The sequence below is a fragment of the Pinus tabuliformis genome, chromosome 5_2 (assembly GCF_031772625.1).
Source record: "Pinus tabuliformis cultivar Carrire ecotype Pingquan chromosome 5_2, CPIR1, whole genome shotgun sequence".
NCBI lineage: Eukaryota > Viridiplantae > Streptophyta > Pinopsida > Pinales > Pinaceae > Pinus > Pinus tabuliformis.
In genome coordinates, this window is record NC_142306.1 from 19,422,043 (window position 1) to 19,494,131 (window position 72,089).

At 43.9% G+C, this 72,089-nt stretch overlaps 3 non-coding genes and 3 pseudogenes across 3 annotated transcripts; all 6 read right to left on the minus strand.

The window, feature by feature from the left end:
- Positions 1-4,168: 4,168 nt before the first annotated feature.
- Positions 4,169-7,312, minus strand: LOC149157317 (25S ribosomal RNA; annotated as a pseudogene).
- A 247-nt stretch (positions 7,313-7,559) lies between these two features.
- On the minus strand, positions 7,560-7,713 carry LOC149157318 (5.8S ribosomal RNA). The gene has a single exon (XR_016262095.1). It is a non-coding gene; the product is annotated as a 5.8S ribosomal RNA (ribosomal RNA).
- Positions 7,714-23,107: 15,394 nt separating this feature from the next.
- LOC149157319 (18S ribosomal RNA) lies at positions 23,108-24,684 on the minus strand (annotated as a pseudogene).
- Positions 24,685-53,349: 28,665 nt separating this feature from the next.
- Positions 53,350-56,748, minus strand: LOC149157320 (25S ribosomal RNA). The gene has a single exon (XR_016262109.1). It is a non-coding gene; the product is annotated as a 25S ribosomal RNA (ribosomal RNA).
- A 247-nt stretch (positions 56,749-56,995) lies between these two features.
- LOC149157321 (5.8S ribosomal RNA) lies at positions 56,996-57,149 on the minus strand. Its single transcript, XR_016262098.1, has one exon. It is a non-coding gene; the product is annotated as a 5.8S ribosomal RNA (ribosomal RNA).
- An 11,268-nt stretch (positions 57,150-68,417) lies between these two features.
- LOC149157322 (18S ribosomal RNA) lies at positions 68,418-69,527 on the minus strand (annotated as a pseudogene).
- Positions 69,528-72,089: the final 2,562 nt, after the last annotated feature.

The window sequence follows — 72,089 nt, forward strand, 5'->3', positions numbered from 1 at the left end:
CTTTGGACATGTAGTGGTCCCAACCAATTTGTTACTTTCCTCGCAAAAATACATTGAGGTACACTTAGAAGGGGACATATACTTACTTGATAGAGTTTTAGATGTAGTGAACTTGCTTTCTTCTTGAAGATTTGATGGCTTTCCTTCCTTAGATCTTGATCTTCTTCAAGTTGCTTTCTTCAAATGGACTTGCTTGATGACATGACTCATAGTGCCCTTCATTTTTCAAGATGGCGTAGCTTGATGTAGGTCCCTCTTTGATTTGTTCTTCTTGTAGGTGCCTTTATACAAGGTGATTCTCCTTGCTTTGTAGTCTTCCATGATGAATGATAGATGGTAGACCTTCTTTTCCTTGATGTGATTGAGACTTCTTGGCTTGATGTTTCAACCTTGAGGATGTTCTTGACATTCCCTTTCCTTGATGTGTCACCTTAGCTCCAATACTGCGTTGAAGAATCTGGGGCAATGGTGTATAGCGGGATTCTTCTAGACTTGATAACAATTTGTGAAGCTCTTTTACAATTTATCTTGTTATCTTAATCTTCTTCTCTTCTTATTAATGCATGTGTGTTTACTTCATCAAACTGATGGCAAAAACATAAGAACAAGAACACAAGATGTTAGCTCTCTGCCAGGGAAAAACCTCTCTCTCTCAGACAGGAAAACCCTTTGTTAAATTTCTCTTATTGAAGCTTCTTATTGGTCATTATGAAGCCCTAGACCCTTGACAATAATATCCTCCAAGCACAAGTCAAGTCCTTCCTCCTCTCTGCACTTTGTTTCTTCGGCACTTCGTTCCCTGGCATTGTGTCATTCTTTCAACTTTCAATAGTCCTTGGAGGTCTAGATCTAGAAGAGACTCCAACCTTTCGTCCTTAGCGAGATCCTTTACTAATGAAGATACCTTCATTCTCTTGACCAACTGAGGCTTTTTCTTGATGTGAGGTTGCAGACTCGATGTACACCAAGTTTATTTCACCTGGGGTGATTTCCATCACGATGAGACATGGAAACCCCAAATTTCCCGCACTTGGGAGGCTTTTGACAAGGCAAGACATGGAATCCCTAGGTTCCCCGTAATTTGGCGACTTTTGTCGAGGAGGGACTGGGAGACCCCATGTCATGCCCCTATCCTTGTGGTAGTATTTCAACCACACATAATTGGGTGTGGCACCACCGTACTTTTCCCTTTTACCAATACTCGAGTACACGGTCTATGCCTACTTCAACACTCTCTCAATTTTCCAAAAAGTGTTCTTAAGAATGTAGCCAAAATAACTTACCATCAATTTATCTTCTTCAATTATTCTTTCAACCCGTCGTGCCATGTGGTCATGTTGCACTACCTGTGGCCTGCACGACACAACTCCACATCTGAACTGCAAACCTGTCTGCCTAAATTTCCATTCTGCGGTGCCCAAACTCTGCCTATCAGTGCAGTCCATAGTGAGGGCACATGGGCCACATGTAGTGTAGCCTGCCTACCTGGTCGGTAACCCACCCCGCTCTTCCTATCTGCACTACCAAGTCTGACCCACCTGTTGTAATCCGCCCATTGTTGTGGCCCTCTTACCTGTGTCCTTCTCTTCCTTCTATTTTCGCCCAACTCCTTCCTTCACACTTGTTCTGCGATGTGGAAGTCTGAGTTCGATGTCCCTTTGTCAAACACCATCCTCCTTACTTATACGCATCCTTTCGCCCAAGGGCCGTGTCTCTCGGGGATAACAAGGGTCGGCTCCATCAACATGCATGCCCAGTCGGCCTGCCACATAACCTCAACACACACCATTCCAACGAACTGCCTCGTCCCTTCGTGTGCATCGTTGCACCCATCGGTCGACTCCAACACTTAGCCGATTACACCCGTCACCGCACGTTGCACACCTTCCTGCATGCTAACTTGTCCACACATGGTCACCTCTTTCATCCAAGAACCCAACAAGGGTTGCCCGCATGCCTTTAGCTGATGACTCGCCCATCGTGCACGTATGAAGGGGTGTGCGCCCTGCCCAACACGACATGCCTGCTATGAGTGCGCCCATGACCATCATGCATAAGCGAATGTCGTGCCAAGTCTTCACATATAACTGAATGCTCACCCGAGTCGCATATAAGTAAATGTAGGCACCCATACTACGGGTTCTATCTTTCGACTCTCTTGGGCGCTCCCAACTCGAACATCTGACACCCGAGGCCCCCTCTCCCCATACATGGTAGAGGTTTTCGGCTCAATGGGACATCGAAACCCTAGATTTCACACACTTAGGAAGCTGTCATCATGGTGGGGCGGGAAACCCTGCATTCCATGCATTTTGATAGCTCCCATTGCAACAAGGCATGGAGATCCTGAGTTCCAGAGACAAACCAGGCAAGCAGTTTCCACCCCGCCACGAAATGGAAACCTCAAGTTCACAAGACTTGGGTAGTTCTTCATCGTTCCGCAACATGGAAACCATGAGTTCCATAAAATTGGGTGATTTCAGTCATGTTGTGACATGGAAACCCAAGTTTCCTACACCGAGGCCACGGTTTTCACCTGGGAGGGAGATGGAGACCCCAAAGTTTCATGGTTTCTGTCATGGCAGGACATGGAAGACCCCGAATTTCCCATAATTGGGTGGTTTCTTTCATGCCACAGAATGGAAAGCCCTATGATCGGTAGACTTGGGCTGTTGGTCCCTATCGTGCGATGACATGGAAACCTGAAGCTCCTCAAACTTGGGCGGTCGTTCCCTGTCATGCGTTGACATGGAAACGCGAAGCTCCCCAAACTTGGGTGGTAGTTTTAGCCGCAGCGTGAGCGACATTGGAACCCCATGTTTCCTAGACTTGGGTAGCAATTTTTTTTGTGACGTGAAATGGAAACCTCGTGTGTCCACTGACTTGGGTAGCAGTTTCCATCATGCCACGAAATGGACACCCCAAGTTCCCCAGACTTTGGCAGCTTTTCGTTGCCCCACAAAATGGAAATCCGAAGTTCCATAGACTCTCGGGTAATTCATGATGTGCCGTGACATGGAAACCCTAGGTTTCCTAGAATTGGGTGGTTTTCGTCGGTGGTTCTAGCCGCGCTGCAACATGGAAACTGCAAGTTCCCCAGACTTCGGTAGTGGTTTTGAAACACCCCAAGTTCCCGAGATTTGTGAGCTGGTTTGCATCGTCATGGAAACCCCTTTTTCCCCACATTGGGGTATTGTTGAAAACCCTTGTGTTTCCATTGTGCCATAAAATGTGGAAACTCGCGGTTCCATCAAGGGTGGGACATGGAAAACCCAAGTTTCCCTAGACTTGGGTGCCGCCAATTTCGACCATGGCACGACATAGAAACCCTAGGTTTCCCACGCTCGGGTGCCAAGGCTTGACATGGAAACCCCAAGTTTCCCCAAGCTTGGATGCTGCTAGTTTCGGTCGTGGCACGACATGGAAACCCCAAGTTTCCCATGCTTGGGCGCCAAGGCGCGACATGGAAACCCCAAGTTTCCACAAGCTTGGGCGCCACTGGTTTTGGTCATGGCACGACATGGAAACCCCAAGTTTCCCTAGGTTTGGGTGCCAGGGTGCGACTTGGAAAACCCAAATTTTGGGCGTGACATGGAAACCCCAAATTTTTTGTGCTGGGTCGAAGCCCAAAATTTTAGGCGCTGGGTGGAAACCCCAAATTTTGGGCGCAACATGGAAACCCCAATTTTTTTTGCGCCAGGAAGAAGCCCCAAATTTTAGGCACTGGGTAGAAACCCCAAATTTTGGGCATGACATGGAAACCCCAAATTTTTTTTCCCCAGGCGGAAGCCCAAAATTTTAGGCAGTGGGTGGAAACCCCAAATTTTTGGCACCAAGGCGCGGCATGGACACCCCCATTTTTCCCATGCTTGGGCACCAGGGCATGGCATGGAAACCCCAATTTTTCCCATGCTTGGGTGCCTTTTTTGTCGCAACATGGAAACCCCAAATTTTGGGTGCTAGGGTGCGACATGGAAAACCAAAAATTTTGGGTGCCGAAGTGTGACATGGAAACCCCAATTTTCCGGGGTTTTGGTGCCTTTTCTATCTCGACGCGGAAACCCCAAATTTCCCGCCCCCAAGCAATAAAAAATTTTCATCTGGAGGAAGAGGCAAAGGCACGAGAGTAGGACAGTTGTCTGGATTTGTTTGTGACAAGAGAGAAGCTCTGTATCGAGTCGACCAAGGGCTAAATCTCAATGGATCATGGCAGCAAGGCCACTCTGCCACTTACAATACCCCGTTGCATATTTAAGTCTTCTGCAAAGGATTCTTCTCAATGACAGCTTGGAATTGAACTTCAAAGCTACCCCAACTGAGATGCTTCATGGTCACGGTTTGCAAATGACAGGGGCCCCTTGGAGCAACAAGGCGATACCTCTACTGTGGGTTGAGATATAGTGTAAGAGTGACATGCACCGCTTCTAGTGTGGATTCTGACTTAAAGTCATTCAGTCATAATCCAACACACAATAGCTTCACACCATTGGCTTTTCAACTAAGCATGATGACCAATTGTGTGAATCAGTAGTTCCTCTCGTACTAAGTTGAATTACTATTGTAGTGTGGTTCATCAGTAGGGTAAAAAAAACTTGTCTCATGACGGTCTAAACCAAGCTCATGTTCCCTATTGGTGGGTGAACAATACAACACTTGGTGAATTTTGCTTCATAATGATAGGAATAGCCAACATCGAAGGATCAAAAAGCAACGTCGCTATGAACGCTTGGCTGCCACAAGCCAGCTATCCTTGTGGTAACTTTTCTGACACCTCTAGCTTCAAATTCTGAAAATCTAAAGGATCGATAGGCCACGCTTTCATGGTTTATATTTGTACTGAAAATAAAAATAAAATGAACTTTTACCCTTTTGTTCCACATGATATTTCTATTCTCGTTGAGCTCATCTTAGGACACCTGTGTTATCTTTTAGCAGATGTGCCGCCCTAGCCAAACTCCCCACCTGACAATGTCTTTCGCCCGAATCTTTCCCCACTGATTCTGCCAAGCCCGTTCCCTTGGCTGTGGTTTTGCTAGATAGTAGATCGGGACATTTGGAATCTCATTAATCCATTCATGCACGTCACTAATTAGATTATGAGGCATTTGGATACCTTAAGAGAGTCATAGTTACTCCTGCCATTTACCCGTGCTTGGTTCAATTTCTTCACTTTGACATTCAGAGCACTGGCATAAATCACATTGCATCAGCATCTGCAGGGACCATCACAATGCTTTGTTTTAATTAAGCAGGAGGCATTCTATGCCCGTAGCCCAATCGGCACGCGACTGCCCAGACTTTCCGTGAGAGTAGCTTGAGTAGACAACCAATAGCCCACAAGTTGAGGGCACAGACCCCTAGGCCTAGCCCTCAGCGCCAATCTTTTTCCCGAAGTTATGAATCTGTTTTATCGACATCCCTTACATAGATTGTTCTATTGACCAGAGGTTGTTCACCTTGGATATCTGACGCGGTTATGAGTATGACCAGGCATGAACGATACTCGATCCTCTAGATTTTCAAGGGTTGTCAAGGGTGTATCAGAACCGCAATACGTGCGATGCTCTTCCAGCTGCTAGACCCTATCTCTGGGTGAACCGATTCCAGGGTGGGAACATTGTTAAAAAGAAAAGATAACTCTTCCTGGGGCCCCCGATGACATCTCTGGATTTCCTAACATTGCCACCTGCCGCCATGTCCCTGTTCAGGAATATTAACCTGATTCCCTTTCGATGCTCATGTAGAGTGCACCCTTGATATAAGGCTTCCCCATCTCTTAGGATTGACTAACCCATGTCCAAGTGTTGTTCACATGGAACCTTTCCCCACTTTAGTCTTCAAAGTTCTCATTTGAATATTTTCTACTACCACCAAGATCTGTACTAGGGGTCGATCCACCCAAGCTCATGCCTAAGGTTTCTCAATGACCCCCACATCGTCCTACTCATCGGAGCCAGGCAATTGCTCCGACGATCAATTCAGTGCCATATATTTTCAGGGCTAGTTGATTCAGCAGGTGAGTTGTTACACACTCCTTAGTGGATTTCAACTTCCATGACCACTGTCCTGCTATATTAATCAACCAACACCCTTTGTGGGATCTAGGTTAGCACGCAATTCAGCACCGTAACTCAACATTCGGTTCATCCTGCATTGCCAGTTCTGCTTACCTAAAATGGCCCACTTGGAGCTCTCGATTCCACAGCGCAGCTCAATGGAGCAGTCACATCCTCTTACCTATTTAAAGTTTGAGATTAGGTCGAGGGCATTACGCCCCCGATGCCTCTATTCATTTGCTTTACCCGATAAAATTCACACGTGAGCTCTAGTTATCTTGAGGGAAACTTCAGAGGAAACCAGCTACTTGATGGTTTGATTAGTATTTCACCCCTATACGCAAGTCAGATGAACAATTTGCATGTAAGTATCACTACGAGCCTCCACCAGAGTTTCCTCTGGATTTTCCCTACTTAGGCATAGTTCACCATCTTTCAGGTCCCAATAGGTCTACTCGCAGTCGAACCCTTCGCATAATCTCAAGGTCAGTCGACGATGCACCCCCCTAGAGATGGGATCTCGCCCATCAGCTTCCTTGCGCCTCACAGGTTTTCAAACCTACCGACTCACACACATGTTAGACTCCTTTGTTCGTGTTTCAAGATAGATCGAATGGAAAGCCCTCCAACCAACACCATGAGTATGCATGTCCACAACGCCCACCACAAGGGTGCATGCTTCGTTCCTCAACCACTGCAACGGTAAACCGACAGGTAGTAATCCACCTGAGCTTGTGACGATGCAGCAGCCCATGTTGGTTTGCACCTCAAGTCAAGTGGCGGACCAGCCGGAGCTATTCCACATCTAACTGAGACCAATCAATAGCCTCCATCTACTTCCCTCCTGGCAATTTCAAGCACTATTTAACTCTCTTTTCAAAGTCCTTTTCATATTTCCCTTGCGGTACTTGTTTGCTATCGGTCTCTTGGCTGCATTTAGCCTTGGATGGAATTTACCACCCAATTAGGGCTACATTCCCAAACAACCCAAGATGCCAACAATGCCTTGTGATGCGGTAGGGTCCCGGCCTGATGGGGCTGTCACCCTCTCAGACGCCCTCTTCCAAGGGACATGGCCTAGGTCTGCCACTGAGGATGTTTCTATAAACTACAATTTAGGTGACGCTGCCACCTAATTTTCATGATGGGGTCTTCCCGGTTCACTCGCCGCTACTAGGGGAATCCTTGTAAGTTTATTTTCCTCCACTTAATTATATGCTTAAACTCAACATGTGTTCTTGCCTGAGCTGAGGTCGCAAAGTTGGATTTAAATCCTCCCTACAAGATGGGAGGACAAGAGAGAGAAAATAAAGTTCGAGTAATGCCACACAAAGCCCGCATCCACTAACGTCGACTGCCCATCCAAGGGGACAAGATCACTGCTCGCTGACGCATGTCACAAAACATTGCTTGAGGTATTTCAACCAACCGCACCACATTGGGCATGGATGACCAACTCCGCTACTCCCTAACATATTGTAGGGAGCGCATTTGAATGGGATGCGACACCTAGATAGATGTGCCCTCGACCGAGGCCTTTGGTGCAAATTGCGTTCAAAAACTCGATGATTCACAGGATCCTGCAATTCACAGTAAGTATCGCATTTCTCTACATTCTTCATCGTAACAAGAGCCAATATATCCATTTCCGAGAGTCGTTTCCACGTATTATCAAAAAATCCACCACAACACTGAATAGGGGCACCCCCCATAACAAATGTAAGGCTAAGGGCCAAAAGGAGGAAAGGTAGAAAAACACATGGAAGAAAGAGAAACAAAGGTGTCTACCCCCTCACAGGAGGAGGCTCAAATAGAGAACAATCTCCCTGAGCCTCGCATCCTTGCAAAAATGGGGGAAATGCATGGAACAACAATCAAGAAGGACTAGGGTGGCCACCCCGAGATCTCGCACTACTTTTAATCGTTCCCGAACACCAATCCACAATAATTCCCCCTTTTCTTCATAAAGATAGGGACCGAAAGGAAGAAGGGAAGAAAACAAGGTGAAAGAAATAGAGATCAAATGTGGCTACCAGCTCACAAGGGGAGGCTCAAACAAGGTACAAGCCTCCCAAGCCCTGTGCCTTGGCAAAAAGGGGGAAATTGAAGGGGACGACGATCGAGAATGACTAGGGTGGCCACCCTAGGAGCTCACTGTGTTTCATCCTTCCCGAACACCAATCCATAACAATCCCACCTTTTCTCTGTAAACCTAGGGGCCCAAAGGAAGAAGGGAGGAAAACAACATGAAAGAAAGGGATATCAACTGTGGCTAATGGCTCACAAGGGGATGCTTCAAACAGAGAACAAGCTTCCCCAACCCTGTGCCTTGGAAAAAAGGGGGAACTGCAGGGGATGAAGATCGAGAAGGACTAGGGTGGCCACTCTGGGAGCTCACACTACGTTTCGTCCTTCCCGAACACCAATCCACAACAATCCCACCTTTTCTCCGTAAAGCTAGGGGCCAAAAGGAAGAAGCGAAGAAGAAAAATGAAAGAAAGAGAGATATCAAACGTGTCTACCAGCTCACAAGGGGAGGCTCAGATAGAGAACAAGCTTCCCCAATCCTGTGCCTTCGCAAAAAGTGGGGAACTGCAGGGGATGACGATCGAGAAGGACTAGGGTGGCCACCACCAAAACTCACACTACTTTTCATCCTTCCTGAACACCAATCCACAAAAATCCCACATTTTCTCTATAAAGCTAGGGGCCAAAAGGAGGAAGGGGATTAAACAACATGAAAGAAAGAGATATCAAATGTGGCTATTGGCTCACAAGGGGAGGTGTTGAGTCCCAAACCTGCACTTCCCTATATACCCTTTCAGCCTTCTTTTTCCATTTACTTTGTCCACGAAGCTGTCAAATCGTTGCATAATAGTTTAAAAAGAACTTATGGAATGGTTTCCTAACTATGCTTATGACTGTTGTTTGATTTAGATTTTTGTTCAAGCAGCTGCGGAAACTTGTCACTTTCTGCAGGCAGCCCAAGTTTCTGCAGCCATTTTGTTAAAGGCTATGCTACAGGTGTCCGATGGAGAAACCAGCCACATGGGTAAGCTGCACGTGACATGTACATGGGGTGTGTACCCTCAGATCAGCCAAATCATTCATAAACAATCGCGGTCAACGATGGTCAAAGGAAGGGCCAAATGAAGAATTTCGAGGTGGCACGACTCTGTTTTGCCCACGTGAAGGTTTGCGGGGCACGATCCTTAGTTTTCGGAGATATTGGCACACCTGGAGAGCAGCCTGTGAACTAAACCAAGCAGCCACCACTCCATGAATTCATGACCACCACGCTAGATCTCGGCTCAAGGGATTTACGTGTCTTTTAGCAGCATAAATCTAGGAATTAGTTGCAGCATCTTTTTCTTATAAATAACGCGTTGATATACGTTGAAGGATTAGCTTTCATATTGTAATTTCGACTGTTGTCACCCACTGTACTACATTTCACTTTAAATACATGAGAAGACAGTTTTTCTGAATCGGATTTGTGACTAAGTGATTGACTGGCCGAGGTTGCAGAGGGCCCCTCTACACCAGAGCCTTGTATAGTTTCTACTTGCTTTCATTTACTGTTTTCTTTCAATTATTCCTTGTATATATAGTGTGTTGTTCTAATGATCATTGCTATCTATATTTCCTTTATGTTTCTTTTCTAATAGTTAGCTGATCAGTGCTTCTTTTACAAGTTTTGTTGTAGGTAGCCCGGGCAAATTTACATATTTTTTATATAACTACTGACATATGAGATCATCTTGTCCTTCCTGCTAATTTTCATTTTCTGAAGTTTAATTCCAGAACTGTCATTTTTCAATTTGTGTTTTGCTTATTTATTTTTCTGCTACTTAGACATCATACTACTCATTTGTTTATGGTTTCTTTCTATAGTCAAGTAACTCTATTAGTAAGGAATCAGAATATTACTTATTGTAGTGTGATTTAATTTAATTTCCTGCAATTTAGATATCATATTTCTTAACTTGTTCATGATTGCTTCCCATAAGGTAGATTGAGTTGAAGGGTAAAGGATCAGAAGAGTTGAAGGAGTGTGATTAGTTTCCTTTATGCAATTTAATTTCCTGCAACTTAGATATCATATTGCTTAACTTGTTCATGATTGCTTCCCATAAGGAGGATTTAGTTTAAGGGTAAAGGATCAGAAGAGTTGAAGTAGTGTGATTAGTTTCCTTTATGCAATTTAATTTCCTGCAATTTAGATGTCATATTGCTTAACTTGTTCATGATTGCTTCCCATAAGGCAAATTGAGTTGAAGGGTAAAGGATCAGAAGGGTTTAAGTAGTGTGAATTAGTTGCTTTGTTTTTAGTCTTTTAGTTGCTTTAAGTTCAGTTTTTACTTTCTTTTTCATACAGCAGCAAGGATACTGGGCCATTGTCATTAGTTCACTATTTGATACATTTACTTCCTCTTAAGAATTGATTTCATTATAGTTATTTTAGAGCTTTCTTTTTGAACACTTTCAATTTTGGAAAATCACTGTAGAAATCACCATTACCATCCATACTTAACTTTCATTTTCGCCATCACACACACTAGGGAATCCATAAAAGATAAATCCTAAAACAAACTAAAAAAAAACTCAAAAATGACAAAAAGGCTAAGAAAATGGTTATCTTGTACATATAGTACACTTCACTTCGTCAGTTTACGAATCCCGGATTGACATTTTAATCAGCAATTTAGAACACACTAAATTGACCAAACTTTTTGGCGCTGTTGCCGGGGAAGTGAAATTAGGTAGCCAATTTCTTAAAAAAAAAATAAAAATCAAGGAAGGAAAATTGATAACCTCTCAAAGTATGCTCTCCTCTTGCACTTAGTGTGATCTGGAGGATCAGAAAAGAGAAAGTTATTGTTTTAATAGTTTCTTGAATATGCTCTCTTCTTGCACCTAGAGTGACCTGGAAGATCAGAAAGAGAATTATTAGCCTAACTTGAAGAAAAATAAAAATGATATGCATAGAGCAAGAGATTCTAGGGGAAGGTTTTTAGCCAGAGCCAAGAGTTCGATTTTCACAACTCCTTCTACCTCAAGGAATAGACAAGAGACACCTCCATCATCTCCAACCTACACTCCTAGCCCTAGGATTCCTGGAATTCAAGAGGCAGTAGTTGAGTTAGGAGACTCTTCCTCACCATCCATCGAATTTGAATTAGGAAAAGATCCTTTCTTTTCTTCTACAGGGAGACACATTATAATTGAAGAAGTAGAATCATCTAAGGAAGAAGAGGGAGAAATTCCTCCTCGTTTTCCATTAGTAGAGGAACCAGAGAACTCTGAAATCTCTGAGAAAACTACCATGACAGAAGAGGGAATTAACGAATTTGGTAGAGGTAGAGGTAGAGGAGGGGGAGGAGGAAATAATGGAGGAGGTAGAGGTAACAATGGGGGAAATAGGGATGGAGATAACTCATTTGGATTTCCTATAGTCGATGAGGATTCTTGAGCAACAATGAAAAATATTTCACCATCTGTCCTCCCAAATTTTCATTGGTTAAGAAATGAAGATCCTGAAACATTTCTATTTGAGTTTGAGGTCGTGTGTCGAACCTATGATTATCTGGAAGACTCTAAAAAACTCAAATTGTTTCCTTCAACATTGAAAGGAGCTGCTTTGAAATGGTTCATGGGATTACTCACTCAATCCATTAGGACTTGGAATGATATGAAACAAACATTTCTGGATAGATACATGGATTATTGTATGCCTACCAACCACAAGGATGAAGTATTTTAAATGATACAAAGAGAAGATGAAAACTTGGAGGATTTACTTGAAAGATTCCAATACAATCTGAAAAGAGCAAAAATGAGTAACTTAGATGAGGAAACCTTGAAAGCCCTTCTATTAAAAGCCATTAGAGATGAATGGATAGATATTTTAAACATGATTGGAAAAGGAGACATATCTCAACTTCCACTTCATGATATAGCAGAGCTGTGTGTCCATCTCTCAAGAGGAAAATCTAAAAGTGGAAAAGGGCCTAGAGATCCTTATCTCATCAGAGCATACAAATCTGCAACTGTATCAGTAAGTAGGGCTGAGATTGGCAATATGCTTGATGAATTCAAAACTGATATCTTAGGGAGTCTTAATGAGTAACTAGACACTCTTAAGATCCAGAATAAGCAGAAAGCATACGCTGAAGATTTAGCCATCTTTTGCCCAAAATGTAGAAAAAAACATGCTCTCAGGAATGTCCCTTGGATGCAAAAGTTGTAGAAACATGTGCGATTTGTTCAGAGAATCATGAGACCAAGGATTGTCCTTCAATTCCCGGGCTCAAAGCTGTCTTCCAAGAAGATCCAAATACAATTGAGTCTCTCTGTTTTGTTGCAAGGAGACCTTGGCAGTGGCAACAAAACCAAGGGTTTAATAACTTTATGAACTTTCAAACCCCACAAAATTGGAATCCTTGGCAACAACCTTGGTCCCAACCTCAACATTCTTTTCAATCATGGGTACAAGGCATGCAAAATCCTTATGGGAGATTTGCTCAATTTTATCAATATCCTCCATCTTTTCAAAACCAACAAGCTCCACAACTTCCAAATCAAAACCCACAACTATCATTGCCATTTCAACAACAACCGTCTCAACAGAACCAAAATTCTCAACTCTTGCTTCCATTCCAACAAAAGTCAAATCAACTTCCTTCTCAGCCATTGCCAAACCCCAATAATAAAACCCTCAAAATGCTTACATGGTAGAAGGTCAACAATTTCCTACCTATATGATTGTTCCTCTCAATGATGTACAACTCAAATTTGGTAGAGTTTTAGATAAACCTTCTATAGATGCCCAAAGTCAAAGCATTTCTGAGGAAGATTCTCTTGAAGCCAATAAGGGTTCTGAAGCATCTCTTCAAAACCCAAACACTTAGAAAGAAAAAGAAAAAGATCTAACCCCCAAAACTCCTATAGTTGAGCAACCTGCATCTTCATCCACACCTCCTTTTCCTGAAAGATTACAAATTGAAAAAGGGGTGGGAAAACAAATCTTGTTGCCTAACTATGATTTTCTAGATGAATTGAAGAATGTCTGTATCAAGATTCCATTGTTACAAGCCATTAGAGAGATTCCTATTCTAGTAAAAACAATAAAGGAGTTGAGTCTTAAAAGACCAAGAAGGAAACCTAGAGACACAAGAAGAATCCACCTGGTAGGGAAAATTGTAGACATCATGATGGGAAAAATTACTATGCAGAAATATGTAGATCCCGGTAGTCCAAATGTCAAAACACATATCAATGGGATAGAAATTCCAAATTCTTTAATTGATTTAGGGGCTGCTATCAACATTATGAGTAGACAGAATATGGAACAACTGAAACTTCCTAATCTTATCTTTACACCTACTTTATTGCAGCTTACAGATCGACCAATTATTAAACCAGATGGTGTATTAGAAGACATTCCAGTCTCCTTAGACTCTTGGGAATATCCAGTAGATTTTATGATTTTAACCCCCAAGAGTAATTTAGGAGGACACCCTCTCATCTTAGGAATACCTTGGCTAGCCACAGCCGATGCTTTCATCAGTTGTAGGTCTGGGGATATGTATATTTATAATGGTAATTCGACAAAGAATTTCAACCTATATCCTCCAGCAAAAGCAATTACAGAAATAGGAGATAACGAGTGGATTGATGATGAAGATACTATACAACCTGTCTTTACCATTTCTGAAGTTAGTGAAGATAGTCAAATTCTGAACACATTAGAAAAATTTGAAACATCTTCAGAATATGACCACACACAATTTCAGTTAGATTCCGACATTGAGTATTTATCATCTAGACAAATGTCTCTTTTCTCTATGGAAGAGTTTGGTAGTTCCGCCATTGAGATCTTTCTAGGAAAAACATTGAATATCAACAAAAATTTGGAAAGATCACAACAGGAAGAACTAACCAAAATCTTGCAAAAACATTCTACTGCATTTGCATGGGAATATACTTATATGAAAGGTATTGACCCTAAGACTTGCATTCATCACATCTACATTGAGGAAAACAGTAGACCAATTAGAAAACGTCAGAGAAGGATGAATCCAAACCTTAGGGAGATAGTGAAAGAAGAGCTCCAAAAGTTACTTAATGTAAACTTCATTTATCCAATTTCAGATAGCTGATGGGTTTCTCCTTTGGTTATAGTACCTAAAAAGAATGGTAAATGGAGGGTATGCATTGATTACAGGGAATTGAACAAAGCAACTTTGAAGGACCACTTTCCTTTACCCTTTATCGATAAGGTATTAGATACTTTAGCAGGCAAAAAGTATTTTTCATTTTTGGATGGTTTTAGTGGCTACAATCAAATTCAAGTAGCACCTGAAGATCAGGACAAGACCACATTTACCTATCCATGGGGAACTTTTTCTTACCGAGTACTTCCTTTTGGATTATGTAATGCACCCGCAACATTTCAAAGGGCGGTACTAGGAATCTTTTCTGATCTAATCCATGATTGTGTAGAGGTTTATATGGATGATTTTACAGTTTATGGTAATTCATTTGAAGAGGCATTAGAGAATTTGGAAAAAGTCCTTATAAGATGTAAAGAAACAAACCTATCATTAAGTCATGAAAAATGCTCTATGATGTTTACTGAAGGGATTGTTTTAGGACATCATATTTCAGGGGATGGGATTAAAGTTGATAGATCAAAAGTTGAAGTCATCTCCAAGTTGCCTATTCCAAATTGTCAAAAAGATGTTAGAAGTTTTCTTGGATTTGCTGGATATTATAGAAGATTTATTGAAAACTTCACCAAAATAGCATCTCCACTATTCAAATTACTTACAAAAGACTGTGAATTCAAATGGGATCCTAATTGTCAATCTGCATTTGAAACTTTGAAAACAAGAATATCTGAAGCACCCATTTTAAGAGGGCCAAATTGGAAACTTCCTTTCCATATTTCCACAGATGCTTCAGATACAGCTCTAGGAGCTGTGTTGGGACAAAAGGATTTAGTTCCTTATGCCATTTACTACACCAGTAAAAATTTGACTCCCACTGAGTTAAACTATACTGTGACTGAGAAAGAGTTCTTAGTTGTTGTTCATGAAATCAATAAGTTTAGACACTATATAACTGGCTATGAAACTTTTGTCCATACTGATCATTCTGCAATTAGATATTTCATGAATAAACCTGTTACTAATGGCAGAGTTACAAGATGGCTCTTACTTTTACAAGAATTCAATATTACTGTGTTGGATAGACCAGGGAAACAAAATACAGTAGCTGATTTCTTGTCTAGAATCCAAAATACTAATGAATATGCTCCTGTAGAGGATAAGTTCCGAGATGAGTATTTATTTGCAATAACTACTAAGACTCCTTGGTATGCAGATATTGCTAACTATTTGGCTACAGGAAAGCTACCTCCACATCTATTTCCTGGTGAAAAAAGAAAAATTATTCAGGAGAGTTCAAGTTATTTATGGATTTCTAATGAATTGTTTAAAACAGGGCTAGATTATGTGATCAGAAGATGTGTTCGGGAAGATGAAATGCCTGACATCCTCAAGGCATGTCATGATGAACCATGCGGTGGACACTTTGATGACAAAAGGAGGGCCTATAAAATCCTTTCTTTAGGATATTATTGGCCTTCTCTTTTCAACGATGCAAAACAATATGTCAGAAGGTGTGACAGCTGCCAAAGAGTTGGGAGACCGACTCTTTCAAATGAAATGCCATTACAACCACAGGTACTCATCGAACCCTTTGAAAAATGGGCTTTATATTTCATTGGACCTATTAATCCACCATCTAAACAGAAAAAGTATATATTGGTATGCACTGATTATGTCACTAAATGGGTAGAAGCTAAAGCATTGCCTTTTGCCACTAAAAATTCAGTTGTTCAATTTCTTTTTGAGGATATTTTTACTTTTTTTGGTGTCCCAAGCGAAATTGTGACAGATCAGGGAAGTCAATTTACATCTAACTTGATGGAGAAGCTGATGGAAGAATACAAAATCAAGCACAGAAAATCTACTCCTTACCATCCGCAAGCAAATGGCCAGGTGGAGTCTACAAACAAAGTTCTTGAAAGCATCATCACCAAAACTGTTCATCTACACAGAAAAGATTGGGCAGAAAGGCTTCCTGAAGCCTTATGGGCCTACATAACTACATGGAAGAATACAACAGGAAATTCTCCCTATGAACTTGTTTATGGGAAAGAAGTCCTGCTCCCCATTGAGTTTCAAGTCAAGACTTTCAAGATGGCAGTCCAGTTGGGGATGAATCTATCAGAATCCCAAAAGCACAGAATGGAGCAGCTGAATGAGCTAGATGAAATCAGACAAGAAGCAATTTTAAAGACTGATCTAGTTCAACATCAAAGAGCTAAATGGCATGACAGATACATCAAAAAGAGAAAGTTTCAAGAGGGATATTGGGCATTACTGTTTGATTCCAAGTTAAAAGACTTTAAAGGTAAATTTCAGACCCATTGGCTTGGGCCATATGAAATTGACAAAGTCTTTAATAATGGAGCGGTAAGAGTCAAGACCATTGATGAATTTTAGATTTATTTTCTTGTGAATGGCCACTGATTGAAAATTTATCATAAGCCACTCTCAAAAGAAGAATTTGTCAAGATGTTCCAAGAGAATTCTGCAATAAGGCTGGTGGAGAAGAATCCTTCTTCCCCACCAGCCTAGCCTTTTATTCTTTTAGTTAAAAATAAAATAAAATTGTATAAGCCTGAAAACCAATCATAGATTGGCAGTCTTATACAAAAAATATGGAGTGAAAATCAAGGACACTCGACACTCTATATTTTCTAAAAAAAAAAATCTCCTCTCCTTCTCTTTCCATCTTCACTCCACCTCATTTTCCATTTCACTTCACCTCCATCTCATTCACATTTTCTCTTCACTTCACTCCGCTTCATTTTCATTCCATTCCACTCATTTCATTCTAATTTCATCAATAAAAGTTCCTTTCAGAACTATTTCCACTCAGTTAGTTCTTTTCTAACCACATTTTTTCAAATAAGTGGGTGTTGTCCCAGTTTCCGCAGCTGGAAGCAGTTTCCGCAGCCAGAAACGATTTCCGTAGCCACCATCACTCTGTTTTTTCAAATACACAGTCAAAATGTTAGTACAGAAATCATGAAAATGCATGTGTAAGTGAGAAAATACCATGAAGACATGGAGCATATCCAAGATATCAAGAAAGAACAATTGGCTAAAAACTATGGGCAAGAAATGACAAAGTTTCCAAAGGTACGAGCAATTTTTTTTTATCAAATAGCAATTAAAGTCATGATTATGCATAGTTATCAAACCATGAAAAGTTCTACTATGTGCAATGATTTGATATGATAGCTCTATTACCACTCCTATCCCAAAACATTACTCCATACACCAAGCATTCATTTCTTAACGGTCTCATGATGGGTTTTTCGGGTTTAAACTCAAGTTAACTGCACTTCATTTGCCACCTGCGCACATGAGATGTGACCAATCTCCTTACGACTCTTCTTCACCGTATTTTCCGCAGCTATCTATTAAAAATGTTTGATCTCCCGTACGTAGCCGTTAATTCAAAAATATCTCGCTTCCACTACCAGTCACTTACCAATTCATTAAAGACATTCCTTTCATATACACGCACTTCAGTTTGTAAACCCATTCACCACTGTCTATCCTCTGTTCTGCCTATAATCCGAAGCATTCCCGTCACCTGTTATCGATTGAAACCATTACCTTTTACCATAAACCCTGCAATAGAGCTACTGTCCTCTGTTAAAAATTGTATCCTCAGCCGAAATTTGAAACAGGGAAAGAAATGGGAAAACTACTCAGGGCAGAGCCAGAAGGACCAAAATACTTAGAAGGTTACCCTCAGGCCAAGGATTTACTGAAGAAAGCTAAGTGGTTACGGTTCATTCAAAGGTTTAAAGGCTATAACGAAGAAGCAACCAACGCTTTTGCACGGTCATTTGATGGTCAAAAAGTGGAGATTGGAGATTTGAAGCTTACAGTGACCGAAACAACAGTAGCAGCTGCTACAGGCTTACCTCAAGAAGGTGAAAGATGGTTCAAAAATAAAAGCGTGGATGAACAGGCATGGAGAATCATGCTAAGAAACCCAAGTATGGACACTACCGTGTTTACTAAAGGAATCCCTGTTCATGCATTAAAGGAAGAATGGGCTAGCCTACTATTAGTTATGCAAAAATTTGTCACCTGTGAAGGACACTTCGGTTTGATGTATATGTACCATGCTAGATTGCTGATGAATTTCTTAGAAAATCAGGCTCTTAATTTGCCTTATTTCTTGCTCTTGAGTTTGAAGAAAATGAGCATTACAGTCCAAAAACACATAGGCAATATAGACCCTCATCTATACCATCATGGACTTATAAAAATTCTTATTGAAGACCACTTAAGGAAAAAAAAAGATACATGGAGCAATTTTTGATAAGAAACTACTTCCAAGAGCCATCTGAGGCCTCTAAAAGTAGCACACTGAGGACACCAAGGAAAAGTAGGAGGAGAGAAAAGAACACTACAATCCAAGACTCCCCTACTATAGAAACTCAAGAAACTGACCAAAAAGAAGAAGAAGATACAGCTAAAGACAAGAAACAGAAGAAAGAAAAAGGCAAAAGAACCATCCAAGAAGTCTATCCATCCCCTGAGCAATCCATAGAGGAGGATTTTCAACCACTGTCAGAAAGATTAGTACATCTTCAGGCTACTACTATAGCAAAGAAAAAGGCAAAAGGAAAACAGAGTATACAAGAAAAGAGCACTAGTCCACCATACTTAAGGAGAAGCACAAGGTTAAGAGGAAAAGGGAGTAAAACGCAAATGAAACGGCCCCACTTCATTGACTTAGGTGGAGAGACACCTGAGAAAACTCCAGCTGGTCGTAGTCCACCTCATCGTCAACCAAGCATTGAAATCAGTCCTACACATGATGAAAGCCCTTCTCGGCCGGAGTTGGAGAGAAGTCCTCTTCCTCCACCAGATTTTGAACTCAGTCCAAGAAAGACACCTAAAGTAGACCCCAATCAATAGGAAGTATATGACTACTTGGAATCATTAGAAAAGTAGGCTGCAGGTCCAAGCACCACTTTGCCACTAGATGCACAAGTTCAGTCCTTGAAACATGAGGTATTTGAATTAGAAGTCCTAAATAGGCATATCAAGTAGGAAAATGAAGCACTCAAAGAGCAAAGCAAGGTAGATAATATTATCCATGATAACACTATGCTCCATTTAGGACTATGGAAAAAGAAAAACAAGAAGTTGAAGAAAAAGTTCAAAAAGTTGAGTAGAGCATTGATTAATCTCAAGTTCAGGTGTCTAATAAGGAAACCAAGAATGGTGGTAGCACCAAAGAAGAAGAAAATAGGGCTAGATGTCCTAGCAGAAGCATCAAAACATATGGATTAGAAAGGGGTGACTAAATTTTGGTTGCATGAGGACATGCAACACCTTCACAGTTGGGGTATGTTGAGTCCCAAACCTGCACTTCCCTATATACCCTTTCAGCCTTCTTTTTCCAATTACTTCGTCCACCAAGCTGTCAAATCATTGCATAATAGTTTAAAAAGAACTTATGGAATGGTTTCCTAACTATGCTTATTACTGTTGTTTGATATAGATTATTGTTCAAGCAGCTGCAGAAACTTGTCACTTTCTGCAGCCAGCCCAAGTTTCCGTAGCCATTTTGTTAAAGGCTATGCTACAGGTGTCTGATGGAGAAACCAGCCACATGGGTAAGCTGCACGTGACGTGTACATGGGGTGTGTCCCCTCAGATCAGCCAAATCATTCATAAACAGTCGTGGTCAACGATGGTCAAAGGAAGGGCCAAATGAAGAGTTTCGCGATGGCACGGCTCTGTTTTGCCCACGTGAAGGCTTGCGGGGCACGATCCTTAGTTTTCGGAGATATTGGCACACCTAGAGAGTAGCCCGTGAACTAAACCAAGCAGCCACCACTCCATGAATTCATGACCACGATGCTAGATCTCGGCTCAAGGGATTTACGTGTCTTTTAGCAGCATAAATCTAGGAATTAGTTGCAGCATCTTTTTCTTATAAATAACGCGTTGATATACGCTGAAGGATTAGCTTTCATATTGTAATTTCCACTATTGTCACCCACTGTACTGCATTTCACTTTAAATACATGAGAAGACAGTTTTTCTGAATCAGATTTGTGACTAAGTGATTGACTGGCCGAGGTTGTAGAGGGCCCCTGTACGCCAGAGCCTTGTATAGTTTCTACTTGCTTTCATTTACTGTTTTCTTTCAATTATTGCTTGTATATATAGTGTGTTGTTCTAATGATCATTGCTGTCTATATTTCCTTTATGTTTCTTTTCTAACTGTTAGCTGATCGGTGCTTCTTTTACAAGTTTTGTTGTAGGTAGCCCGGGCAGATTTACATATTTTTTTAGATAACTACTGACATATGAGATCATCTTGTCCTTCCTGCTAATTTTCATTTTCTGAAGTTTAATTCCAGAACTGTCATTTTCCAATTTGTGTTTTGCTTATTTATTTTTCTGCTACTTAGACATCATACTACTCATTTGTTTATGGTTTCTTTCTATAGTCAAGTGACTCTATTAGTAAGGAATCATAATATTACTTATTGTAGTGTGATTTAATTTAATTTCCTGCAATTTAGATATCATATTGCTTAACTTGTTCATGATTGCTTCCCATAAGGTAGATTGAGTTGAAGGGTAAAGGATCAGATGAGTTGAAGTAGTGTGATTAGTTTCCTTTATGCAATTTAATTTCCTACAATTTAGATATCATATTGCTTAACTTGTTCATGATTGCTTCGCATAAGGTAGATTGAGTTGAAGGGTAAAGGATCAGAAGAGTTGAAGTAGTGTGATTAGTTTCCTTTATGCAATTTAATTTCTTGCAATTTAGATGTCATATTGCTTAATTTGTTCATGATTGCTTCCCATAAGGTAGATTGAGTTGAAGGGTAAAGGATCATAAGGGTTTAAGTAGTGTGAATTAGTTGCTTTGCTTTCAGTCTTTTAGTTGCTTTAAGTTCAGTTTTTACTTTCTTTTTCATACAGCAGCAAGGATACTGGGCCATTGTCATTAGTTCACTGTTTGATACATTTACTTCCTTTTAAGAATTGATTTCATTACAGTTAGTTTAGAGCTTTCTTTTTGAACACTTTCAAGTTTGGAAAATCACTGTAGAAATCACCATTACCATCCATACTTAACTTTCATTTTCACCATCACACACACTAGGGAATCCATAAAAGATAAATCCTAAACAAAACTAAAAAAAAACTCAAAAACGACAAAAAGACTAAGAAAATGGTTATCTTGTACATATAGTACACTTCACTTCGTCAGTTTACGAATCTCGGATCAACATTTTAATCAGCAATTTAGAACACACTAAATTGACCAAATAGGAGGCTCAAATAGAGAACAAGCTTCCCAAACCCTGTGCCTTCGCAAAAAGTGGGGAACTGTAGGGGACGGTGATCGAGAAGGACTAGGGTGACCACCCCGGGAACTCGCACTACCTTTCGTCCTTCCCGAACACCAATCCACAACAATCCCACCTCTTCTCCATAAAGCTAGAGGAAAAAGGAAGAAGGGAAGAAAACGACACCAAAGAAATAAAGATCCCAAGAAAATAGAGAAGCTCAATAGCACTCCAAGTAGATGTCCGCTAACCAAAAGGAAATCAAACAAGGAATCCAATCAAAAAGCATCCCACCTCTTCACACCCTCCCACATACATTATGACACAACACCCTCTCTATCTTACAACATAAAAAACAACAATCAAACAACCAAGAAAATAAATCACAACCTAAACTTGACCACTAGAAAAGACAAGGGCCACAATGAGACCAATGTCTGGATCACATTACTGAGAGGTAAACAATCCCCAAACCTGACACAAGACTTCAAATGAAAAATAGACTACAAATAACAAACCCACCCCGTTATTGCACCTCTTCATGTACAAAACACCCAACAACCTTTCTAGCAAGAAAGTCGACGGGGGTCAAAAATCAAACTCCAAGGAGGAGTTGTCATAGGCCGACACTCAATGCTAGAGAAATCCATGGGCCATAAATACATTGATGGTGCAAGTCTACTAAAGAGAGGGACGTTCACAAAGTGCACACCACGAAACAAAGAAATGACCAAGTCCCACAAAAAACCCACAATCCGAAGGGAGGAACAAAGACACAACCCGCTACTTCTTTTTTTCTTAGAAGGAGAGTGGCTCATGAGAGGACAAGGAATTCCCTCGATAGCAAAGGCATGAGATAAGATCGCCACCATCATGCCCATTGGTGGGGAAAACTGCGATCTCGATGGAGCTCAGACCGAGGGAGGGGTTTTTCATTACCTGGACACCCAACCCTTCCACGAGGGAATATCATGGAACGGTCAGGTGGAATAGGGTGGCTAGCCCAATGGGTTGAACTGCTCTTCATTCATCCCATAATGACCCCACCCCGACAATTTCCCCTCACTGAAGGTTTGAGCTACCAGACACGCACGCAACCACTCCCTCGACCCAACCACCAACCAAAAAGCTCACCCAAGCAACACATTAGCCACTGCCGCCTTTTTGAGAGAACCAATTATGGAAGACCGCACCCTTGGCCCATGCCTTCCAACAAAAAAAATAGTGAGCATCACCACTAAGAATGAGTCTAAATTTATCCATCATCTTTCCCAAGCACCTCAACTGCAGCAACCATGCCCGACAAAACAGATTGTCGAAAGGGATCCCAAGAAACAAGCTTCTGAATCCCCTACAGAAATGCATTGGGGGAAAGAAAAAAAAGGATGGGCGGGACAAGCACAAGCATGGATTGTAAGCACACACATGAAAAAACAAGTGTTACCTCAAGATGAGCAACCAACAATGTTCCTGCCAAACACCAAATCCGCTTCCCTAGAGACACACCACACAGTCCCACATTTCAATCGAAACCCAACTAACCCGAACCAAAAAAGAAAACCCTTGCTATCAATGATTCTACTGTAGGTTCACCTACGGTAAACACGTTACGAATTCTCCTTCATATAAATGATAAGGTTCAATGAACTTCTCACGACGTCGACGACGATGAACCACCATCATCGACGCAGATCAAACACTTCACTGGATCATGTAATCGGTAGGAGTGACGGGTGGTGTGTACAAAGGGCAGGGACGTAGTCAACATGAGTTAATGACACATGCTTACTAGGAATTCCTCATTGAAGACCAATAATTGCAATGGTCTATCCCCATCACGATGCAATTTGAGAAGATTTCCCGATCCTCTCGAACCAGGAAGAAAAAATTGTTGGCTGCATCAGTGTAGCACGCTTGTGGCCTAGAACATCTAAGGGCATTACAAACCTATTATTGCCTGAAAATTCCATGGCTGAGGTCTCAAAAGGTACTGGTGGAGTCCTTAGAGCAACATCCGCCGATCACTAGTCGGCATCGTTTATGGTTGAGACTAGGATGATATCTGATCATCTTCGAGTCCCCAACATTCATTCTTGATTAATGAAAACATCATTGGAAAATGCTTTCACAGTGGTATGTCTGATCATCTTCGAGTCCCCAACATTCATTCTTGATTAATGAAAACATCATTGGAAAATGCTTTCACAGTGGTATGTCTTTCATAAATCTAAGAATTTAACCTCTGACAATGAAATACGAGTGCCCCCGAGAGTCCCTATTAATCATTACTCCGTTCCCAAAGGCCAACATAATAGGACCAGACTCCTATCACGTTATTCCCTGCTAATGTATTCAGAGCATAAGCTTGCTTTGAGTACTCTAATTTTTTCAAAGTAACAACACTGGAGCCACGACCCAGCTAATTAAGGCCAGGAGCACACCGCTGACAAAAGGGATGGAAGGGTAGGTGCACACTGAGTAGGCAGATCGACCTTTATGACCGAAGATCCAAGTATGAGCTTTTTAATTGCAACAACTTAAATATATGCTATTGGAGCTAGAATTACCACGGCTGTTGGCACCATACTTGCCCTCCAATGGATCCTCGTTAAGGGATTTAGATTGTACTCATTCCAATTACCAGACTCGATGAGCCCAGTATTGTTATTTATTGTCACTACCTCCCCATGTCAGGATTGGGTAATTTGCGTGCCTACTACCTTCCTTGGATGTCGTAGCTGTTTCGTAGGTTCCCTCTCTTGAATCGAACCCTCATTCTTCGTCACCCATCACCACCATGGTAGTCCTCTATCCTACCATCGAAAGTTGATAGGGCAGAAATTTGAATGAAGCATCACCAGCACAAGGGCTGTGAAATCCGTTGAGTTATCATGATTCACCGGAGAAGTGCACAAGCCCACGCTAGCCTTTTATCTAAAAAATGCATCCCTTCCAAAGAGTCAGGACTTGGTGCACATATTAGCTCTAGAATTACTATAGTTATCCAAGTAGTATGGTACCATCAAAAAAACCATAACTGATTTAATGAGCCATCCACAGTTTCACAGCCTGAATTAGTTCATACTTAGACATGCATGTCTTAATCTTTGGGACAAGCATATGAGTACTGGCAGGATCAAACAGGTGGCACCCTCCCACTTCAAAGGGCATTCTGGGCACTCTCTTACCAAGAGCCAACCTGAACACCCATCAAGTCAAAGAGATATCAAAATATCATGTAAAACTTTTATGCCTTGCACCTCTTGCATCCCAAGAAGGAAGCACATGCAACATGCCAAGGACATGGTGAACAAATGGGTAGACCTGCCAAGCCACAACGCACCAAGGCCACTTCAGAGTTTGCAACCATGCCCCAACCAACAAGAAAATGAGTGATCACTCACCCACTCCCTTAGAAATGCCTCCAAAAGCCTCCACGCCCTACACCGAGGCCACTTAAGAGTCCACCCAGGTAGCAACAACGATGGACCTCGATCTCCTAATTGCCTGCGGTAGCCTCGATGCAAAGGAAATAAATGGAGAATGATCAACCATGCAACCTCTATATTATAAATGAGCCCCAACCCTCCCCACCTAGCATCGTGGCCACCTAGGAATCCACCCGAACAGCAGCAACAATGGACCTCGTTCTCCTGATTACCTGTAGCAGCTCGATGTGAAGGAAAAGGAAGGAAACAAAAAGAGGATGACCGACTATAAATCCTATCATAGAGAGGCCATAAAAACCTCCCCGCCCCACACCGATGCCACCTAGGAGTCCACTCGGACAGCACCAATAGTGGACCTCGATCGGATGATCGCCTACTGCAGACTTGACACAAAGGCAAGGGAAGGAAATAATACAAGCCAAACCAAGCCCGCAACCTCCCCTAAAAATGCCCCCAAACCCTCCCCTCCCTGCACAAAGGCCACCTAGGAGTCCACCCAGATAGATGCAACGATGGACCTCGATCACATGGTTGCTTGCGACAACCTCAATGCAAAGGAAACGGAAGGAAATAAAACAAGACCAACTGAGCCCACAACGTCTCCTAGAAATGCTCCCCGACCCTCCCCGCCCCACACCGAGGCCACCTAGGAGTCCACCCAAATAGCAGCAATGGTGAACCTCGATCACTTGACCACATGTGACAACCACGATGCAAAGGAAAAGGAAGGAAATAAATGCAAATCAAGAGGCTCACTACACAATACAAGAACATATCCAAATAGGAGGAGGGATCGGGCAACTCTGCACCCCACGCACCCTACGTACAGGAAACGTAGGAGATTGCCCATAGCTTTACCAACTAAAAAATGAATAATTTTCACCTACAGCCACCTCCACGCAGGGGAGGGAGGTCAAAGCATTCCACCTTGAAATCCTTCTTCCAAATAGCCCCCACCATCTACGTAGCAAGCCTCCACCCCATTGGACCATGAGCACATACATAATTGAAACAAAAAATGCCCATAAACATTGTGACTTAACATTTCCAACCACAAAATATTGCCACGCATGTGAGATGCAAGGAAAAATCCAACCACTCGATCAAACATATGGGCCAACACATCTATCAAAACCTCAAAGCCAACACAACCACTGACGATGTGCACATTAAAAGGAATGCCAACTCTTAACTTTACAATAAGGATAAGAGTGCCTCACATTGCCCAACAGAAAAAGAAAGCAAGAGGGAGGGTAGGTTGTTTACAAACAAAACCCTTCCACATTCCTCTTAAATGTATGCATCTTAGCTGACAATGCCAACATAGAAAGAGTGCAAGCACAAGAAATCGGCACCACAAACAATCGAACAATGAAGAGGCTAGCCGTCACAGGGAGCCACACAACAACAACCCATACAACTTTGAGAACTTAGAGAAACAGGGGAATTGTTCACATATGCCTCTCAGGACAAGCATGGCCAACATTACTGCTCATGTGCTATTGAGTGGGTATCGAGAGAAGATGAAAATCAGCCACCGTACAAATGACCTAAGGGAATTCTTGAGGCAAACCTGAAAAACCAACTCAATTACCAACCCACCTTTCACACAAAAACCAAAACCGTCCCCACCAAATAGGGAGGAGGTGAACAATATAACGAGGAGCAAATTTCAATGAAGCCACACATGGCTACCCATCCCAATCAAAATTTTATATTCGCAACAACTGAGGGGTATGATAGTGACATAGGCACGATGGATTTTTGGGGTTTCCATATGGGACAACAACAAAGAAGGCTCAGATGGGCAAGAGGGATGGGAATGAGCATGGCCAACATTACGGGTCATGTGCTTCTGAGTGGGGATGGAGAGAAGATGAAAATTAGCCACCCTACAAATGACCCAAGGCCATCATTTAGGCAAACCTGACAAAACAACTCAATTACCAACCCACCTTTCACACGGAAAGAAAAGCTATCACTTGTATCATTTGGATGAGCACGAGGGACCAGAATGAGCCATGGAACCACACCATAACAACCCATACAACTCCCAGAACTTAGAGAGAAAAAGGGGAATTGTTCACATATGCCTCCTAGGACGAGCATGGCCAACATTACCGCTCATGTGCTATTGAGTGGGGATGGAGAGAAGATGAAAATCAACTACCCTACAAACGACCCAAGGCCATCATTTAGGCAAATCCAAAAAAACAACTTAATTACCAACCCACCTTTCACACGAAAAGAAAACATGTCACTTTTATTATTTGGATGGGCATGAGGGGACTAGGACAAGCCAGGGAGACACCCCACAACAACCCATACAACTCCAAGAACTTAGAGAGCAGAAGGGGAGTTGTTCACATATGCCTACCAGAATGAGCATGGCAAACATTACCGCTCATGTGCTATCGAGTGGGAATGGAGAGATGATGAAAATCGGCCACCCTACAAACGACCCAAGGCCATTCTTCAGGTAAACCCAAAAAAACAACTCAATTACCAACCCACCTTTCACACGAAAAGAAAGCTTGTCACTTGTATCATTTGGATGGACACGAGGGGACCAGGATGAGCCAGGGAGCCACACCACAACAACCCATACAACTCCAAGAACTTAGAGAGAAGGGGAATTGTTCACATATGCCTCCTGGGACAAGCATGGCCAACATTAACACTCATGTGCTACCAAGTGGGGATGGATAGAAGATGAAAATTGGACACCCTACAAATGACCCAAGGCCATCGTTCAGGCAAGCCCGAAAAAACAACTCAATTACCAACCCACCTTTCACACAGAAATCAAACTTGTCACCTGTATCATTTGGATGGGCACGAGGGACCAAGACAAGCCCGGGAGCCACACCACAACATCCCATACAACTCCAAAAACTTGGAGAGCAGAAGGGGAATTATTGACATATGCCTCCTGAGATGAGCATGGCCAACATTACCACTCATGTGCTACTGAGTGGGGATGGAGAGAAGATGAAAATCGACCACCCTACAAATGACCAAGGCCATCTCTTCAGGCAAACCCAAAAAAACAACTCAATTACCAACCCACCTTTCACACGAAAAGAAAACCTATCACTTGTATCATTTGGATGGGCACGAGGGACAAGGATGTGCTTGTGAGCCACACCATAACAGCCCATGCAACTCCAAGAACTTCGAGAGCAGAAGGGGAATTATTCACATATGCCTCCCGGGACAAGCATGTCCAACATTACTGCTCATGTGCTACCGAGTGGGGATGGAGAGAAGATGAAAATCGGCCACCCTACAAATGACCGAAGACCATCCTTCAGGAAAACCCAATAAAACAACTCAATTACCAACCCACCTTTCACACGAAAAGAAAACCTGTCACTTGTATCATTTGGATAGGCACGAGTGGACCAGAACGAGCCAGGGAGCCACACTACAACAACCCATAAAACTCCAAGAACTTAGAGAGTAGAAGGGGAATTATTCACATATGCCTCCTGCGATGAGCATGGCCAACATTACCGATCATGTGCTACTGAGTGGAGATGGAGAGAAGATGAAAATCGACCACCCTACAAATGACACAAGGCCATTCTTTAGGAAAATTTGAAAAAAAAAACTTAATTACCAACCCACCTTTAACACAAAAATCAAACTTGTCACTTGTATCATTTGGATGGGCACGAGGGGACTAGGACAAGCCAAGGAGTCACACCACAACTACCCATACAACTCCAAGAACTTATAGAGCAGAACGGGAATTGTTCACATATGCCTCCCGAGACGAGCATGGCCAACATTACCACTCAAGTGTTACCGAGTGGGGATGGAGAGAGGATGAAAATAGACCACCCTACAAATGACCCAAGGCCATCGTTCAGGCAAGCCCAAAAAAACAACTCAATTACCAACCCACCTTTCACACAGAAAGAAAACTTGTCACTTGTATCATTTGGATGGGCACGAGGGACCAAGACGAGCCTGGGAGCCACACCATAATAGCCCATACAACTCCGAGAACTTGGAGAGTAGAAGTGGAATTTTTCACATATGCCTCCTGGGATGAGCATGGCCAACATTACCGCTCATGTGCTACCGTGTGGGGATGGAGAGAAGATGAAATTCATCCACCTACAAATGACCCAAGGCCATTCTTTAGGCAAACCAGAAAAAACAACTCAATTACCAACCCACCTTTCACACGAATAGAAAACCTATCACTTGTATCATTTGGATGGGCACGAGGGACCAGGACGAGACCGAGAGCCACACTACAATAACCCATACAACTCCAAGAACTTGGAGAGTAGAAGGGGAATTGTTCACATAAGCCTCTCGGGACAAGCATGGCCAACATTACCACTCATGTGCTACTGAGCGGGGATAGAGAGAAGATGAAAATCGGCCACCCTACAAATTACCCAAGTCCATTCTTCAAGAAAACCTAAAAAAACAGCTCAATTACGAACCCACCTTTCATGTGAAAAGAAAACCAATCACTTGTATCATTTGGATGGGCATGAGGGACCAGGATGAGCCCGGGAGCCACACCACAATAGCCCATACAACTCCAAGAACTTAGAGAGCATAATGGGAATTGTTCACATATGCCTCCCGGGACGAGCATGGCCAACATTACCACTCATGTACTACTGAGTGGGGATCGAGAGAAGATGAAAATCGGCCACCCTACAAATGACCCAAGGCCATTCTTCCAGCAAACCCAAAAAAGCAACTCAATTACCAACCCACCTTTCACACGAAAAGCTGACCCAAGGACCAAGACAAGCATGGCCAACATTACAACTCATGTGCTACTGAGTGGGGATGGAGAGTAGATGAGAATCAGCCACCCTACAAATGACCCAAGGCCATCCTTTAGGCAAATCCAAACAAACATCTCAATTACCAGCCCACTTTTCACTCGAAAAGCAAGACTGTGCCTGGATGAGTTTACATGGGCACCCTTACACGACCCGACCTGACCCGACCGAGTTTACATGCGCACCCACACATGACCAAAACGAAGGCACAAGGGAGAGCCGAGCAAATGAGATACACAAACATGCACAAAGCCCACCCCAGATAACAACTTAGCAATTTTGATATGGGCTTGTATGTCTGGGCGCGTCGTCACACTGAATAACCTGACCAAATGAGTTTATGCAGGCGCCCTCAAATGACTCGCTCGAACAAGTTTACAAGAATGCCGTCAAATGACCCACCCGAATTAGTTTACACAGACACCCTCAAATGACCTGCCCTGTGACATCCCTACACTGGTGGTACTCTTCCAACCGCATTATATTGAGGTGCGGCACCACTAACCACTTTCTTTTCACCAATATTTATGATCGTGGATTATGCCTAACATTCGTACTTAGTTTATTTTTCATTACCAAGTATTCGTTATCCTTTATACACGATGAAAACCACAACCATTCATCATAACATCATTAACATATAGAAATGCACAAAAGTGTAAAGGGAGGGACAACTCCCTGATGTGAGTCTGCCCATATATCAATATATATAAATTTCATGTATAAGTTAAATCTTGGAGGAAACCCTAAATTTACACTTAGCCAATTATTCAACTTTTGAAAAACTCGGTTGCCTAGCTCGTCAGCACGCCTAAATGGTCACCTCACGTTCTGCCCAACTCTTCATTCACCCCTGAACACATTTTTTTAGCTCGTCGTGTTGTTTGCCCAACTTGGGAACCCACCTGTGTCATCATGCACACCTACTTGGCACGTCTGCACATCGGTCGCCTTTGTTCACAACCCGTCGCACTTCTTCACCTGGCTCACTCTCCTTTCATTCAACAAACTCACTCACCGTGTTACCTTGCCCGACATTGTTGTTTAGCCCAACCATCCCTTCGTTCAGCAGGCACACATGCACCCATGTCGCCACTCGCCCGAACTCTTGTTCATGGTTTCAACCTCCCTTCATTTAGTGGGCCAGACGTAGTATCGCCTACGCAAAATCCCATTCATGATCTTCAGTTCAACCAACTTTCATTCAGCTAACGCCCTCACCATGTCGTCCTGCACAAACCACCAACTAGCCATTCAACCTATTTGGTGGATGCCCTCACCAAGTCATCTGGCATGCTTGTCGTTCAACCATGCATGAATGCCCTACCCAATTCACTTGTCATTCAGCTTTGCATGAACGCCCTACCCAGTTCACCCATTGTTTAACTCTGCATGAATGCTTTACCCAATTCACCCGCCATTTAGCCCTGCACGAATGCCCTATCTGGTTTTCCTATTGTGCGGCACATCCGCATGGCCTGCTCTTCCACAGAACCGCTGAAGGCTTACTCGCACTTCACACTTCTCACTTGAATGTTCACTCCAAGTGTGATGATCCTCCACCACAACTCATCCTCCTATTTGTGTGCCCGCTCACTCCACCGTTTGGGCATCTGTTAGGTGGAAAACTAGTGTCTATTCAGAGCTGCTAGTCCCACTAAGGCGGGTAGCTATCTTAGAAACAAATAGATTAAAGTTACTTGTGTTTTCCTTTATGAGAGATGGATGAGAGAGAAGCAGAGAGCACCAACCTCGGTCTTTCACTAGTCTCCTTGCTTGTTTCCTCTCTCCTTTGATAGAGCTTTCACCACTCCTTCGTCACTTGTCTCGCTTCAAAGAACACCTGTAGAGCCAAGGCAGCAAAATACCTTCAAAGAATAGAGATCTATAACCATAAATAATGTAGGATCAGATGTACATTAACCATATAAATTCATAAAAAAGCAATATTCAGAGATATACAAGCATATGGAGGAAAACTCAAATAGCTTTATTGATAGAAGAAGTAGAAAAGAGGATTAAAACTAGGCTGTCTAATCCAGCATCATCCTCCCAAAGCCCTCTTCACCTCATACAAAGCAAGATCACCCAACAATGTCTTCAAAGAGAAACCAATAGCACTTCGTTACAAATTACAAAATTCCAGCCCCTGGATCTCTTGGATGAGGGATCCATATATATATGTTTTTAGGAGAGTGAGTCAACTTCTGAGATTTTGATTAGTGTCATTTCACTGATAGTTCTTGGTTCCACTTGGAGATTTCAGATCTCTTACTCATCCTGCGGCAAATTTAGAGAGGCAAGTGTAATATGAGCAGTTTCTAAAGATTCTTTGGGTTTCCACCTAGCACACTGCTTCTGCCATTTGTCTGCTCTTGCTCATCACACCCTATAGAAGGGATTTCCAGTATGCATCACACCCCCCATGTGTAATAGGTGAGATGCATCGCACCCTATGCATGGAGCAGTTTGTATGGTCCTGTTTTGACCAGTTCTGAGTAGTTTTTTATGGAAAACTTCTGGGAGATGATGTAATCAACTGACCTTATTCCTTTAGGGTATGAAAGAACACTTTTAGGGTTTTATAAGCCCTTGGTTTATGGACATATGTGATTTGGGTTGCAGTGCCCAAATATGTCTATAACAACTTCTAGCCGACCTTCGTTCCACATGCGTCCTTTGGCCTGTTCATGTTTTATCATCGTCGGCCTGACTGCTTACAACATTTTTCCGCCCATCATGTGTTGGTTCACCCGTCGGGTCGCCCAAGACCACCCACATGATATAAACATACCACACTCAAACTTCATCGCATTTGCTCCATTTCGATTCATGTGACCTACGACTTGACTCACTCATCTGTGCCCTTGCCCGGTGGACCCTCAACCATCTACCAATCGCAGCTCATGGGTGTTACATTCTCCTCCACTTGAAATCATTGTCATCCTCAACAATCTCTCATCCCAACAACCATCTAACACCAAGATATCCATACCAATACATATGCTCAATCGGTATGTCATACATCGAAAAGTATCCTCAATCCATGATCATCAACCACCTCGTCACAATCTCCACATGCTGCTCCCATTGTGGAAGGCTGGCCCCTCCATCTCAAGCTACATGCCTACTACAACATATCGTGTCAACCTCATCATGTATCGTCATCATGTGAACTACCGCCATGATACTCCAACATAATGCTAACATATCTCTATACACTAATGTCCCTCATGACTCGAACTAGTCCGATGATCAGTCCAACTGTCACACTCAAATCATAAGAATGCACATCCTCATGCCATCACTAGCCATTTCTTAGAACATCCTATCACATCATCAACTCGATCAAGAATCCATCTCCATATAAGTGTAAGCCATGCTCAGGTCCATGAAGTAGTTCTTCATCTCGTCTGCGACATGTTTTCCATGTGCTACCCATGATCATAGATCAATCAGCTCCCATGTTTCAAAAGTGGTCAAGAATTGGCTCAACCCATGCCCAAGTGTTGCCACCAAGGCATCATCATCATTATAACTCCATCACTCCAAAGTGTCTCATATCGATCCTCCACATAAAGTAACTCTTTCAAGCACACCCATACATGTACTCAAAAGTATGCAACCCATCCTGCATCAAAGTCCCTGACCTCAGCTCCTCAATGCATCAGATTCTCTAAGTCTACCATATATGAAGTCCTCAAAAGTCACAACCTCATGTCATCATGAGCTCCATGAGTCATCTCCAACCAACATCCCCAGCAAGCATACAAGTCTCGACCCAAAGGTCTCTGGAAGATGCTTCAACTCTCCATGTAGTAGGAATGCTCCACAGTCTACTCACAAATCCAACCAAGTCTATGGCCTTGTTGTAAAAGAGTGCACAACCTCTCCATCGGATCATCAATAAAACATCCCCATGTCACACCAGCAAATCCACCTGCATAACATCCCTACCTTAGCACTCCTCATTGGATGCCCATAAGTGACACCTCTACAAGTGCTCCTACATAATGTCCCTGCACAAGACTACCATGCTCCATGTCTCCAAACTGATGTCCATGACTCAAGTTGTCCATGTTGTCCAACTAAGTAGACCCATCACAACAATCAATCATCCCCATCCAAGCCTACAAATTCCGGTGTAGTGAACTCGGTCACCCAACCATATCATCATCACATGAGTCTCTTCCACCATGGCTCCCCCACTAAATGTTCCACCAAGACTTCCTCTTGGTCTTGGCCATGAGAATTCCACCCAAGTATAACCATACTCAAATGTGTGCCCTTCTCCAATTTGTCCATGGGTCATGCCAGGAACTTAGCCAATTCTCCATGTGGCTAAATCATGACCCATTCTTCTGCAGCGATCATCATGTTCCTCCCTTGTCATGGGCCTTTGTACCTTCTATCATAAGGTCAAAAACAACCCCAACAAGTCCTGCAACAATGAATGGTCCTTGCTTCTCCATACGCGGTCTCATCGTAGACATCCATGGTAAGATCCCCCCTTGCATCAACCAACTGATTTTTCTCTTCCTGCATACAGTTCATCTACCAAATGCTCAACTGAAACACAAGTATAAGTGGTACTTACTTCATCATGAGGCTCCTCCATGTGAGTATCCTCATCCACACATGTCTGCAAACTGCATGATCCTAGTTCAACTTGATCAATCTCAAGTTCATCCTCCATCGTTGTCACATCTACAACATTGTCAACTCTCATGGCTTCCTCTTCTTCGTCATCGCAATCTGCAGCTTCATCCTACTCCATGGTCCAACCAAGTTGAAGAAGTTCATCTTCAACATTCCTTTCCAAGATTTCAAGTTTATCTCAAATGCATGGGTTCTCTTCTTTCATCTGCCTCAACCTATATAAGGTCAGCAAGAGCTTCCCTTTGCATTCTTTGAAACCTGCCATGCCTTGTCGTTTAGCTTGACCCAAGCATGAAGCTTCACCTCTGCTAAACCTGTCATAGAGTGTTTACACTTCTTGTCCTAATCATCAGCTTTGATACCACCTGTCACGCCCCTGGACTGGCAGTACTCTTCCAACCGCACTATAGCAAGGTGCGGCACCACCGACCACTTTCTTTTCACCAATACTCATGATCGTGGACTACGCCTAGCATTCATACTTAGTTTATTTTTTGTTACCAAGTATTAGTTATCCTTTATACACGATGAAAACCATAACCATTCATCATAAGAGCATTAACATATAGAAATGCACAACAGTATAAAGGGAGGGGCAACTCATCAATGTGAGCCTGCCCGTATATCAATATATATAAATTTCAAGTATAAGTTAAATCTTGGAGGAAACCCCAAATTTACACTTAGCCAATTTTTCAACTTTCGGCAAACTCAGTTTCCCAGTTGGTCGCATGCCTGAATGGTCACTGCACATTCTTCCCAACTCTTCATTCAGCCCTGAATGCATTGGTTCAGCTCGTTGTGCTATTTGCCCAACTTGGGCACCCACCCATATCACTGTGCACACCTACCTGACATGTTCGCACATCAGTCACCTTTGTTCACAACCGATCACACTTCTTCACCCGGCTCAGTCTCCTTTCGTTCAGCAAACTCCCTCACCGTGTTACCCTACCTGACATTATCATTTAGCCCAACTGTTCCTTCATTCAGTGGGTGAACAAGCACCCGTGTCACCACTCGCTTAAACTCTTGTTCATGGTTTTGACCTTCCTTTGTTCGGTGGGCCGCACGTAGTTCCTCCTACACAAACTCCCATTTATGACCTCCGGTTCAACCACCTTTTTTTCAGCTGATGACCTCACCATGTTGTCCTGCACAAACCACCAACTTTCCATTTAGCTCGTTCGGCGGACGCACTCACCGAGTCACCCGGCATGCCCGTCATTCAGCCCTGCACGAATGCCCTACCCAGTTCACCTGTCATTCAGCTTTGCACGAACGCCCTACTTGGTTCACCCGTCATTCAGCTCTGCATGAATGCCCTACCTGGTTCACCCACCATTCAGCCCTGCACGAATGCCCTATCTAATTCACCCATCGTGCGGGCACATCTGCATGGACTACTCTTCCATAGAACCACTGAAGGCTTACTCGCACTTCACACTCCTCACTTGAATGTTCACTCCAAGTGTGATGATCCTCCACCACAACTCGTCCTCCTATTTGTATGCCCACTTGCTCCACCATTTTGGCATCTCACTGACATTCATTCCACATCCGTTCGTTGGCTTGTTCATGTTTTATCACCATCGGGCCACCTGTTTACAATGTTTGGCCATCCATCATGTGTTGGGTTGCTCAGCAGCTTGCCCGCTCGTTGGCTTGCCCGGGACCGCCCAGACGATATAAACATACCACACTCAAACTTCATCGAATTTTCTCCATTTCACTTTGGGCGACCTGCAGCCTGACTCGCTCGTCCACACCCTTGCCTGGTGTGTCCTAGCTCGGTGTGCCTTCGCTCGTTCGCTAACCACAGCTCATGGGCATTACACACCTGAACGAGTTAACACAGGCGCCCTCAAACAACCTGCTCGAACGCGTTTAAACGGCCACCCACAAAAGACTCACCTGAACGAGTTTACATGGGCACCCTCAAATGACCGGCCTGAACAAGTTTACATGGGCGTCCACACACAACCGAAATGAAGGCACAAGGTAGACTTCGACAAACAAGTTGCATAAACATGCACAAAGCTCACCCTAGGTCACAACTCAGCATTTTTTATACGGGCTCATGTGCCCGGGCGTGCCCTCACACTGAACAACCTGACCGAATGATTTTACATGGATGCCCTCACCTGACCCGCCCGACCCACCTGAACGAGTTTACACAGACACCTTCACCCAACCCACCCAAATGAGTTTACACGAATGCCCTCACCTGACCCACCAGAGCAAGTTTACACGGATGCCCTCAAATGACCCGCCCAAACGAGTTGACATGGACGCCCTCAAATGACCCACCTGAACGAGTTGACACAGACGCCCTCAAACAACCTGCCTAAACGAGTTTACATGGGCACCCACTTGACCATAACAAAGGCACAAGGGAGAGCCGAGCAAACAAGCTAAACGAACATGCACAAAGCCCACCCGGGTCACAACTTAGCATTTTTGATACGAGCTCATGTATGCAGGTGTGCCCTCACATTGAATGAGCCAACCAAAGAGTTTACACAGACACCCTCACCTGACCGCTCGAATGAGTTTACACGGACGCCCTCGCCCGACCCACATGAATGACCTGCCCAAACGGGTTTTCATGGATGCCCTCAAACGACCCGCTCAAATGACCCGACCGAATGAGTTGACATGGATGCCCACAAACGACCCACCCGAACGAGTTTACATGGGCACCCACATGAGAGAAACGAAGGGACAAGGGAGAGCTAGGAAAACAAGCTGCACGAAAGTGCACAAAGCCCACCCCAGGTCACAACTTAGCATTTTTTATATGGGCTCATGTGCTCGGGTGTGCCCTTAAACTAAACAACCCGATCAAACGCGTTTACATGGACATCCTCACCTGACTTTCCCGAATGAGTTTACACGGACGCCCTCGCTCGACCCACCTAAACGAGTTTACATGGATGCCCTCAAATGACCTGCCCAAATGACATGCCCGAACGAGTTGACACAAACGCCCTTAAATGACCCACCTGAACAAGGTAACATGGGTGCCCACATGACCGAAATGAAGGCACAAGGAAGAGCTAGGAAAACAAGCTACACGAACGTGCACAAAGCCCACCCCAAGTCACAACTTAGCATTTTTTATACAGGCTCGTGTGCCCTGGCATGCCCTAACACTGAACAACCTGACTGAATGAGTTTACACGGACACCCTCACCTAACTCGACCAAATGAGTTTACATGGATGCCCTCGCTCGACCCGCCCGAATGACCCACACGAATTAGTTTACATGGATGCCCTCAAATGACCCGCCTGAACGAGTTGACACGAATGCCCTCAAACGACCTACCCGAACGAGTTTACATGGGCGCCCACATGACTAAAATGAAGGGATAAGGGAGAGCCGGGAAAACAAGCTGCATGAATGTGCAGAAATCCCACCCGGGGTCAGACCTTAGCATTTTTTATGCAGCCTCATGTGCCTAGGCATGCCCTCACAATGAACAACCCGACTGAATGAGTTTACATGGACACCCTTTCCTGAATGATTTTATATGGATGCCCTCGCCCGACCCACCCGAATGCGTTTACATGGATGCCCTCAAACGACCCGCCCGAACGAGTTGACACGAAAACCCTCAAATGACCTGCCCAAACAAGTTGACATGGATGCCCTCAAACGACCCACGAACGAGTTGACATAGAAGCCCTCAGATGACTCGCCCGAACGAGTTAACATGGGTGCCCACACGACCGAAAAGAAGGCACAAGGGAGAGCCAGGAAAACACACTGAATGAACGTGCACAAAGCCCACCCTGGGTCACAACTTAGCATTTTTGGTACGGGCTCATGTTCCCGGGCGCGCCCTCACACTGAACGACCTAGCTGAATGAGTTTACATGGACACCCTCACCCGACCCACCTGAACGAGTTTACATGGATGCCCTTGCCCGACCTGCCTGAACAAGTTTACACTGACGCCGTCAAATGACCCACCCGAACAAGTTGACACGGATGCCCTCAAACAACTCGCCTGAAGGAGTTTACATGGGTGCCCACATGACTGAAACGAAGGGACAAGGGAGAGCCAACCAAACGAGCTACATGAATGTGCACAAAGCCCACCCCAGGTCACAACTTAGCATTTTTTATATGGGCTCATGTGCCCGTGCATGCCCTCCCACTGAACGAACCAACTAATGAGTTTACATGGTTGCCCTTGCCCGACCCACCCGAACGAGTTTACACGGACGCCCTCGCTCGAACCTCTCGAATGAGTTTACACGGACACCCTCGCCCAACCTGCCCGAAAGATTTTACACGGACGCCCTCAAATGACCCACCCGAACGACCTGCCCAAATGAGTTGACATGAACACCCTCAAACGACCCACCTGAATGAGTTTACATGGGCACCCACACGACCAAAACGAAGGGACAAGGGAGAGCCAGGAAAACGAGCTGCACAAATGTACACAAAGCCCACCCCGGGTCACAACTTAGCATTTTTGATATGGGATGGTGTGCCCAAGCGCATCCTCACACTGAACGACCCGACCGAACGAGTTACATGGACACCCTCACTCGACCCGCACGAATGAGTTTACACAGATGCCTTGCTCGACTCGTTTGAATGACTCACCTGAACGAGTTTACACAGACACCCTCAAATGACTCGCCCAAATGACCCACCCGAAAGAGTTTACACAGTTGCCCTCAAAGGACCCGCCTAAATGCATTTACATGGGTGCCCACACGACTGAAACAAAGGCACAAGGGAGAGCTAGGAAAACGAGCTGCACAAACGCACACAAAGCCCACCCCAGTCAGAACTTATCATTTTTTATATGGGCTCATGTGCCTGGGTGTGCCCTCGCACTGAATGACCTGACTGAATGAGTTAACAAGGACACCCTCACCTGACCTGCCCAAACGATTTTATGTGGACACCCTCGTCTGACCCCCCTAAAAGACCCGCTCGAACGAGTTTACACGGTCGCCCTCAAACTACCTGCCGGGGATCTGCTCGAACGAGTTGACACAGACGCCCTCAAATCACCCACCCGAATGAGTTTACATGGGCACCCACATGACCGAAATGAACGGACAAGCGAGAGCCGAGCAAAGGAGCTGCACAAATGTGCACAAAGCCCATCCCGGGTCACAACTTACGAGTTTACACAGGCGCCCTCAAACGATCTGCCTGAACGACCCACCCAAATGATTTTACACAGACACCCTCAAATGACCCTCCCGAATGAGTTGACACAGACAACCTCAAACGACTTTCCTGAATGACTTTACATGGGTGCCCACACGACTGAAATGAAGGCACAAGGGAAAGCCAGGCAAACAAGCTACAAAAACATGCACAAAGCCCACCCCCAGTCACAACTTAGCCTTTTTTATACGGACTTGTGTGTCCGGGTATGCCCTCACACTAAACAACTTGCCTGAATGAGTTTACTGGATCGCCCTCGCCCGACTTTCCCAACCCGCCAGAACGAGTTTACATGGATGCCCTCACCTGACCCGCCTGAACGCCCTCAAACGACCTACCCAAATGAGTTTACACAAACGCCCTCAAACCACCTGCCTGAACGACCCACCTGAATGAGTTGACACAGACGCCCTCAAATGACCTGCTCGAATGAGTTTACACAGAGACCCTCAAATGGCCCACCCAAACAAGTTTACATGAATGCCCTCGAACGACCCGCCTGAATGAGCTCACACGGACACCCTCAAACAACCCACCCAAATGAGTTTACACGAATGCCCTCAAACGACCCGCCCGAACGAGTTTACATGGGCTCCCACACTACCGAAACGAAGGCACAAGGGAGATTCGGGAAAACGAACTACACGAATGTGCAGAAAGCCCACCCCGAGTCACAACTTAGCATTTTTTATACAGGCTTGTGTGCCTGGGCACACCCTCACAGTGAATGACATGACTAAACGAGTTTATGCAGGCACCCTCAAATGACCCTCCCAGATGATTTTACATGGAAAATGAGCCACTTGAACAAGTTTACATGGCAAACGACTTGCCCGAACAAGTTTAAATGGCCGCCCTCAAATGACCTGCCTAAACGAGTTTACACAACCACCCTCAAACAACTCGCCCGAATGATTTTACACGGCCGCCCTCAAACGACTCGCCTGAATGAGTTTACACGGCTGCCCTTAAACGACCTACCTGAATGAGTTTACATGAGCGCCCTCAAACAACCCACCCAAAAAAGTTTACATGACCGCTCTCAAATGACCCGCCCAAATGAGTTTACATGGCAAAGAACCTTCCCGAACGAGTTTACATGGGCGCCCTCAAACAACCTGCCTAAATGCGTTTACATGGCAAACGACCTGCCTGAACAAGTTTACATGGCAAACGACCCTCAACCGACCTGCCCAAATGATTTTACATGGAAAATGACCCTCCCGAATGAGTTTACACAGGTGCCCTCAAACGACCTTCCCGAACAATTTTAGATGGAAAACGACTCGCCTGAACAAGGTTACAAGGGTGCCCTCAAAAGGCTCACCCAAACAAGTTTGCACAGAAAACGACCTGCCCAAACAAGTTTACACGAGCAAACGACCCACCCAAACAAGTTTACATGGGAAAATGACCTGCTCTAATGAGTTTACATGGCAAACGACCTGCCCGAACGAGTTTAAATGGGCTCCAACATATGACTGAAACAAAGGCACAAGAGAGAGTCGAGCAAACGGGCCGCACGAAAATGCACAAAGCCCACCCCCGGTTACAAATTAGCATTTTTGATATGGCCACGTGTGCCCTGGGCCCCCTCACATGACATGAAATGACCTGACCCAACCCGATCCACCCCAATGTGTTTGCACGGGCACCCACACACGACATGTCCTGACCTGCCTAAATAAATTTTGGGGTTTCCATGGGTGCACGACCTGAACGAAATTTGGGGTTTCCGTGAGTGCATGACCTGAATGAAGCATGAGAGAGCATCAGGAAAACAGGCCGCACGAACATGCAAAAGGCACAAGGGCGGTCACAACTTAGCATTTTTGGCACACCCACATGTGCCCAGGCACCCACACACAACACGACATGAGCTAATTAGCCCTAGACGAGTTGACCCAACCTACTCGAACACGTTTGCACAGGCACCCACACACGACACAACATGACCCGACCTGAACAAAATTTTGGGTTTCAATGGGTGCACAACCCGAATGAAATTTGGGGTTTCCATGGGTGTATGACCCGAATGAAGGCATAAGAGAGTGTTGGGCAAATGGGTCACGTGAACGTGTAGAAGGCACATGGGGAGTCACGACTTGGCATTTTTGGCACTGCCATGTGTACCCTAGCACCCACGCACGGCACGACCTGACCCACCCGAACGAAATTTCTAGTTTCCATGGGTGCACGACCCGAACGAAGGCACAAGGGAGCCTCAGGAAAACGGGTCACATGAAAGTGAAGAAGGCACACGGGCAGTCATGTCTTAGCATTTTTTGCACAGCCACATGTTCCCGAGCACCCACAGACAGCATAACACAACTCAACCTGACTCGCCCAAACGCGTTTACACGGGCACCCACACATGACGTGACTCGAACCGCCCAAACAAAATTTGGGGTTTCCATGTGTGCACGCCCCGAACAAAATTTGGGGTTTCTATGGGTGTACGACCTAAACTAAGGCACGAGGGAGCATCAGGCAAATGGGCAGCACAGACGTGCAGAAGACACGCGGGCAGTGACGACTTAGAATTTTTGGCACGACCACATGTGCCCGGGCTCCCACACATGCCATGACACGACTCGACCCACCCTCGGAAAGCTGACCCGACCTGCCTAAACAAAATTTGGGGTTTCCATGGGTGCACGACCTGAAAAAGGGCACGAGGTAGCACCAGGAAAAAGGGCCGCATGAACGTGCAGAAGACACATGGGTATTTACGACTTAACATTTTTGGCACAGCCTTGTGTGCCAGGGCACCCACACACAGCACGACCCGGCCCCCCTGAACGAAATTTGGGGTTTGAATGGGTGCATGACCCAAATGAAGAAATGAGGGTAGCAATATCTTTAACTCTAATACATAAATATACCTGGTCTAACATGCCCTTAAGGTCTTCAACATTTTCTTTTGACTCTTCGACTCATGTATAACACTTTAACATGTGCTAGGCCTATTTCAATGAGCAAGAAACTCAATGATAAATATAATATATATTTATTTATTTTCTTGAATAAATACAAATATCAAAAGTACATTTATGAAGACCGAACCCAGTTACACTTTCTTCAACACCCCCTCTTAACTAGGGAGGTATTCATAAATCATTACAAGGTGTTTGGCTATTTTTCAATCTTGAATAATTCACATAAGAGAAACTGGATTGGAAACCCATTTGTTATAGCATCATATTAGCCAACATTGTTCATAGTAAGGCCTTGACTAACAACTTTATCTCTCATAATATCAGAGCATAATGTTGGTGAGGCCAATGGCTTATAAACACCTTAGTAATTGTCTCTCAAGGTACATACCCACCTAGGTGTTCCCTGAGTATGACCTTCTAGGACAATTCTTGTCTTGGGTTCCCAACCCTAAAAGAATACCGCTCCTCTTGCCTACTCTTGTCTTGGATGCCCTACACATCCTCAAAGAGAATCAGATGCTAGATGATCACCCAATCCTCCCATTCTTTCTTGCCAAGTGGAGACAAGAATGTTGTGTCTATCTCTTCCCCTTGATTGAGGAAGACATGCCCAAGTTTCCTCTGAAAAGGAACTTTCCCAAGTTCCTTTGTAGTTGGGAACTTATTATAACTCCCTCTTAGCTATGGAATTGTCCATTCATCAACAACGTCTTCTTTGTAGGTCCTTCAGCTGCTTGATCTCCTTCTTTCCTTCGATGTCATGAAGTATTTGTTTGAACTTCTTCTTGGCAGGGTACCAACCATTGATCACTTTCCCTCCTAGTTTGTCATGTCATTGCTCCCTTCGTGGAAAGTGGCCTTCTTGATATATATTAGGTCCTTTTTGTCATCTAGCTACTCCTTTTTTATCTTTTCTATCCTTCATAATACTTATCACATGGATGCTTAGTTGTACTTTCTTGTTCCCATACTTTGATTTAGTGGCCCTTCATGACTTCAATGTGATATTGCTTCAACATCAAATGGTGATTTTGTTGGATGGCCTCTTCATCATGACATACTTGTAGAGTTGAACCAATGATTTACACCTTACTATCTCCAGGGCCTTCGTAAGTGTCAAGGGTCCTTTGATCTTTTTCTTCCTTTGTCAGAGTTGCCATGCCTTCTTTCGAGAGATGTTGAGGAATCTGTCAAATAGTTATTATTTGTGACCATGATGTTCTTCACATGCTTGATCTCTTTCTTCATTTGCTTCTTCTTGGATTGATTAGTCAACCACCTTATGCTCCTTATGAGAGCACTTGTTCATGTTGACCTTTACTCCATTGTACTACATGCCTCTGAGCATATCACTAGTGAAAGAGATCATTTTATTCTTAATAATTATTCTATAACTTTTCCGATGACCCAATATATATGATGACATGACTTAAACTTTGATGCATACAAACCTCATCTTGATTATGCTTTTATCATCTCAGCTTTATTTGATAGTTCTCCTCGATTGGTGTAGCCTTTCTTGCTTCATCTACTCTCGCCTGTATATCATCCTTTCTTGAATCCCATAAATGGGACACCCCATGAGACATCTACCCCCTTATGTATGAACCTTATTTTGAAGATTCTATCAGAGGATCTTGAAGACCCTTACGTTGCAAACGTTTCTTCCTTTGATGATGGAGGCCTTCTAAGAATTTTGATCATGACCAATCATTTTTTCATTGTGGATGAGACCCTTTAATAGGTATGCTCCTTCTATGTGAATATCTTGAGTATATCTACACCATGCTCCTATATTCTAGAATATATCTTTAACCATGCAATCTATTCTATTTCTATATGCTCCTATACTACTCAAAACTTTGAAAGAAGACTTAAGCAAAGAGGTTGACTTAGTCATAGGAGGATCTTCCTTCTTTTGCTTCTTGTTGTCTTCTTTCACTTCTTTAGTTGCATGAGCTTCTTCCATTTTTCTCTTGTTGTTGTTGTCCTTCTTAAGTTTAGGATAATCCCTTTTGTAGCATCCATATTATTGGCATCCAAATCATTGGACTTGTCTACCAGCTTGATTTTTCATTATATTCCTTTCAATGTTACAATATATATTTATACATGCCGAAGCATCCAATACCATGGACCGAAAAACCATCGTGTCCAATACCATGTGCGAAAATCATGCACAAAACCATAGGTAGGTTTGCCCAACCTAATATAGGGTCCAAAAAAAATTTTCCCGGGGCGCTGCCCCGGACCCCGTAGAGGGGGGCTACCCGCCCCCCTCAAACCCCCCGGACAGGGGGGGCTACCGCCCCACCTGTGACCCCCCTGCTGCGCAATCGGCGCAACGAAGGGGGGCTACCGCCCCCCTCTAACCCCCCATTTAACTACGTAGGTTAGTCGTGGAAAGAATATAACACAACCCAACAATCTCCCACTTGTTGTTTTCTTTCCACAGGAGAGCTTAGTCATTTTTTTCACCCCTGAAACACCCATTGTTTCTCTACACCAAGAGAACTTCTCAGAGCTCACAGATTTTGTCAATGCATCTGCAGTATTCTTCAAAGTCTCCACCTTTACCAGCAACACCTTTTTGTCTTCTATCATATCCCTCACAAAGTGATACTGAACATCAATGTGCTTTGTCTTTGAATGATAAGTAGGTTCTTTGCCAAGAAAATTGCACTTTGGCTGTCACAGTCTATTCTTATAGCTCCCTGTACTAACCCCATACTTGAACACAACCTCTGCAACCAAACTACTTCCTTGCTTGCATGAGTGGCTGCCATGTATTCTGCCTCTGTAGTTGATAGTGCCACTACAGATTGCTTCTTACTCATCCAACTGACTGCACCTCCAAATAGGTTAAACACATACCCACTTGTAGATCTTCTCTGATCCAGATCTCCAGCCCATTCTGCATCAACAAAACCATGAATATCCAACACTCTGTCCAATCCTGGTCTTCCTTGGTAGCACAAACCATAATCACTAGTGCCACGCAAATACCTGAAAACCCGCTTCACTGCTGTCCAGTGCTCCTTCCCAGGTTTTGACATAAACCTGCTCAATACTCCCACTGCATGTGCAATGTCTGGTCTAGTACAGACCATTGCATACATCAGGCTACCGACTGCACTTGCATATGGAACACGGGACATGTCCTCTTCCTCTTCTTGTGTCTTGGGACACTGTTCAGCAGATAACCTCACACCTACAGGAATAGGAACCTTCACCGGTTTACTATCCTGCATATTAAACCTCTGCAGTATTGTCTCGACATACTTCCTCTGGTTTAACTAGAGCTTCCTCTTTGCCCGATCTCTTTTAATTTCCATGCCCAAAATATAGTTTGCAGCACCAAGATCTTTCATGTCAAATTTGGAGGACAATTGGGTCTTCAAATCCTGGATAATTTCTTTGTCATTTCCAACCAGCAACATATCATCCACATACAAGACCAGATAAATAACACGGTCACCACTTAATTTAAAATACACACAATGATCTGCTTTGCTTCTGGTGAAGCCAAGTCCCCGTATAAATGTATCAAATTTCTGATACCACATCCTTAATGACTGTTTTAACCCATATAGAGACTTCTTTAACTTGCATACCAGTTCTTTCTTACCCTTCACCGCAAAGCCTTCAGGTTGCCTCATGTAGATTTCCTCTTCCAAATCCCCGTGAAGAAATGTTGTCTTCACATCCATCTGTTCTACCTCAAAATCAAAAGCAGCAGCAACAGATAAAAGTAATCTAATAGAAGCTACCTTGGCAACAGGAGAAAAAATATCACCAAAATCAATTCCCGGCACCTGGGAATAACCTTTTGCTACCAACCGAGCTTTGTATTTCTCCACCTTTCCTTCTACACTAGTCTTCTTCTTGAACACCCATTTTGCTGCCAATGGGTTTCCTTCCAGCCGGCAACTCTACCAGATCCCAAGCCTCATTTTTGTGCAAAGATGCCATTTCATCAACCATGGCCTCTTTCCAGAGTTTTCCATCCTCTGAATCCACTGCTTCCTTCACAGTTTTGGGATCATCATCAGTAACAGACAAAGCAAAATTTGAACTGAAAGCAGATGGATTATACCTTTCTGGCTGCCTTCTTTCTCGACCTGATCTTCTCACAGCCGGAGTTTGTGGCTCTTCATCTTCTGATTCCTCCTCTGCTGCAGAGTCTGATTCTTCCTCCTTTGGCTCAAACTCTATCTTCTCAGGTTCCTTTGGTTGGACTTCATGTTGAATAACATCTTTTACCTCTCTGAGCACCACATCTCGGCTGTACACAACCTTCCGTATGAATGGGTTCCAAAGCTTATAACCCTTTAAACCATCCTTATACCCAATAAAGATGCACTTTTCAGATTTACTATCCAACTTGGTTCGTTTCTCCTTTGGAACATGTACATATGCATCACATCCAAATACCCTCAGATGTGAAAGAGAGGGTTTCTTACCAGTCCATACTTCTTGTGGAGTCTTATCCTCCAACGCGGATGAGGGTGATCTATTGATCAGGTAACGTGCAGTATCCACCGCCTCTGCCCAGAATTTTTGTCCTAACCCGGCACCACTGAGCATGCTTCTTGCCCTTTCCATCAACGTCTTGTTCATTCTTTCTGCGACTCCATTTTGCTGAGGTGTATATGGAGTAGTCTTCTGCCGTGCTATACCACACTTCTTACAAAATTCTTCAAATTCCTTGCTGCAAAATTCTCCACCATTATCTGTCCTCAGCACCTTTATCTTCTTCTCTGTCTGATTTTCCACCAGAGCCTTAAATTCTTTAAACCTGTCAAAGACTTCAGATTTCTTCTTAAGGAAATATATCCATGTATTCCTTGAGAAGTCATCTATGAATGATACATAGTACACAGACTTACCCAGTGATGGAACCTTCACAGGTCCAAACACATCACTGTGCACAAGCTCTAATATCTGTTTTGTCCTCTTACCACCAGAGGGGAAACTCACTCGATTCTGCTTCCCATACACACAATTTTCATAGAAATCAAAATCCAGAGAGCTGTCATTCATACCTTCTACCATACCTTTACCATGAAGTATTCGAAGGCCCTTCTCTCCAATATGTCCAAGCCTTTGATGCCACAACATGGTCTTCTCTCCAAAGACCACTAGATTTTCTACTCCATTTTCAGGAACCATAGAACTATTGCACCCATCAACAACAGTGCTACCTTGCAGCTTGTACAGAGTTCCAATCCGAACTCCCCGCATTAATATCAGTGCTCCTCGAACCATCTTGCAGGTATCTTTCTCGAACACCGTCTTTACACCTGCATCATCCAACTTGCTGACAGAAATCAGATTTCTGGCCAATGCAGGAATATGTAGAACACCCGGAAGTGTTCTAACCCTTCCACCTTGCAACTTCAACTTTACTTTTCCCCGACCAATGATTCTAGCCTTCCTATCATCTCCTAAGAAGACATCACCACCATCGTATTTCTCATACTCGTAGAACCACTCTCTATGGGGAGTGAAGTGAAAGGATGCACCTGAGTCAATCAACCATGCCTCATGATCTACATGTGTACTTGAAGAAGCCAAGTACACATCCCCACCTTCATCTGAGGCGGTTTTCGCCTCTGCAGAAGGAGCATCATCAGATCCCTTTCCTTTATCAGGAGCTTTAGATTTACAATCCCTTCTGAAGTGCCCTTCCTTTCCGCATTTCCAGCACACCACCTTTGTAGGTTTTCCTGGAGATTTAGGTCTCCCTCTAGATTTAGATCTCCCACTCGATGACTTATTTTTGTTTCTGTTCTGGGACCGTCCTCGTACAGAAAAGGCATCACCATTCTGGTTTTCCATATTCTTCCATCTCATCTCCTTCGTCAGCAAGGCTGAGACTATTTCATCAAACTGCAAAGCAGTTGCATTGCTACCTATTGCAATAACCAGACTATCCCACGAATTTGGTAGAGAACACAATAGACTGATGCACTTATCTTCATCTGAAATTTTAATATCAATAGATAATAATTGAATTACCACAGTATTAAACACATTCAGATGCTCTGTCACCGAGTCTCCATCTTTCATCCTCAGGTTATACCGCTTTTTCCGCAGGAACAGTTTATTCACCAGAGACTTAGATTGGTACAAAGTCCCTAACTTGACCCACAAAGCCTTTGCTGTAGCTTCCCCTGATACATTCAGCAATACTGAATCTGAGACACACAATCGTATTGTGCTCTTTGCCTTCCGATCCAATTTCTTCCATTCTTCATCGGTCACTCCCGATGGTTTAGTACCCGGATCTACCGCGATCCACTGATCTTTATCGACCAACATATCCTCCATCTTGAGTTTCCACAACTCAAAACTCTGACCATTGAACTTCTCAATCTCGATCTTTCCACTGCTCGCCATCTTCTTTCACCACCAGAATCGATCTCGCAGATCTCCCACTGAACAGGGTCTACCACAGGCCCGAGCGAAACCCCTCAGCAACAAAGGCGTCCCCTTGAAGCCAAAACAGCTCTGATACCAAATGTCTACCAGCTTGATTTTTCATTATATTCCTTTCAATGTTACAATACATATTTATACATGCCGAAGCATCCAATACCATGGACCGAAAAACCATCGCGTCCAATACCATGTGCGAAAATCATGCACAAAACCATAGGTAGGTTCGCCCAACCTAATATAGGGTCCAAAAAAAAATTTCCCGGGGCGCTGCCCCGGACCCCGTAGAGGGGGGCTACCCGCCCCCCTCAAACCCCCCGGACAGGGGGGGCGGTACGCAACGAAGGGGGGCTGTCCCCCCATTTAACTACGTAGGTTAGTCGTGGAAAGAATATAACACAACCCAACAGGACTTTGGACATGTAGTGGTCCTAACCAATTTGTTACTTTCCTTGCAAAAAGACATTGAGGTGTACTTAGAAGGGGACATATATTTACTTGATATCATTTAAGATGTAGTGAACTTGCTTTCTTCTTCAAGACATGATGGCTTAACTTCCTTAGATCTTGATGTTCTTCAAGTTGCTTTCTTCAAATGGATTTGCTTGATGACTTGACTCATAGTGCCTTTCATTTTTCAAGATGGTGTAGCTTGATGTAGGTCCCTCTTTGATTTGTTCTTCTTGTAGGTGCCTTTATACAAGGCGTTTCTTCTTGCTTTGTAGTCTTACATGATGAATGATAGATGGTAGACCTTCTTGTCCTTGATGTGATTGAGACTTCTTGGCTTGATGCTTCAACCTTGCAAATGTTCTTGAGATTCCCTTTCCTTGATGGGTCACCTTAGCTCCGATACCGCGTTGAAGAATCTGGGGCAATGGGGTATAGTGGTATTCTTCTAGACTTGATAACAATTTGTGAAGCTCTTTTACAATTTATCTTGATATCTTAATCTTCTTCTCTTCCTATTAATGCATGTGTGTTTACTTCATAAAACTCGTGCCAAAAACATAAGAAAAAGAACACAAGATGTTGGCTCTCTACCAAGGAAAAACCTCTCTCTCTCTTAGAGACGAAAACCCTTTCGTAAATTTCTCTTATTGAAGCTTCTTATTGGTCATTGCGAAGCCCTAGACCCTTGGCAAGAATATCCTCAAAACACAAGTCAAGTCCTTCCTCCTCTCTACACTTTGTTTCTTCAGCACTTTGTTCCCCGTCACTATGTCCTTCTCCCAACTTTTGATAGTCCTTGGTGGACTAGCTCTAGAAGAGACTCCAACCTTTGATCCTTAGTGAGATCCTTTACCAATGAAGAAACCTTCATTCTCCTTACCAGCCAAGCATTTTTCTTGATGTGAGGTTGTAGACTCGATGTCCACCAAGTTTAGTACACCTGGGGTGATTTACATCATGACGAGAAATGGAAACCCCAAATTTCCTGCACTTGGGAGGCTTTTAACAAGGCGGGACATGGAATCCCTGGGTTCCCTGCAATTTGGTGACTTTTTTCGAGGAGGGACTGGGAGACCCCATGTCATGCTCCTATCGTAGTGGTAGTATTTCAACCACACATAAGTGGGTACGGCACCGCCGTACTTTTTCCTTTTACCAATACTTGAGTACATAGTTTGTGCCTACTTCAATGGTCAGTCAATTTTCCAGTAAGTGTTCTTAACAATGTTGCAAAAATAACTTACCATCAATTTATCTTCTTCAATTATTCTTTCAACCCATCATGTCATGTGGTCATGCTGCACCACCCACGGCTTGCATGACACAACTCCACACCTGAACTGCAAACTTGTTCACCTGACTTTCCATTCTGTGGTGCCCAAACTTTGCTCGTCGGTGAAGTCCATAACGAGGGCGCATGGCCCGCACAAGGTGTGGCCTGCCTGCCTGATCGGTAACCTGCCCCGCTCTACCTGTCCACACTACCAAGTCCGACCCACCTGCTGTAATCTACCTACTGTTGTAGCCCTGTTACCCATGTCCTTATCTTCCTTCTGTTTTCGCCGAACTCCTTCCTTCACACTTGTTCTGTGATATGGAAGTCTGAGCCTGATGTCCCTTCGTCGAATGCCATCCTCCTTAATTATACGCATCCTTTCGCCCAAGGGCCATGTCTCTCAAGGATAACAAGGGTTGGATCCATCAACATGCATGCTCGACTGACCTGCCACATAACCTGGACACACCCGATTCCAATGAACTGCCACATCCCTTCATGTGCATCATCACATCCACGGGTCAGCTCCAACACTTAGTTGATTATACCCATCGCCGCAAGTTGCAAACCTGCTCACATCCAAACTCATCCACACATGGTCACCTCTTTCATCTCGGCACCCAACAAGGGTCACCCGCGTGCCTTCCGCTGATGACTCGCCCATCGTGCACGTATCAAGGGGCATGCATCCTGCCCAACATGACGTGCCCGCTATGAGTGCGCCAATCACCGTCGCGCATAAGGGAATGTCGTGCCAAGTCTTTGCACATAACTGAATGCTCACCGGAGTTGCATATAATCGAACGCATGTGCCCATACTACATGTTCAGTCTTTTGACTCTCTCGGGCGCTCCCGAATCGAATACCTGACACCCGAGACCCCCCCCCCCCATACGTGGTAGAGGTTCCCTGCATCGAGGTTGTAGTTTCTATCGTGGTGGGACATGGAAGACCCTGAGTTTCCCATAATTGGGTGGTTTCCATCATGCCACGGAATGGAAAACCCCATGTTCATTAGACTTGGGCTGTCATTCCCTGTTGCACGATGACATGGAAACCTGAAGCTCCCCAAACATGGGCGGTCATTCCCTGTCACGCGATGACATGGAAACTCGAAGCTCCCCAGACTTGGGCGACAGTTTTAGCCACAACACGAGTGACATGGGAATCCTGCATTTCCCAGACTTGGGTAGCAATTTTTGTCATGACGCGAAATGGAAAACCCATGTGTCCACTAACTTGGGTAGCAGTTTCCATCTCGTCGCGAAATGGACAGCCTGGTTCCCCAGACTTTGGCAGTTTTTTGTCACCCCATGACATGGAAATTTGAAGTTCTATAGACTCTCAGGTGATTCAAGGTGTGCCGCGACATGGAAACCACATGTTTCCCAAACTTGGGTGGTTTCCGTCAGTGGTTTCGGCCGCGCTATGACATGGAAACTGCGAGTTCCCTAGACTTGAGCAGCAGTTTCGAAACACCCCAAGTTCCCTAGACTTGCGAGCAGGTTTGCATCGTCATGGAAACCTCAAGTTCCCCACGTTGGGGCATTATTGAAAAACTCGTGTTTCCATCGTGCCATAAAATGTGGAAACCACGGTTCCATCAAGGGCAGAACATCGAAACCCCAAGTTTCCCCAGACTTGGGTGCCGTTGGTTTCCGTTGTGGCATGACATGGAAACCCTAGGATTCCCAGGCTTGAGCACCAGGGCACGACATGGAAACCCCAAGTTTCCCCAGGCTTGGGCACCGTCGATTTCGATCGTGGCGTGACATGGAAACCCCAAGTTTCCCAGGCTTGGGTGCCAAGGCACGACATGGAAACCCCAAGTTTCTGCAGGCTTGGGCACCGCCGGTTTCAGTCATGGCACAACATGGAAACCCCAAGTTTCTGTAGGCTTGGGCTCCACTGGTTTTGATCATGGCGCGACATGGAAACCCCAAGTTTCCCCAGGTTTGGGCACCAAGGTGCGACTTGGAAACCCCAAATTTTGGGTGCGACATGGAAACCCCAAATTTTTTGCGCCGGGCGGAAGCCCCAAATTTTAGGCACCGGGTGGAAACCCCAAATTTTGGGCATGACATGGAAACCCCAAATTTTTTTGTGCCAGGCAGAAGCCCCAAATTTTAGGCGCTAGGTGGAAACCCCAAATTTTGGGTGCGACATGGAAACCCCAATTTTTTTTTTGGCGGGCGAAAGCCCAAATTTTAGATGCCTGGTGGAAACCCAAAATTTTGGAGGCTGGGGTGCGGCATGGAAACCCCAATTTTTCCCATGCTTGGGCGCCGAGGTGCGGCATGGAAACCCCAATTTTTCCCATGCTTTGGTGCCTTTTTTGTTGCAACGTGGAAACCCCAAATTTTGGGTGCTGAGGCACGACATGGAAACCCCAAAATTTTGGGCACCGGAGCACAACATGGAAACCCCAATTTTCTCAGGCTTTGGCACCTTTTCCGTCGCAGTGTGGAAACCCTAAATTTCCCACCCCCAAGAAATAAAAAGTTGTCATTTGGAGGAAGAGGCAAAGGCGCGAGAGTGGGAAGGTTGTCTGGATTTTTTTGTGACAAGAGCGAAGCTCTAAATCAAGGCGACCAAGGGCTGAATGTTAGTGGATCGTGGCAGCAAGGCCACTCTACCACTTACAATACCTCATCGCATATTTAAGTCCTTTACAAAGGATTCTTCTCAATGACTGTTTGGAATTGAACTTCAAAGTTTCCCTGACTGAGATGCTTCACAGTCATGGTTTGCAAATGACACGAGTCCCTAAGGGCGACAAAGCGACACCCCTACTATGGGTCGAGATATAGTCGAAGAGTGACATGCACCACTTCTAGCGTGGATTCTGACATAGAGGCATTTAGTCATAATCCGACACATGGTAGCTTCACGCCACTAGCTTTTCAACCAACCACGATGACCAATTGTGTGAATCAATGGTTCCTCTCATACTAAGTTGAATTAATATTGTGGTGTGGTTCATCAGTAGGGTAAAACTAACCTGTCTCATGATGGTCTAAACCCAGCTCACATTCCCTATTGGTGGGTGAGCAATCCAACACTTGGTGAATTCTGCTTCACAATGATAGGAAGAGCCAACATCGAAGGATCAAAAATCAACGTCACTATGAATGCTTGGCTGCCACAAGCCAGTTATCCCCGTGGTAACTTTTCTGACACCTCTAGCTTCAAATTCTGAAAATATAAAGGATCAATAGGCCATGCTTTCACGGTTTGTATTCATACTGAAAATCAAAATCAAATGATCTTTTACCCTTTTTTTCCAAATGAGATTTCTATTCTTTTTGAGCTCATCTTAGGACACCTGCGTTATCTTTTAACAGATGTGTCGCCCCAGCCAAACTCCCCACCTGACAATGTCTTCTGCCCCAATCAACCCACTGAAACGTGCCTTAAGGCTAAGAACAGGGATAGTTCCCTGTCTCTGCCCCACATAATAAGTAAAATAATTTTAAAAGTATTGGTATTTCACTTGCGCCAAAAACGGCTCCCACTTATTCTACACCTCTCAAGTCATTTCACAAAGTCAAACTAGAGTCAAGCTCAACAGGGTCTTCTTTCCCCGCTAATTTTTCCAAGCCCATTCCCTTGGTTGTGGTTTCACTAGATAGTAGAGAGGGACAGTGCGAATATCATTAATCCATTCATGTGCATCACTAATTAGATGACGAGGCATTTGGATACCTTAAGAGAGTCATAGTCACTCCCGCCATTTACCCGGGCTTGGTTGAATTTCTTCACTTTGACATTTAGAGAACTGGGCAAAAATCACATTGCGTTAGTATCCACAGGGACCATCGCAATGCTTTGTTTTAATTAAACAATTAGATTCCCCTTGTCCGTACCAGTTTTGAGTCGACTGTTCAATGCCTAGGGAAAATCCCCCAGCAGGGGGCATTCTAAGCCATAGCCCAATCGACACATGACTTCCTGCCTCCACCATGAGAGTAGCTTGGGCAGACTGCCAACAACCCATGAGTTGATGGCACAGACCCATAGGCCCAACCCTCAGAGCCAATCCTTTTCCTGAAGTTACGGATCAGTTTTTCCGACTTCCCTTACCTACATTGATCTATTGACTAGAGGTTGTTCACCTTGGAGACCCGATGCGATTATGAGTACGACCAGGCATGAATGATACTCGGTCCTCTAGATTTTCAAGGGTCGCCGAGGGTGCACCAGACTTTGCAAGATGTGCAGTGCTCTTCCAGCTGTTATACCCTATCTCTAGGTGAACCGATTCTATGGTGGGAAAGCTGTTAAAAAGAAAAGATAACTCTTCCCGAGGCCCCCAACAACATCTCTGGATTTCCTAATGTTTATGCCTGCCACCATGTCCCGGTTCAGGAATATTAACCTAATTACCCTTCGATGCTCGTGTAGAATGCACCGTTGATACAAGGCTTCCCCATCTCTTAGGATTGACTAACCCATGTCCAAGTGCTATTCACATGGAACCTTTCCCCACTTCAGTCTTCAAAGTTCTCATTTGAATATTTGATACTACCACCAAGATCTGCACCGGCGGCCGATCCACCCAAGATCACACCCAAGGTTTCTTAATGACCCTCGCGTCCTCCTACTCATCAGAGCCAGGCAATTGCTCCGATAATAGAGTATAGGTTGCATGCTTCAACACCATCCATTTTCAGGGCTATTTGATTCAGCAGGTGAGTTATTACACACTCCTTAGCAGATTTTGACTTCCATGACCACCGTTTTGTTGACTTAATCAACCAACACCCTTTGTGGGATCTAGGTTAGCGCACAATTTGGCACTGTAACTCGACTTTTATTTCTTCCCGCATTGCTATTTATTCTTACCAAAAATGGCCCACTTGGAGCTCTCGATTCCATGGCGCGGCTCAATGGAGTAGCGGCATCGTCTTACCTATTTAAATATTGAGAATAGGTTGAGGGTGTTACACCGTTGATGCCTCTAATCATTCCTTTACGAATAAAACTCTTGCATGAGCTCCAACTATCCTGAGGGAAACTTCAGAGGAAACCAGCTACTAGATTGTTTGATTAGTATTTCACCTCTATACCTAAGTCAGATGAATGGTTTGGTATCACTACGAGCCTCCACCAGAGTTTCCTCTGGCTTCGCCCTACTCAGGCATAGTTCACCATCTTTCGAGTCCCAATAGGTGTGCTCGCACTCGAACCCTTCGTATAAGCTCAAGGTCGGTTGACGATGCACCCCCCAAAGAGGGGATCTTTCCCGTCAGCTTCCTTGCACCTCACAGGTTTTCAAACCCGCTGACTTTCACACATGTTAGACTCCTTGGTTTGTGTTTTAAGACGGGTCGAATGGAAAGCCCACCAACCAACACCACGAGTGTGTAGGTGCACACGGCCCACCACAAGGGCACACGCTGAATTCCTCGACCACCGTAATGGCAAACTGATAGGCTGTAATCCACCCTCGCTTGTGATGATGTAGCAGTCCATGTTGGTTTTCACCTCAAGTCAAGTGGGGGACCAGCTTGAGCCATTCCACATCCAACCGAGACACATCAGCAGTCTCCATCTACTTCCCTCCTAGCAATTTCAAGCACTCTTTAACTCTCTTTTCAAAGTCATTTTCATCTTTCCCTCACGGTACTTGTTTGTTATCGGTCTCTCACCAATATTTAGCCTTGGACAAAATTTACCACCCAATTAGGGTTGCATTCCCAAACAACCTGACTCGCCGATAACGCATCGTGATGTGGTAGGGTCCCGGGCCGACGAGGCTATCACCCTCTCAGGCACCCCCTTCCAAGGGACTTGGCCCAATTCCACCACTGTGGACGCTTCTACAGACTACAATTCAGGTGACGTTGCTGCCTGATTTTCATGCTAGGCTCTTCCTGGTTCGCTCGCCGCTACTAGGGTAATCCTTGTAAGTTTCTTTTCCTCTGCTTAATTATATGCTTAACTCAGCAGGTGTTCTCGCCTGAGCTGAGGTCACAAAGTTGGATCTAAATCTGCTTTACCTGATGGGAGGATAAGAGAGAGCAAAGAAAGTTCAAGTGTTGCCACACAAATCCCGCGTTAGCTAACGCTGTCTACCCATCCAAGGGGACAATATCACTGCTCACAGATGCACGCCATGAAACATCACTTGAGGTATTTCAGCCAACCGCACCACATTGGGTACAGATGACCAACTCTATTGCTCCCTAACATATTGCAGGGAGTGTGCTTGAATGGGATGTGATGCCTAGACAGACATGCCCTCGACCAAGGCCTCGGGTGCAAATTGCATTCAAAAACTCGATGATTCACAGGATTTTTAAATTCACACTAGGCATCACATTTTGCTACGTTCTTCATCGTAACAAGAGTCAAGATATCCATTGCCAAGATTCATTTCCATGTATTACTGAAAAATCTGACACAACATTGAATAGGGGCACCCCCCACAACAAATGTAAGGCTAAGGGCCAAAAGGAGGAAAGGAAGAAAAATGCATGAAAGAAAGAGAAACAAAGGTGTCTACCCCCCCACAGGAGGAGGCTTAAACAGAGAACTATCTCCTCGAGCCCCATGTCCTCGCAAAAAGCGGGGAAATGCATGGAAAAGCAATCGAGAAGGACTAGGATGGCCACCGTAGGAGATCACACTAATTTTAATCCTTCCCAAACACCAATCCACAACAATTCCCCCTTTTCTCCATAAAGCTAGGGACCAAAAGGAAGAAGGGAAGAAAACAAGGTGAAAGAAATAGAGATCAAATGTGGCTACCAGCTCACAAGGGGAGGCTCAAACAAAGTAGAAGCCTCCCAAGCCCTGTGCCTTCACAAAAAGGGGGGAATTGAAGGGGACGACAATCGAGAAGGACTAGGGTGGCCACCTTAGGAGTTCGCACTACATTTTTTCCTTCGAGAACACCAATCCACAACAATCCCACCTTTCCTACGTAAAGCTAGGGGCCAAATGGAAGAAGGGAAGTAAACAACATGATAGAAAGGGATATCAACTCTGGCTTCTGGCTCACAAGGCGAGGCTTCAAACAGATAACAAGCTTCCCCAACCCTGTGCCTTGGAAAAAAGGGAGGAACTGCAGGGGACAGTGATCGAGAAGGAATAGGGTGGCCACCTTGGGAGCTCGCATTGCGTTTCGTCCTTACCGAACACCAATCCACAACAATCCCACCTTTTCTTCGTAAAGCTAGGGGCCAAAAGGAAGAAGGGAAGAAAATAACATGAAAGAAAGAGAGATATCAAACATGTCTACTGGCTCACAAGGGGAGGCTCAAATAGAGAACAAGCTTCCCCAACCTCTTGCCTTCACAAAAAGGGTGGAACTAAGGGGATGATGATCGAGAAGGACTAGGGTGACCACCCCCATAACTTGTTGCTTTTCGTCCATCCTGAACACCAATCCACAACAATCCCACATTTTCTCTATAAATATAGGGGCCAAAAGAAGGAAGGGAAGAAAACAACATGAAAGCAAGAGATATCAAACATGGCTACTAGCTCACAAGGGGAGGCTCAAACAGAGAACAAGCTTCCCAAACCCCATTCCTTCGCAAAAAGGGGTGAATTGCAGGGGAAAACGATCGAGAAGGACTAGGGTGGCCACCTCAAGAACTCACACTGCTTTTCGTCCTTCCCAAACACCAATCCATAACAATCCCACCTCTTCTCCATAAAGCTATGGGAAAAAGGAAGAAGGGAATAAAACAACACCAAAGAAACAAAGATCCCAAGAAAAGAGAGAAGCTCAAAAACATGCCGAGTAGATTTCTACTAACCAAAAAGAAATCAAAAAAGGCACCCAATCAAAAAGCATCCCACCTGTTCACACCTTCCCACATACATTACGCCACAACACCCTTTCTAACTTACAACATAACAAACAACAATCAAACAACCAAGAAAATAAATCACAACCTAAACTTGACCACTAGAAAAGACAAGGGTCGCAATGAGATTAGTGTCAGGAGCACGTTACTGAGAGGTAAACAACCCTCCAACCTAGCACAAGGCTTCAAACAACAAATAGACTACTAATAACAAACCCACCCCACAATTGCACCCCTCCGTGTACAAAATGCCCAACAACCTTTCCAGCGAGAAAGTTAACGGGGTCAAGAATCAAACTCCAAAGAGGAGTTGTCACAGGCTGACATTCAATGCTAGAGAAAGCCACGAGCCACAAATACATTAATGGTCCAAGGCCACTAAAGAGAGGGATGTCAGCAAAGCACACCACGAAACAAAGAAATGACCAAGTCCCACAAAAACCCACAATCCAAAGGGAGGAACAAAGACACAACCCGCTACTTGGAAGGGGAGTGGCTCATGAGAGGACGAGGAATTCTCTTGATGGTGAAGGCACGAGATAATATTTCCACCCTCATGCCCATTGGTGGGGAAAATTTCAATCTCGATGGACCTCAGACCAAGGGAGGGTTTTTTCATTACCTGGACACCCAACCCTTCCGTGAGGGCATATCGAGGAATGGTATGGAGGACTAGGGTGTCTAGCCCAATGGGTTGAACCATTCTTCATCCATGCCATACTAACCCCACCTCGACAATTTGCTCTCACAGAAAGTTCGAGCTACCAGGAATGCGTGTAACCACTCCCTCAACCCAAACACTAGCAAAAAATCTCACCCAAGCAACACATCAACTACTACCGCCTTTTCGAGAGAACCAACTATGGAAGCCCACACCCTTGGCCCATGCCTTCCAACGAACAAAATATCGAGCACCGCCACTACAAATGAGTCTAAATTTTTCCATTATATTTCCTAAACACCTCAATTATAGCAACCATGCCCAACCAAACAAATCGTTGGAAGGGCTCCCAAGAAACAAGCTTCCAAACCCCCTACAAAAACACATTGGGGGAAAGAAAAACAAAGGATGGGTGGGAAAAGCACAAGCATGGCTTGCAAGCACACACGTGAAAAAATAAGCATTACCTCAAGACAAACAATCAACAATGTTCCCACCAAACACCAAACCTGCTCCCTTAGAGACACACCACACAGGCAATCGAAACCCAACCAACCCAAACCAAAAAAGAAAACACCTGCTATCAATGATCCTATCGTAGGTTCGCCTACTGTAACCTTGTTAGGACTTCTCCTTCCTCTAAATGATAAGGTTCAATGAAATTCCAATGATGTCAATAGCGGTGAACCACCATCATTGACGCAATCTAAAAACTTCACCGTATCATTCAATCGGTAGGAGCGACGGGCTGTGTGTAAAAAGGGCAGGGACATAGTCAACACGAGTTGATGACACATGTTGCTAGGAATTCCTCATTGAAGACCAATAATTGCAATGGTCTATCCCCATCAGGATGCAATTTGAGAAGATTTCCTGATCCTCTCGAACCAGGAAGAAAAACTCCTTCGTTGCATCAGTGTAGCACGCGTACAACCCATAACATCTAAGGGCATCATAGACCTGTTATTGCCTCAAAATTCCATGGCCTAAATGGCCATAGTCCCTCTAAGAAGCTGGCCATGAAGGGGAACCTTCGTGTAGCTAGCTAGCAAGCTGAGGTCTCATTCATTATCGAAATTAACTAGACAAATCGCTCCACCAACTAAGAAAGGCCATGCACCACCACCCATAGAATCAAGAAAGAGCTCTCAATCTATCAATCCTTACTATGTATGGACCTGGTAAGTTTCCCATGTGTTGTGGGGAAAAGTGCCTATTCAGGATGACCCTATCCACCTAAGGTGTGATAGTGCCTTAGCAACATACAGAAACAACTATTCTTGTATTCTTCTTTATGAATTACAAATGAAGAGAGATGATATGGACTAACTGGTGTCTTTCGCTAGTCCTTCGATCCGGTTTCTCTTCTCTTTGATAGTTCCCATCTACTTGCTTTCTCGCTTCCCCAGCTTCACCAAGTTCCTGCAAGATTACAAAAGAGGAAAACTACACAAAGACATGGATTCATATTCATAACTAGCTTAGGATTAGATATAAGCTAAACATACTAATGCAATCATACATCAAAGACACATAAGCATGTAGGAGAAACTCAAATAGTTTTATTGATGTAATAACAAGGTTCAGGAGGAGATACAACCAAGTGAGTCCCAATCCAGCATCAACCTCCCAGCAAAGGAATCCCTTCTTCACCTCCTTCAAAGCATAAAGCACCCAATGCACTAATCTCAAACCAACAACAATTCTCTGCAATGTACAAAATTCCAGCCTCTGGATCTCTAGGATGAGGGATCCATATATAGATGTTTGGAGAGACGATGAGTCAGCTTGTCATCTGACTAGTGTCCTTTCTCTCTGTCAGTTCTTGCTTCCACTTGGAGGCTGAGAGCCTCTTACTCATCACTGGTCGAACTCATTGAGGCAAGTGTCATGGAGGAAGATTATGGAAGCTTCCATCATCTTTACACCTCACGGATGGCACTGCCATTTTTCATTTCCCGCTCAACGCACCCTGGTAGTGCATTTGGGTGCATTGCAACACACCTAGCTAGTGTACTGGGGTGCTTTGCAACGCAGGTGGCTAGTGGAGCCACTGAAATGATCCTGATTTGACTGTTTCTGAGTAGTTTCTGGTGGAGAACTTCTGTGAGAAGCTGTGGTTTGCTGGCCTTGTTCCTTTATGGGTAGGAACAACACTTTTAGGGACTTTGGATCCCTTGGTTTATGGACATTTCATGCTCAGTGCTGTAAGGCACAAAAATGTCTATAAAAATTGCCCCCTAAAGTATGAGGCCATTTATCGAGTGAAATGCTTTATTAGGAGGATCCAAAGTTCTTTCAATGCTGGGAGGAGACCTGTAATAAGATACAATACAATACATTATTTTCATACTATTTTCATGATCTAGCTGAGGCGGGCATTCCCATGCTCAGCTTTATAAATTCATTTTCATGTACATAGGACAGACAATCGTCTGATGGTAGACTGATGATTCTGATAGAGCCATCATCCTTTTGGTAGGATGATTATCTGTGCTGCAAGGCTGTACATTTCCATGTCTTTATTTTCCTGAATATATATCGCAGCCCGGATGGATGAAACTAGATCTGGGGTCTTCAATCTCGTCCGATCTTCACTCTAAGTACAAGTCGATCCATGTGAGAAATGTTTTGAAGTCGAACATGGAAAGACATCGCTTGATTACCAGTCAATGATGTAAACTGTTAACAAGCGCGAGAGGAATCACCGATAATGATGATGACCCTCAAGGTACTGCAGTATAATTCACGTGGTGTGAATAGAGGACTTGGCATCGAACACCACGCAAAATCTTTCAGTCGAAGGTCGTTGATGTATACCTGTCGCCGGAAGTGAGAAACTTGCCATTGAGGCATGCAAGCTTCAAAGTACTAAAGGGGTTGTTCCTAGATCAACTTCTTGGATAATGAGCTGATGTCGACAAGAAATGATCCGTCAAAGGAGGGCCTTAATGAATCCCACATCAATGACACGGAACGGAGCAAATGATTTTGATGGAGATGAAAATGATCTGATGATATATGGTTCAGGGTAGCGGTCATGAAAGAGTATAATGTATGGTAGTGGATGGGACACAGGTGACTTCTCTGAATGACTTCTCTTGAACATGTGGCGACACTTATGCGATGGATTGGTAGCATTTACCCCAAATGTGGATGGTATGGCGAGACCATGGTGATGTGACCGGTGAATGAAACAACCCAACTCGATTGTGGTACGGAGGAGAAGTGTCATGTTCAAGAGCGACTTGCTACCAATAAAGTTTCTTTGAGTTTTTCCCAATTTTTCCCCAGTCATTGCTAACCAGTACCTCTTTATTTTTGTCAAGCTTGAGGATAACATATGCTTGTTCTATAATTTTCCCTTCGGGCAAACCCATCACTATGTTTTAACGAGCCTAGCGATAGTGAAACTCGTTCTCGTCTAAAGACAAGTTTGTCGCTATTTAATGTTTTTAACGAGTCTAACGACAAAGATAACTCAGTCCTTTTCATTTTTTGGGAGTCTGAAAAGGTACGTAAAGTTAACTCCGGAATTCCTTTTTCGTCATCTAATCCCTTAAGTCTGAAAAAGTATAAAACAATATAGAAGGGATGAATTTTCGATACTTTTAACGAGTCGAACAAGACAAGCGCTCGATCTTTTTGTGCAATAATCCCTCAGGTCCAAAAAGATTAAAATCTAGAGGAAGGATAGCTCTTTCGGTCGCTTTAACGAGCTGGAAGGCCAAAACTCGGCAATCTTTTCATATTTTACGAGTCAGATGAAAAGAGCTTAAAGAAGACTCGTCTTTTGAGGAACGAGTGATAAAATGGGTAGCATTTGATTCCAGGTAAGGTTTGGAATTTTCCAATCACGGCAGTGTCACAAGGATGGCTAGTGAAATCACTCTTCGCAGCTATTCCTCAAAATGGGTAAACAATCAAATGGAGGTGAATGATCGGCCAATGGAAAAGTGGAGGTGACGGTGCAAACATGACCAAGGCTTTAATGGCTAATAATGGTGCATTCACGGTGGTTATTTACCAGAGGATAGTTCATTTTTTAACGAGCTTAAACGCGGATTGAAACACTTGCTCGATCTTATGTTTATTTTTTAACGAGCATGAACTATGTGCTAAAACTGCTCGATCTTATGTTTATTTTTTAACGAGCATGAACTATGTGCTAAAACTGCTCGATTATCCAGTCATATGATAAGAAAGTCTCATATAAAATGGCAACATCTAGATTTTTGCCCCACTTCCTTTCTTTATGCAAGTTAGGAAATGACTAATCCTATGAGTTTAAAGGGTTAGCCTACAGGTTTAAAGGGAGGACCTAAAAATTTAAAAAATAAATAGCCGCCCCTTGCTTGCACTCCAAAAGGTTTGCATGCCCCCAGGTATAAAATATGATTTCAAGGTTACCCCTCAATTTGCAGACAAAACATTTGTTCTATCAGGAAAGGCCTACCTCTTTCAGGTTACCAAAGATTGTCTCATTTGCGCAGCAAACAAAACACTTCTTCGGCGATGTTTACCGAAATAAACAAAGGTGATTGACTAAGTTCTGTCAACTCACATAACTTTGACAAGAGAATATTATTCTATAATAACCCCTCTTCCAAGACGGACTGGGTACAGACTAGTCATATTCTCCCACGGAAACCTACCCTATACCCGAAGTTTTCCTGCCGAAGCAGACCAGGGTGCATGCCCCCTGGGTTCCAGTCATATCACTCCGAATTACTCGCGCTTATCGAGAGGACGGATTGTGGGTTGAGACACTTCTCGCGTGAAGAGACCATTTAGGGATGGTATATGACTATTTACTATGCATGATCTGGGAAATGAAAGCTGGTCCACGAGCTTGACCAATCTTCCTTCGTGCGGAAAACACATTACTCTAAAGAGTGAGGAGACGATGGCTTCCATGCAATAAATATAGTCTCGTCCAAGGAGTAGGTTATAATCCAAGGGTCCTTGAACGACCATCACGTTCATTTGAACGGTCTTCCTTTTCAATGTTATGGGCACATTGGGAAGAATCCCTAAAGGTCGACTGGTTCCTTTATCAAAGCCTGTCAGATTTCTCATTTCAGGAAAAAGCGATGGCGAACCAAGCGCTTTCCAAGCAGTAGAGGAAAGGATACTCACAGAAGCCCCTTCATCTATGATGGTACCAGCCATGACCATTCTATATATTTGGACGATAATTCTGAATGGTATGCTTGCTGGTAAACCGGGTCTGCCTAGTTGATTCCAGTCGAAGGAGACAACTAGGTTGCTTGGAGGTGGGACCAAGTAGATGGCCGGGTATGGCTCTGACGAAGTTCCTTCCTGCGATAAAGGAATGGGTAGACTGCCCCCTTGTTCGTCGGAGTCTGTGTTGATGAAGAGAATTTGGACGGTGTCGTCTTTATTCTCTTCTGTGACGGTATCATCTGAAGATGGAACCTCTGAAGGCAAGACCGGGTCAACTGCCGCCTCGACCTTTTGACTTTCATCTGGTATGGATTCAGATGGTTTATCTTCAATGATAGATGCTTCGGCTGACCACCTGAGCGGGCCAGCCGGGTTTTCAACTGGTGAAGGACTTGGCAGGAGTTTTTGATATCCAGGAGGAAGTCGCAATGGTGAAACCGGGCGATCTTCCAAAACTCTTTTAGCCTCGTCTAAGAAGGGACAACGGTGGACGACATGGTTGCCTTCACACAGTTTACAGGGAAATCTAGCTTTCCCTTTTTGTCCTGTAGCTTCACTTTCACTAGTTGACAGTGTGCTGTCAACATGGCTATCAGAGGTTGACGCCACTGTATTGTGCAAGTGGGGAGACCAGTCCCTTAGTATCCGAGGGATGCAAGGACAATCTCTGTGAAAGTGGTCTCCCTTGCATATGACACATGGAGATTTAGGCCTGGTCAGTGCAGTGTGTGGATTTTCGTTAGACGACACTCGTTTGCCCCCATTCGCCTTTGGCTCCTTCTTCTTCTTCTCTTTCTTCTTCTTATCCTTCTTCTCCTTAGGAACTTGGCTTTTGGCTTTGCCAGCTCCATCAAGCGAAAAGGAAGGAGGAGAGGAAGAATTAGAGGAGGTAGAAGGTTGGTGGGTAACTCTGGACTGGTGTAACTGCTGATTCGATTGTTCAGGAATAGTGGTGTTCTAAACGACATTGGTTGAGAAGAGCCAGATAGGCAAGCCGATTGTCAGTCCTGGAAGCGACAATGTGGCCATATGGGGCGCTCCAACATCTCCCCAAGAGGAGAAGGGACTAGGATTTCCACCAAGGGGAATTCCTTGGTTGGAAGGCTCCATTTTCTCAACTGAAAGATCAACATAGGAATAAGGGTGATGAGTATTCCATTTAAAATAAATTTTACGACGCTTTAGACACAACTTGTTTTTTCAGTTTTAAAGAATCGATAAAAAACAAAAGATGACTCTAGTCTCCTTCGATTTTTAATGAGCCTGAAGTGACAAGTGCTTAGATGGACCTTTTCCGTTAAGGAGTCTGGAAAGGAACGAAAGGGACTTCTCTGGAGATCTAGGTAGAGGGTGTGCCAAACCAATCACAAAACTGCAGAATATGTTTTACGGTACGGCAGTCAATCTTCCCGAATGCTGTGTTCGGTGCATTGTGATCAGTAGGGCGGTCGACACGGCTTCCTATGGATAAAAGGTTTTAAGCCTATAGGGGTCTCCCAATATATACTCGACGGTACGTGGGAGCACAATCTGTACTGACACTTATTGTCTCTCAGGAGGAATCACCCAACAATCAGTGAGGCCAATAGTTACCAGGTTTTACGACGCTGGAACACGTCTCTAGCCTAGACCTCTATGTTGCGCATTAAGTTCCAATGTGTTGTTAGATTCATTCAGTTTATTTTAAGTTGATCTTTCTTAGAAGTTTGCCTTTTGAGGTTCACCACGAGATGTAATATGTAATTCCTAAATGCAATCTAAAAGATGATAAGAAAATATTTATCTCTTTTTCAACAATGAAAATCCTAGCTATAAGGGGAAAAGAAAGACACAATCTTTTCTCAAAGAGCAAAGAGCACACTGTAAATGCACTTTTCCTAAATCAAACCATGCAAACTATCAATATGCAAATGCACAAGTGCATGTATTTTTTTTTCACTTTCTTAATATTGATGCCTAAAAAGAAAGTGGATGTACAAATCTGAATTCTCTTTCAAATGACAAATACAAACAAGCTACTTTTTCGAAATCAAAAGGTAGAGAAGATTACGACACTTTACGATTGTCGAAATAAACACTTGTTTTGACACTAGAAAGAGACAAATTCAAACCAAAAGCAAAATTAAATTTATAATCGACTGTCAACAGCAAATGAACTTTCTCCTAAGACCAAAATCGACAGTTACGACAGATCTGAATCAAAGGACGACAGTATGACTATTTCACTTTTCAATGGAAAACTGTAAATGATGCCACAAACACATAAAAACACCTACAGTCTTTTTGTACAAAGGAGGCAGAATTAAGGCAGAGAAAAGGGGTTTTCAAATAGGTACACTCACTCGTCACAGGCTGCAAAAACAGAGATCAAAACTGAACAAAACAGAGCAAAGAACCTCAGCTGCACAGGGCAAAGGCTGATCAGCGCACCTGTTGCACAGAGAAACTGAATTGCAGCGCAGGTAGCCCTCTCGAGACCTGCGTTGAAATGTAGAGTCTCTTCACAGAGCCTGCGCTGGAGCAGAAACGAGAGTTCTCTCTGGGTTCTGGGTCACGGTTTGCATTTTAATCTACGGTTTTTGGCCAAATAAAAGCAACAAGCAAGGTACAATCAGAGGGATGATTTGAAGGAGGACTAAGAGCTATCACAAAGGGTTATCAGATCATTTGTGAATCCATTGTTCAAATCATAGACAAATCCAGTGAGTGGATCAAAGCAGCAGTTGTCTACTTTGCATCTGAAAATGGCAGATGCAGTTCGATTGCTGCTTGTAAGTCTATGAAACAAACAGTAATAGAAACACAAATAAACTAATTAGACAGATCTCCCCAGCGGAGTCGCCAATTTTTTGTGGGGAAAAGTGCCTATTCAGGATGACCCTATTCACCTAAGGTGTGATAGTGCCTTAGCAACAAACAGAAACAACTATTCTTGTATTCTTCTTTATGAATTACAAATGAAGAGAGATGAGATGGACTAACCGGTGTCTTTCGCTAGTCCTTCGATCCGATTTCTCTTCTCTTTGATAGTTCCCAGCTACTTGCTTTCTCACTTGCCCAGCTTCACCAAGTTCCTGCAAGATTACAAAAGAGGAAAACTACACAAAGACATGGATTCATATTCATAACTAGCTTAGGATTAGATATAAGCTAAACATACTAATGCAATCATACATCAAAGACACATAAGAATGTAGGAGAAACTCAAATAGTTTTATTGATGTAATAACAAGGTTCAGGAGGAGATACAACCAAGTGAGTCCCAATCCAGCATCAACCTCCCATCAAAGGAATCCCTTCTTCACCTCCTTCAAAGCATAAAGCACCCAATGCACTAATCTCAAACCAACAGCAATTCTCTGCAATGTACAAAATTCCAGCCTTTGGATCTCTAGGATGAGGGATCCATATATAGATGTTTGGAGAGAGGATGAGTTAGCTTGTCATCTGACTAGTGTCCTTTCTCTCTGTCAGTTCTTTCTTCCACTTGGAGGCTGAGAGCCTCTTACTCATCACTGGTCGAACTCATTGAGGCAAGTGTCATGGAGGAAGATTCTGGAAGCTTCCATCATCTTTACACCTCGCCGAATGGCACTGCCATTTGTCATTTCCTGCTCAGCGCACCCTGGTAGTGAATTTGGGTGCATTGCAACGCACCTAGCTAGTGTACTGGGGTGCTTTGCAACGCAGGTGGCTAGTGGAGCCACTAAAATGATCCTGATTTGACTGTTTCTGAGTAGTTTCTGGTGGAGAACTTCTGTGAGAAGCTGTGGTTTGCTGGCCTTATTCCTTTAGGGGTAGGAACAACACTTTTAGGGACTTTGGATCCCTTGGTTTATGGACATTTCATGCTCAGTGCTGTAAGGCACAAAAATGTCTATAACACTATGTTGAGTCAAATTAAGCCATAGGCTCCACTCCTGGTGGTGCCCTGTCATCAATTCCTTTAAGTTTCAGCCTTGTGACCATACTCCCCCGAAAATCCAAACACTCTAATTTCTCAAAAGGTACTGGCGGAGTCTTTAGAGCAACATCCGTTGATCCCTAGTCGGCATCATTTATGGTTGAGACCAAGACAGGGTCTGATCGTCTTCGAGCCCCCAACTTTCTTTCTTGTTTAATAAAAACATCCTTGGCAAATGCTTTTGACAGTGGACCGTCTTTCATAAATCCAAGAATTTCACCTCTGAAAATGAAATACGAATGCCCCTGACAATCCTTATTAATCATTACTCTGGTCCCGAAGGCCAACACAATAGGACCAGAATCCTATCATGTTATTCCATGCTAATGTATTCAGAGAATAAGCTTGCTTTGAGCACTCTAGTTTTTTCAAAGTAACAGTGCCAGAGCTGTGACCCAACCAATTAAGGCTAGGAGCATGCCGCCAACAAAAGGGACGGAAGGATAGGTGCACACCGAGTAGGCGGACTGACCTTTACGACCCAAGATCCAACTACGAGCTTTTTAACTACAACAACTTAAATATACAGTATTGGTGCTAGAATTACCACAACTGTTGGCACCAGACTTGCCCTCTAATGGATCCTTGTTAAGGAATTTAGATTGTACTCATTCCAATTACTAGACTCGATGAGCCCAGTATTGTTATTTATTGTCACTACCTCCCCATGTTAGGATTGGGTAATTTCCGCGACTGCTACTTTCCTTAGATGTGGTAGCCGTTTCTTAGGCTCCCTCTCTGGAATCTAACCCTAATTCTTCATCACCCGTCACCACCATGGTAGGCCTCTATCCTACCATCAAGAGTTGATAGGGCAGAAATTTGAATGAAGCATCGCCAACACAAGGGTTGTGCGATCCATCGAGTTATCATGATTCACCGGAGAAGTGGGCACACCCACGCTGGCCTTTTATCTAAAAAATGTATCCCTTCCAAAGAGTCAGGACTTGGTGCATGTATTATCTCTAGAATTACTATGGCTATCCAAGTAGTATGGTACCATAAAAAAACTATAACTGATTTAATGAGCAATCCATAGTTTCACAGTCTGAATTAGTTCATACTTAGACATGCATGGCTTAATCTTTGAGACAAGCATATGACTACTGCCAGGATCAACCAGGTAGCACCCTCCCACTTCAAAGGGCATTCCAGGTGCTCTCTTACTAAGAGACAACCTAAACACCCATAAAGTCAAAGAGATATCAAAATATCATGTAAAACTTTTATGCCTTGCACCTCATGCACCCCAAGAAGGAAGCACACGCAACATGCCAAGGACATGGCAAACAAATGGGTAGACTTGCTGAGCCACAATGCACCAAGGCCACTTTAGATTTTGCAACCATGCCCCAAACAACAAGAAAATGAGTGATCACTCACCCACCCCCTTAGAAATCCCTCCAAAAGCCTCCACACCTCGCACGGAGGCCACCTAGGAGTCCACCCGGACATCAGCAATGGTGGACCTCGATCTCTCGATCACCTGTGGCAACCTCGATGTAAAGGAAATAAATGGAGAATGACCAACCATACAACCTCTATAATATAAATGAGCCCCAACCCTCCCCGCCCCGCACTGAAGCCAACTGGGAATCCACTCGGATAGCAGCAACAATGGACATCAATCTCCTGATTGCCTGTGGTAGCCTTGATGTGAAGGAAAAGGAAGGAAATAAAAAGAGGAAGAACGACTACAAATTCTATCATAGAGTGGCCATACAAAGCTCCCCACCCCACACCGATGCCACCTAGGAGTCCACCTGGGCAGCAACAACAGTGGACCTTGATCGGATGATCGCCTGTGACAACCTCAACACAAAGGCAAGGGAAGGAAATAAGACAAGCCAAACTGAGCCCACAACCTCCCCTAGAAATGCCCCACAACCCTCCACTCCCCGCACAAAGGCCACCTAGGAGTCCACTCGGATAGCAGTAATGATGGACCTAGAACGCATGATTGCCTGCGGTAGCCTCAATGCAAACGAAACAGAAGGAAATGAAACAAGACCAAACAAGCACACAACCTCTCTTAGAAATTCCCCCCTGTTATGGGCAAATTTAGTGTCTTTTCGAATGACTAACCTCGAGACCTAGTAGCAAGTCTAGAACAACAGTTAAAGTAATTCTATTTCTTTTCCTATAGCTAACAGATAAAAGAAGGAGGAGCAAAAGTACTAACCTGTATCTCTCGCTCGATCCCTCTTCCCTTTGACTGCTTTCGCCACTCCCTTCTATACTTAACTCTCTTGAAAGTTACCTGCACACAAGCCGAGACAGAAAACCATAAAAGCATACATATCGATCTATTACCTAAACATATTATAAAATTGAAAGTACAATATACATCACATGAACACATGAATGGAAAAATCATAGAACTCTTTATTCATAGAAGGAAATATTACAACCCATGTAGATGCATGTTTGATTCAATGTCATCCTTCCAGCCTCAAACCCTTCTCTCCTAATGAATCAACAATTTGACCTGATAACATTACTCTCTCTACTAATCTCATCCAGGCAGCATTTCCTTAGCTTAAGAAGTCTCAACCTTCAACCAGCCTTGAATACCTAGTAAATTTATAGCTGAATGGAGGAGCTTAAGCCATTAGTGGCCCTAATGAAATCTTTGCCATATTTGGGAAGTGGTTCAATGCAGGAAGGGATAATTGATTAAGGTTCATTCATCTCCTTCCCCATCCAAAAGTGAGCCCAATCCTTCTAGAAACCTCTAGAATCATCCAATGGATTCATTCGAAAAATTCAATGTATCTCGCTCATCGCAGGTGATACAAAGGCCAGGTGCTATGCATAGCACCCAGACAGTGTAATGTTTGCCATTCATTGCAGCCAGATAGAAGGCCGCCTACAATGATCTCCTTAGGGACATTTTTTGGATGAATGGTGACATGAAACTCTTGGGAAGCAAGCAAGATGTAGGTTAACTTCATTAGGGAATGAAAATAACTGAATTAGGGGTTGATGGACCCTAATAATATAGATCTAGAAGTTGGGGTTGATGTGCCCAAATTTTCCTATAATAGATGCCCCTAAAGCATGAAGCCGAAAATAACCATGTCGAGTGAGATGCTTTACCATTTGAAGAGAAGATTTTGAAGCAGAAGGTGACTTGCATCAGTTACAATAAAAATGTCATGATACTTTGATTTTTTCTCACAATTTTAAGCTGAGGGAAGGCATACCCATGCTCAGCATATAAACTTTCATTACATGTACAAATATAGTTGTCTATAGATATAGACCCATGAGTGGATGACCATGAATGTAATGCCATTGTACATTTGATATAGTACTCCTGAAAATATATTGCAACCCAGATGGATGAAACTAGATCCAGGGTCTTCAATCTCATCCAATCTTTCACTCAAGTACAAGTCTTACCATGTGAATAGATGATTTGAAGTCGAACATGGAGAGACATTGTTTGATTACCGGCCAATGATGTAAGCTGTTAACAAACGTGAGAGGAATCACTGATAATGATAATGATCCTCAAGGTACTGTAGTACATTTCACATGGTGTGAAAAAATGATTTGATGTCGAACACCAAACGAAGTCTTTCGGTCAAAGGCCATTGATGTCAACCTATCACTGGAAGCGAGAAACCTGCCATTGATGTATGCAAGCCTCAAGGTACTGAAGGGGTGTTTCTAAGTCAAC